Consider the following 72,089-nt stretch of genomic DNA (forward strand, 5'->3'; position numbering starts at 1 on the left):
GTCCACTGTGTGCAGCTCACCCTGCACGAACATAAAGAACATGAGCACATCTAATGCTGGTAAGCTTCCCAGTAAAGCAATAAAAACAAGTAAGCATCCCAGAAGAAAAGTGCTCAAAATAGCCCACGTTAACATATGTAGCTTAAGAAACAAGGTTCATGAAATCAATAATTTGCTAGTAACAGATGACATTCATATTCTGACTATCTCTGAAACTCACTTAGATAATACAGTGGTAGCAATACAAGGTTATAACATTTACAGAAAATATAGAAATGCCAATGGTGGAGGTGTTGCTGTTTATATTCAGAACCACATTCCTGTGAAGATTAGAGAGGATCTCATGTTAAATACTGTTAAAGTAATATGGATACAGGGTCATCTGCCTCACCTAAAGCCAATTCTGGTGGGAAGTTGCTATAGACCACCAAGTGCTAACAGTCAGTATCTGGATAACATGTGTGAAATGCTTGATAATGTATGTGATATCAATAGAGAATTATACTTTCTGGGTGATTTAAATATTGACTGGCGTTCATCAAGCTGCCTACTCAAGAAAAAGCTTCAAACTGCAACGAGTGCCTGCAACCTGGTTCAGGTTATCAGTCAACCTACGTATGTGTTGTGGCTTTACACCCCCTGCTATAATGTGGATAAAGAGTTACTTGTCTAATAGAACACAGAGGGTATTCTTTAATGGAAGCCTCTAAAACATAATCCAGGTAGAATCAGGAATTCCCCAGGGCAGCTGTCTAGGTCCCTTGCTTTTTTCCATCTTTACTAATGACATGCCACTGGCTTTGAGTAAAGCCAGTGTGTCTATGTATGCGGATGACTCAACACTATACACGTCAGCTACTACAGCAACTGAAATAACTGCAACACTTAACAAAGAGTTGCAGTTAGTTTTGGAATGGGTGGCAAGGAATAAGTTAGTCCTGAATATTTCCAAAACTAAAAGCATTGTATTTGGGTCAAATCATTCACTAAACCCTAAACCTCGACTACATCTTGTAATGAATAATGTGGAGATTGAGCAAGTTGAGGTGACTAAACTGCTTGGAGTAACCCTGGATTGTAGACTGGTGGTCAAAGCATATTGATACAACAGTAGCTAAGATGAGGAGAAGTATGTCCATAATTAAGCGCTGCTCTGCCTTCTTAACAACACTATCAACAAGGCAGGTCCTACTGGCCCATGTTTTGTCGCACCTAGACTACTGTTCAGTAGTCTGGTCAGGTGACACAAAGAGGGACTTGGGAAAATTGCAGATGGCTAAGAACAGGGCAGCACATCTGGCCCTTAAAAGTACACGGAGAGCTAACATTAATGACATGCATGTCAGTCTCTCCTGGCTCAGAGTGGAAGAGAGATTGACTTCATCACTGCTTGTTTTTGTAAGAGGTGTTGACAAGTTGAATCGGACACCCATGCATACCCCACAAGACATGCCACCAGAGGTCTCTTCACAAGTCCAGAACAGACTATGGGAAGCGCACAGTACTGCATAGAGCCATGACTACAAAGAACTCTATTCCACATCAAGCAGTAGATTCAGATTTTTTTTTTAAAACAGGTAAAAATACACCTTATGGAACAACAGGGACTGTGAAGAGACACTGATGTGTATTTTTAATAGACTATTAGGTGAAACTGAGTTAATCATCAACATATAGTTAACATTCTTTGTGGCTAACTGAATTGGGTCATTTCACTGTGTGTGGGGGTAAAGAGGGAAGCTGACCCAGGGTCAAATTGCTTTCTCTTACTTAGATCCATGTTGTCTTTACATATCAAAGACTGAAACTGGCTTGGACCTTTTGTTTCTATCTTCAAACACAGTGAAAAGCCAGGGTTGAACAGAGTTTAAACTAAACATGAGTGTTTTTGCAAGATAAGGATTGATTGATTGTAGTACTATGTGATTCTGAACTTAATGAAAGTCGAATTTAGCCGCCCTCAGAGACAAAGGAAGTGGGCGGAGTGATAAAGAGCGGGAAACTGAAGAGGGAGGGATTTGAACCTAAGGTGGGAGGAAGGAGACTATATAGGTAGGAGGGAGGGAGAGAGGGGGCGCGAATCTGCAGATTGGCCTGGCTTTGTTGACATTATAATAAAGTCATTCTTAATCCCACAAACACTCTGGAAGGACTGATTTGTAATAAAGTATATTGGTTATTTTTCACAACAACACACACAAGGGTATAGACACATGGATACGCACACATTGTGATATTGTTGTAAGGTGGTATTAAACATTTTGTATTGTAGACAGGTAGTGGTGTAATAATGTCATATGATGTACTGTTTTATATTTTGTTTTATATGTAAATGTCAATGGTTTTATATGTTTGGACCCCAGGAAGAGTAGCTGCTGCCTTGGCAGCAGTAAATGGGGATCCCTAATAAATACAAATACAAATACCTTCCAACTTGATCACCTAACAGAATATTATGTAGAATTAAAGATAAATATTAAATGAAATTAGATCAACAACAAAAAAAAGACAATATCTAAAAATGCTTATAGGAAAAGAGTTGGCAGAAAGACTGAAATCATTTCGGAAGAAAAATGCCTGTTCTCTGGATATTAAATCTATATCTCAAATCTAACTCCAACTCTCTAATCCAAATACTTTACTTTTTTTTTTTTAAACAAGTTTAAAAATATCATGATTTACTATTGTGACCCTACAGTATATATTCCCACCATTGATTTCAGCCATCTTAAATAATCTTTGACTTTTAAGGCCTTCAGGTTCCCCCTCAACTCCTGAACTCCTGCCTGTAGCTTGTCTGCTTCCTCACTGTAATGGGCTTTTGTTGCAGGTGGTAATGCCTGCCTTTTGCCCTGTGTACCTGCCATAACAGAAAACATGACACTGTCAGTGACGTTTTATCTATTACATCAAGGCATTACTACAACAAAACATTTATTTGTTGAAACAAAGTAGAAATATATGTCAGATGGAGTCAGTAGACTTTAGACTTTGTTGTTAGACCCATAAAGTTCTGAAGAGAAACCCCTCTGATCATTAATCTAAAAAGAATACTAATTGACCTACATCAAAGACACACCGATTGAGAAATGTATGCAGTCCACAATACTTGAATGCCCGCCTTGCTCTTGTAATTGCAAACAGGTAATTAAAGCCAAACCTGCACAAACCTGTTGCTTTAAGGTGGTCCCTCATAAACAGGTTGTAAGCTGACACATTCCATTTGTAGAGCTTCATTTTTTATTTAGGGACAGCTTGACTCTGGGACAGTTTTCTTCTTTCATTCCATAACCAATTCTAGAGGAAACAACAGGAAGACAACACAATAGTAAAGACTACTGCATCACATTTTCAAATCAGAGTAATTGCACATAATAGTTTATAAAAGAGTAGACACAAAAATATTGCTCCACCATCTCAGCGTTTTATCTTGCAGATGATTGAAAAAGGAGCCCTTATATACCATGAATTATCTGTATTGTGTCACAACCAGAGGGGCAGTGGGGGGTGTTTTGAATCTGGGTTTTACCAGGCAATATGAAACTAGAGGCAAAACACAAATACAGTGGGGAAAAAAAGTATTTAGTCAGCCACCAATTGTGCAAGTTCTCCCACTTAAAAAGATGAGAGAGGCCTGTAATTTTCATCATAGGTACACGTCAACTATGACAGACAAATTGAGAAAAAAAATCCAGAAAATCACATTGTAGGATTTTTAATGAATTTATTTGCTAATTATGGTGGAAAATAAGTATTTGGTCACCTACAAACAAGCAAGATTTATGGCTCTCACAGACCTGTAACTTCTTCTTTAAGAGGCTCCTCTGTCCTCCACTCGTTACCTGTATTAATGGCACCTGTTTGAACTTGTTATCAGTATAAAAGACAACTGTCCACAACCTCAAACAGTCACACTCCAAACTCCACTATGGCCAAGACCAAAGAGCTGTCAAAGGACACCAGAAACAAAATTGTAGACCTGCACCAGGCTGGGAAGACTGAATCTGCAATAGGTAAGAGGCTTGGTTTGAAGAAATCAACTGTGGGAGCAATTATTAGGAAATGGAAGACATACAAGACCACTGATAATCTCCCTCGATCTGGGGCTCCACGCAAGATCTCACCCTGTAGGGTCAAAATTATCACAAAAAAGGTGAGCAAAAATCCCAGAACCACACGGGGGGACCTAGTGAATGACCTGCAGAGAGCTGGGACCAAAGTAACAAAGCCTACCATCAGTAACACACTACGCCGCCAGGGACTCAAATCCTGCAGTGCCAGACGTGTCCCCCTGCTTAAGCCAGTACATGTCCAGGCCCGTCTGAAGTTTGCTAGAGTGCATTTGGATGATCCAGAAGAGGATTGGGAGAATGTCATATGGTCAGATGAAACCAAAATAGAACTTTTTGGTAAAAACTCAACTCGTCGTGTTTGGAGGACAAAGAATGCTGAGTTGCATCCAAAGAACACCATACCTACTGTGAAGCATGGGGGTGGAAACATCATGCTTTGGGGCTGTTTTTCTGCAAAGGGACAAGGACGACGGATCCGTGTAAAGGAAAGAAAGAATGGGGCCATGTATCGTGAGATTTTGAGTGAAAACCTCAGCAAGGGCATTGAAGATGAAACGTGGCTGGGTCTTTCAGCATGACAATGATCCCAAACACACCGCCCGGGCAACGAAGGAGTGGCTTCGTAAGAAGCATTTCAAGGTCCTGGAGTGGCCTAGCCAGTCTCCAGATCTCAACCCCATAGAAAATCTTTGGAGGGAGTTGAAAGTCCGTGTTGCCCAGCGACAGCCCCAAAACATCACTGCTCTAGAGGAGATCTGAATGGAGGAATGGGCCAAAATACCAGCAACAGTGTGTGAAAACCTTGTGAAGACTTACAGAAAACGTTTGACCTGTGTCATTGCCAACAAAGGGTATATAACAAAGTATTGAGAAACTTTTGATATTGACCAAATACTTATTTTCCATCATAATTTGCAAATAAATTCATAAAAAATCCTACAATGTGATTTTCTGGATTTTTTTTCTCATTTTGTCTGTCATAGTTGACGTGTACCTATGACGGAAATTACAGGCCTCTCTCATCTTTTTAAGTGGGAGAACTTGCACAATTGGTGGCTGACTAAATACTTATTTTCCCCACTGTATGTATTCACCCCCTTTGCTATGAAGCCCCTAAATAAGATCTGGTGCAACCAATTACCTTCACAAGTCACATAATTAATTAAATAAAGTCCACCTGTGTGCAATCTAAGTGTCACATGATCTGTCACATGATCTGAATATATATACACCTGTTCTGAAAGGCCCCAGAGTGCAACACCACTAAGCAAGGGGCACCACCAAGCAAGCGGCACCATGAAGACCAAGGAGCTCTCCAAACAGGTCAGGGACAAAGTTGTGGAGAAGTACAGATCAGGGTTGGGTTATAAACAAATATCCGAAACTTTGAAAATCCCACGGAGCACCATTAAATCCATTATTAAAAAATTGAAAGAATATGGCACCACAACAAACCTGCCAAGAGAGGGCCGCCCACCAAAACTCACGGACCAGGCAAGGAGGGCATTAATCAGAGAGGCAACAAAGAGAGATAACCCTGGAGGAGCTGCACAGCTCCACAGTGGAGATTGGAGTATCTGTCCATAGGACCACTTTAAGCTGTACACTCCACAGAGCTGGGTTTTCCGGAAGAGTGGCCAGAGAAAAGACATTGCTTAAAGAAAAAAATAAGCAAACACGTTTGGTGTTTGGCCATCAAGGAAAACGCTATGTCTGGTGCAAACCCAACACCATCCCCACAGTGAAGCATGGTGGTGGCAGCATCATGCTGTGGGGATGTTTTCCATCGGCAGGGACTGGGAAACTGGTCAGAATTGAAGGAATGATGGATGGTGCTAAATACAGGGAAATTCTTCAGGGAAACCTGTTTCAGTCTTCCAGAGATTTGAGACTGGGACGGAGGTTCACCTTTCAGCAGGACAATGGCCCTAAGCATACTGCTAAAGCAACACTCGAGTGGTTTAAGTGGAACCATTTAAATGTCTTGGAATGGCTTAGTCAAAGGCCAGACCTCAATCCAATTGAGAATCTGTGGTATGAGTTAAAGATTGCTGTACACCAGCGGAACCCATCCAACTTGAAGGAGCTGGAGCAGTTTTGCCTTGGATGGGTAAAAATCCCAGTGGCTAGATGTGCCAAGCTTATAGAGACATACCCCAAGAGACTTTCAGCTGTAATTGCTGCAAAAGGTGGCTCTACGAAGTATTGACTACTTTGAATAGTTATGCACGCTCAAGTTTTCAGTTTTGTTGTCTTATTTTATGTTTGTTTCACAATAAAAAATATTTTGCACCTTCAAAGTGGTAGGCATGGTATGTAAATCAAATGATACAAACCCCCCAAAAAATCAATTTTAATTCCAGGTTGTAAGGCAACAAAATAGGACAATGCCAAGGGGTGTGAATACTTTCGCAAGCCACTGTAGATCTGTAAACTTACAAACCCTATGTTACGACTATGAATGAACATTTACACGTTCAATTCTTGCTTTAAGTCTCCCTTTACTCGGTTATATATTTTATACGTACAAACTTTTGTCAGTAATGTGGCATCTGTAAAGGACACGAACCGAACGTAGCTAGTCGAAGTTAGCTAGTCAATCAAGCAACTGTAGCCTGACGTTAGAGTTGCTTTGCAGCTTCCGGTTTCATTTCCAAAATAAAAGTCTAGAGCTTGTTTTAGAACTGCATTCAATAACGACGTTACACCAGTAGATGGCGTAGTATAGGCTTGGGCCTTCAGCAAATGACTTGTGTGAGAATGATAAAGACACAGAAGAGCCTTGTCTAGAATAACCACCTGAGCTGCAAAATAGAAAGTAAATATGATTTAGGCTCGGCCTATGCTGTTGTGTGTTATTTAATGGCCATATAATTGCATTATTTATTTTTATAGCTGCGTGGGGCTACTGTGGTGATCATGTAACCTAATGAATCACACTTTTTCCAGTATTTGGGAGCACAGCCTGTAGGCCTTATATTACGCATTTTGATTGTTGCATTAGTGAATTCCACTCTGTATGTAGGCTTGTTATAGCTATTTGCATTGCAAAACCCCATCACGCAGAGGCTATATTCATATCAATGAGACTTAACAAAAAAATTTATGAAGTCTTTTTTTTTTTTTAAGTAAAACATTTTAAAGTAAAACAACAGCTTTAATATTGCAGATAGATTGTAACTTCCATCAACGTAATTGTCTGCATCACTTCCAATCCCCCATCATTGATTAAGTCTTGGCTATAACCTGTCCTGAGCGAAATAGCCAAGGGGTCCCAAATGATCAAGCCTATCTATAGCCCATTCTTAGTGCCAGATCTGTTTTCCCCATCAGCCACTGCACGTGCTTCTTCAACTATTTTGTTTAACATTTATTTAGAGGCTACATTTAGAGGCCTGTGAGCTAGGGTCTCTTTTTAAGGGGAGCCCTATAATAACAACAATTATAAAACACAAATAGAGTTCTACAATTATTCTTCAAGACACCAGTACCCAAAATGATAGCCTAAATTGCAGTGTCTACAAGTTGAAGGCCTATTTTTTATTTGGATAGGCCTAAATTAAACATTTAATTATTAATGTGATAGGCTAAAGCACTTTGGAGAATTTAGATAATTTTGAATAAACACATGGATTTCAATTAACAAATGGGATAAGACTGTTCTATTCTCTTTGATTTGGTTTCTATTGCAACTAAGACAAATGTTCAAATATTTTGGAATGACGAGTTGCACGCATCATGCATGCTGTGCACTTTATTTGGCTAGTAGGCAAATAGGCCTACATTAGGGTATAATGACTCTATGGCTGCATGCCTCCAGAAGGGCATCTTCTGAGGCTGAGGGGTGCTTTTCCGAAGGCTGTGGTGCTGCATGCCGATCACAAGCTCTTCAACTGGGCAGCAGTGTCGCGATGGAGGGAATAGCCTATACGGAGACTACCTAAGACCACTGCAACAGAGTTATTGTAAAGTGTGGGAATAGGCTTATGCTAGACTTATCCTACGTTTAACCTCTCCATTATTAATTTCAAAGTCCATATGTTCATGACCGATTCATAGAAATAATGTAAAATTATTTTCAATTCATATTAACCCCTCCTACAGAATGTGCTTTGGCAAGATTTTGAGTGATGAAATAAATATCAAAATAGACTCCAGTGGTCATACATAATTCATAAATTCACCAAAAATCTATTATTTTTCTATGTTTCATTATTCCTGGTAGATACTGCTGGCTATGATAGCAGACTGAGCCCAGAGAATGGGATGGTGCAATAATGAATCTGTCATATTTTGATAAGGTGCATGTATTGGGATGTCCACGTCACCCAGAGATATGCCCATGCTGTAGAGATACACCTAGCGGACTGAAACTTCACTGTTGTAGGCATAATACAGCTTGTGCTATCTAGACTTGCGCTGGCAAACAAATCCATTACATTCGCTACCTAAATGTGAAGTAAACTCAACAGAGTAATAGAGCATGGAGTCTTTAACTTGGAAACGTGCAGGATACCTCTTTCCGGTTTCCCTGACTTCCGTTTTTTATTTATTTTTTATATTGTGTTATGCTTGTTTGCGTAGCACTCCTCACAGGCCTTTTTGGTGTCAAAAACATGGTTGGTTAGATGAAACTGCCAGAACTCTGAAAGGTATTATTGTACGTCAGAATTGCAACACAAGTTTTGTTCAAGATTAAAATGTTAGTCCGTAATTGTAACATGGTGTTTGTATGTTCACAGGTGAAATTTCATGTTTACGTTTCATGCATGGATTTTCTTACAATCCTAACAATTTACGTATGGATTTTCTTACTATCCTAAAGATACCTACAATGAGGGAAAAAAGTATTTGATCCCCTGCTGATTTTGTACGTTTGCCCACTGACAAAGAAATGATCAGTCTATAATTTTAATGGCAGGTTTATTTGAACAGTGAGAGACTGTTAACAACAAAGAAATCCAGAAAAACGCATGTCAAAAATGTTATGAATTGATTTGCATTTTAATGAGGGAAATAAGTATTTGACCCCTCTGCAAAACATGACTTGGTGGCAAAACCCTTGCTGGCAATCACAGAGGTCAGACGTTTCTTGTAGTTGGCCACCAGGTTTGCACACATCTCAGGAGGGATTTTGTCCCACTCCTCTTTGCAGATCTTCTCCAAGTCATTAAGGTTTCGAGGCTGACGTTTGGCAACTCAAACCTACAGCTCCCTCCACAGATTTTCTATGGGATTAAGGTCTGGAGACTGGCTGGGCCACTCCAGGACCTTAATGTGCTTGTTCTTGAGCCACTCTTTTGTTGCCTTGGATGTGTATTTTGGGTCATTGTCATGCTGGAATACCCATCCACGACCCATTTTCAATGCCCTGGCTGAGGGAAGGAGGTTCTCACCCAAGATTTGACGGTACATGGCCCCGTCCATCGTCCCTTTGATGCAGTGAAGTTGTCCTGTCCCCTTAGCAGAAAAACACCCCCAAAGCATAATGTTTCCACCTCCATGTTTGATGGTGGGGATGGTGTTCTTGGGGTCATAGGCAGCATTCCTCCTCCTCCAAACACACGAGTTGAGTTGATGCCAAAGAGCTCAATTTTGGTCTCATCTGACCACAACACTTTCACCCAGTTCTCACATTTACATTTACATTTTAGTCATTTAGCAGACGCTCTTATCCAGAGCGACTTACATGAGCAATTAGGGTTAAGTGCCTTGCTTAAGGGCACATCGACAGATTTTTCACCTAGTCGGCTCGGGGATTAGAACCAGCGACCTTTCGGTTACTGGCACAACGCTCTTACCCACTAAGCTACCTGCCACCTTCTCCTCTGAATCATTCAGATGTTCATTGGCAAACTTCAGACGGGCGTCTATATATGCTTTCTTGAGCAGGGGGACCTTGCGGGCGCTGCAGGATTTCAGTCCTTCACGGCGTAGTGTGTTACCAATTGTTTTCTTGGTGACTATGGTCCCAGCTGCCTTGAGATCATTGACAAGATCCTCCCGTGTAGTTCTGGGCTGATTCCTCACTGTTCTCATGATCATTGCAACTCCACGAGGTGAGCTCTTGCATGGAGCCCCAGGCCGAGGGAGATTGACAGTTCTTTCGTGTTTCTTCCATTTGCGAATAATCGCACCAACTGTTGTCACATTCTCACCAAGCTGCTTGGCGATGGTTTTATAACCCATTCCAGCCTTGTGTAGGTCTACAATCTTGTCCCTGTCATCCTTGGAGAGCTCTTTTGTCTTGGCCATGGTGGAGAGTTTGGAAACTGATTGATTGATTGCGTCTGTGGACAGGTGTCTTTTATACAGGTAAAATACTGAGATTAGGAGCACTCCCTTTAAGAGTGTGCTCCTAATCTCAGCTCGTTACCTGTATAAAAGACACCTGGGAGCCAGAAATCTTTCTGATTGAGAGGGGGTCAAATACTTATTTCCCTCATTAAAATGCAAATCAATTTATAACATTTTTGACATGCGTTTTTCTGGATTTTGTTGTTGTTATTCTGTCTCTCACTGTTCAAATAAACCTAGCATTAAAATTATAGACTGATAATTTAATTGTCAGTGGGCAAACGTACAAAATCAGCAGGGGATCAAATACTTTTTTCCCTCACTGTACGTTAAACCTTTTGGCAGCTATCTCGCTCCATAGAGAGGCGGCTGGTATTGGCGTTTCTCTACAAATAGGGTGAGTCAACATGTTCTTCTACTTGCACGAATGCGCACGCACTCACACACACCACACAGAAATCAGAACCATGGACAGCCACATTATATTTACTGTAGCTTACGTTGATTGGACTCAATCGTTTTTGGTATCTTTTAGTTGTCACTGAAATATAAGCAGAAGTGATTTGATGATGTTGAAATGTTGAAGTTGAAATGGTGCTGGAATAGTGGAGGCAGCTTTTGTTTTCTTTGCGACTTGCGGTAACTCTCTGTGGTTCTAAATCAATAGTTGTTTAGAGGTCCGAAAATGTCGGAAACATTAACTTGCTTGACCATGCTGTAGGTCATGTAACTGTCTGTTACTGTACAGTCGTGGTCAAACGTTTTGAGAATGACACAAATACTAATTTTCACAAAGTCTGCTGCCTCAGTTTTGATGATGGCAATTTGCATATACTCCAGAATGTCATGAAGAGTGATCAGATGAATTGCAATTAATTGCAAAGTCCCTCTTTGCCATGAAAATGAACTTAATCCCAAAAAAACATTTCCACTGCATTTTAGCCCTGCCACAAAAGGACCAGCTGCCATCATGTCAGTGATTCTCTTGTTAACACAGGTGAGAGTGTTGACGAGGACAAGGCTGGAGATCACTATGTCATGCTGATTGAGTAGGAATAACAGACTGGAAGCTTTAAAAGGAGGGTGGTGCTTGAAATCATTGTTCTTCCTCTGTTAACCATGGTTACCTGCAAAGAAAAACGTGCCGTCATCATTGCTTTGCAAAAAAAGGGCTTCACAGGCAAGGATATTGCTGCTAGTAAGATTGCACCTAAAACAAAAATGTATCGGATCATCAAGAACTTCAAGGAGAGAGGTTCAATTGTTGTGAAGAAGGTGTCAGGGCGCCCAAGAAAGTCCAGCAAGCGCCAGGACCGTCTCCTAAAGTTGATTCAGCTGCGGGATCGGGGCACCACCAGTGCAGAGCTTGCTCAGGAATGGCAGCAGGCAGGTGTAAGTGCATCTGCACGCACAGTGAGGCGAATACTTTTGGAGGATGGCCTGGTGTCAAGAAGGGCAGCAAAGAAGCCACTTCTCTCCTTGAAAAACATCAGGGACAGACTGATATTCTGCAAAAAGTACAGGGATTGGACTGCTGAGGACTGGTGTAAAGTCATTTTCTCTGATGAATCCCCTTTCCGATTTTTTGGGGCATCCGGAAAACACCTTGTCTGGAGAAGAAAAGGTGAGCGCTACCATCAGTCCTGTGTCATGCCAACAGTAAAGCATCCTGAGACCATTCATGTGTGGGGTTGCTTCTCAGCCAAGGGAGTGGGCTCACTCACAATTTTGCCTAAGAACATGAATAAAGAATGGTACCAACACATCCTCCGAGAGCAACTTCTCCCAACCATCCAAGAACAGTTTGGTGACGACCAATGCCTTTTCCAGCATGATGGAGCACCTTGCCATAAGGCAAAAGTGATAACTAAGTGGCTCGGGGAACAAAACATCAAAATTTTGGGTTAATGGTCAGGAAACTCCCCAGACCTTAATCCCATTGAGAACTTGTGATCGATCCTCAAGAGGCGGGTGGACAAACAAAAACCCACAAATTCTGACAAACTCCAAGCATTGATTATGCAAGAATGGGCTGCCATCAGTCAGGATGTGGCCCAGAAGTTAATTGTCAGCATGCCAGGGCGGATTGCAGAGGTCTTGAAAAAGATGGGTCAACACTGCAAATATTGACTCTTTGCATAAACTTAATGTAATTGTCAATAAAAGCCTTTGACACTTATGGAATGCTTGTAATTATACGTCAGTATACCACGGTAACATCTGACAAAGGCTTCCCTTGGCTTCCCCAGTGAATTTACCCAAGCACCACTACTGTTATATTTCAAGATTAAAGTAGGGGATTTGGTTAACTGCATGTCTCCTTGGGTCCCTGTTGCTGTGCGCACCACCGTTCAGATACAGTTGAAGTCGGAAGTTTACATACACTTTAGCCAAATACATTTAAACAAAGTTTTTCACAATTCCTGACATTTAATCCTAGTAACAATTCCCTGTCTTAAATCAGTTAGGATCACCACTTTATTTTAAGAATGTGAAATGTCAGAATAATAGTAGAGAGAATGATTTATTTCAGCTTTTATTTCTTTCATCACATTCCCAGTGGGTCAGAAGTTTACATACACTCAATTAGTATTTGGTAGCATTGCCTTTAAATTGTTTAACTTGGGTCAAACGTTTCGAATAGCCTTCCACAAGCTTCCCACAATAAGTTGGGTGAAATTTGGCCAATTCCTCCTGACAGAGCTGGTGTAACTGAGTCAGGTTTGTAGGCCTCCTTGCTCGCACACGCTTTTTCAGTTCTGCCCACAAATGTTCTATAGGATTGAGGTCAGGGCTTTGTGATGGCCACTCCAATACCTTGCCTTTGTTGTCCTTAAGCCATTTTGCCACAACTTTGGAAGTATGCTTAGGGTCATTATCCATTTGGAAGACCCATTTGTGACCAAGCTTGAACTTCCTGACTGATGTCTTGAGATGTTGCTTCAATATATCCATATAATTTTTCTTCCTCATGATGCCATCTATTTTGTGAAGTGCACCAGTCCCTCCTGCAGCAAAGCACCCCCACAGCATGATGCTGCCACCCCCTGTGCTTCACGGTTGGGATGGTGTTCTTCGGCTTGCAAGCAGCCCTCTTTTTCCTCCAAACATAACGATGGTCGTTATGGTAAAACAGTTCTATTTTTGTTTAATCAGACCAGAGGTCATTTCTCAAAAAAGTACGATCTTTGTCCCCATGTGCAGTTGCAAACCGTAGTCTGGCTTTTTTATGGCGGTTTTGGAGCAGTGGCTTCTTCCTTGCTGAGCGGCCTTTCAGGTTATGTCGATATAGGACTCGTTTTACTGTGGATATAGATACTTTTTTTTACCCGTTTCCTCCAATATCTTCAGAAGGTCCTTTGCTGTTGTTCTGGGATTGATTTGCACTTTTCGCACCAAAGTACGTTCATCTCTAAAAGACAGATTGCGTCTCCTTCCTGAGCGGTATGACGGCTGCGTGGTCCCATGGTGTTTATACTTGCGTACTATTGTTTGTACAGATGAACGTGGTACCTTCAGGCGTTTGGAAATTGCTCCCAAGGATGAACCAGACTTGTGGAGGTCTACAATTTTTTCTGAGGTCTTGGCTGATTTATTTTTTTATTTTCCCATGATGTCAAGCAAAGAGGCACTGAGTTTGAAGGTAGGCCTTGAAATGCATCCACAGGTACACCTCCAATTGACTCAACTTATGTCAATGATCCTATCAGAAGCTTCTAAAGCCATGACATCAACATTAACTTAGTGTATGTAAACTTCCGACCCACTGGAATTGTGATACAGTGAATTATAAGTGAAATATTCTGTCTGTAAACAATTGTTGGAAAAATTACTTGTGTCATGCACAAAGTAGATGTCCTAACCAACTTGCCAAAACTATAGTTTGTTAAAAAGAAATGTGTGGAGTGGTTGAAAAACAAGTTTTAATGACTCCAACCTAAGTGTATGTAAACTTCCGACTTCAACTTCATGTGTTTTGTGGTGTGTTACCGCTCCATTTAAACTGTGCCCCTTTGAGGGGCTGGTAGTTTGTCACATCACACCTCCTACCTAGATCAATTTCACTGAGTTTTAAATATGGCCTATAAAACACACTTCTCTACTAGTCATATGTACTGTTTTCTGACCATTATCAATTCAACATGAGAACATTTTCCTTGCTCTGTGGGACAGTAGAAAAGAATGCCATGGAAATATCTCCTCTTTAACTATCTCAAGTGGCTAGTCTGCCCTCTAGAGTTATTCATGAAGACTGACGCAAAACAAATTCCAAGGCAAATTATAGTGACCAATTCAAAACCACTCATAATGAGCAGTGGAGTATAGTGACATCTATTGACCACCACAGTGGTGTAAAGTACTTAAGTAAAAATACTTTAAAGTACTACTTAAGTATTTTGGGGGGGTATCTGTACTTTACAATTTATTATTTTTGACAACTTTTACTTCACTACATTCCTTAAGAAAATATGTACTTTTTACGCCAATACATTTTCCCTGAGACCCAAAAGTACTTGTTACATTTCGAATGCTCAGGCAGGACAGCAATATGGTCCAATTCACGCACCTATCAATATACGTGTTGTCATCCCTACTGCCGCTGATCTGGCGGACTCACTAAAAATAAATACTGCATTTGTAAATGGTGTTAGTGTGCCCCTGCCTGTCCGTAAAAAAAATTAAATATTGTGCTCTTTGGTTTGCTTAATAAGGAATTTTATGTATAGCATTTACTTTTACTCAAGTATGACGATTGAGTACTTTTTCAACCACTATACTTAAGTACATTTAAAACCAGATACTTTTATACTTTTAGTCTAGTAGTATTTTACTTGGTGACTTTCACTTTTACTTGAGTCATTTTCTATTAAAGTATATTAACTTTTACTCAAGTATGACAATTTAGTACATTTTTCACCACTGGACCCCCCCAATTAGAATGAAACGCAACCGAGAGTGAGAACTGATTTTTAATACCTCACATTCCAAACACAGCCTATGATCATACATAAAAAAAACACTAAGATCCAGGACAAAAATAAGAATGAATCCACATGTTTTCCGACCTTCACAAAACAAATTGCACAAGGACCAGAAATGTCAAACCTCAGTAATTGAAGAGTAGTACCTGCCACTCTCCTCCTTTGACAACAGTGTGGTCAGTCAGTCTGTCTCTTATTTGTGTGTTGAAGTACTGTTGTAGTATTTAGTGTCTGTAGTACTGGGGTTAGGGAGAGATAGTACACTACATTCTCTCGTTTTCTCCTCGTCCCATTTTGGTTTCTGCTCATCCTTCCGCTCTCGGCCAAACTCGATCACCAAAGGTTTCCCTAGCAGCCGGTACCCGTTCACCAACTCCAGGGCTCTCTGGGACGTTTCTGTGTCTAGAAAATATGTTATAACACTATAATGTTAGTGATGGGGAAAATAATAAATAAATCAATACAGTTACATATTGCAATATTATTTTTGGACGATATAATATATATATACTGTATATAGTGCATTCTTAATACTTTCTGACCCCTTCCCTTTTTCCACATTTTGTTACGTTACAGCCTTATTCTAAACTTGATTAAATTGTTTTTTCCCCCTCATCAATCTACACACAATACCCCATAATGACAAAGCAAAAACAGGTTTTTAGGAATGTTTACATTTACATAAGTATTCAGACCCTTTACTCAGTACTTTGTTGAAGCACCTTTGGCAGGGATTACAGCATCGAGTCTTCTTGGGTATGACGCTACAAGCTTGGCACAGCTGTATTTGGGGAGTTTCTCCCATTCTTCTCTGCAGATCCTCTCAAGCTCTGTCAGGTTAGATGGGGACCGTTTCTGCACAGCTATTTACAGGTCTCTCCAGAGAGGTTTGATCAGGTTCAAGTCCGGGCTCTGGCTGGGCCACTCAAGGACATTCAGAGACTTGTCCCGAAGCCACTCCTGCGTGGTCTTAGCTGGATCTCTCTGTACTTTGCTCCATTCATCTTTGCCTTGATACTGACTAGTCTCCCAGTCCCTGCCGCTGAAAAACATACCTACAGCATGATTCTGCCATCACCATGCTTCACCGTAGGGATGTCCAGGTTTCCTCCAGACGTGACGCTTGGCATTCAGGACAAAGACTTCAATCTTGGTTTCATCAGACCAGATAATCTTGTTTCTCATGGTCTGAGAGTCTTTAGGTGCCTTTTGGCAAACTCCAAGCGGGCTGTCATGTGCCTTTTACTGAGGAGTGGCTTCCGTCTGGCAACTCTACCATAAAGGCCTGATTGGTGGAGTGCTGCAGAGATGGTTGTCCTTCTGGAAGGTTCACCTGTCTTCACAGAGGAACTCTGGAGCTCTGTCAGAGTGAACATTGGGTTCTTGGTCACCTCCCTGACCGAGGCCCTTCTCCCCCGATTGCTCAGTTTGGCCGGGCGGCCAGCTCTAGGAGGCTCCAAACTTCTTCCATTTAAGAATGATGGAGGCCACTGTGTTCTTGGGGAACTTCAATGCTGCAGACATTTTTTGGTAACCTTCCCCAGATCTGTGCCTCGACACAATCCTAACTTGGAGCTTGGTTTTTGCTCTGACATGCACTGTCAACTGTGGGACCTTATATAGACAGGTGTATGCCTTGCCAAATCATGTCTAATCAATTGTATTTACCACAGCTGAACAATGGAAACAGGATGCACCGGAGCTCAATTTTGAGTCTCATAGCAAAGGGTCTGAATACTTATGTAAATAAGGTATTTCTGTTTTTCATTTTTAATAAATGTGCCCAATAAATTATTACCTGTTTTCACTTTGTCATTATGGGTAGATTAATGAGGGAAAAAAATATTTTATCCATTTTAGAGTAAGGCTGTAACGTAACAAAATGTGGAAAAATTCAAGGGGTCTGAATACTTTCTGAATGCATTGTACTATATGTTATTACATGTTACACAATTATTACAGCACGTCTTATGTGTACTCCTGAGTGGCACAGTGGTCTAAGGCACTGCATCGCAGTACTAACTGTGCCACTAGAGATCCTGGTTCGAATCCAGGCTCTGTCGCAGCCGGGAGACTCATGGGCGGCGCACAATTGGCCCAGCGTCGTAGGGGGGAGGTAGGGTAGGGGAGGGAATGGCCGGCAGGGTTGTAGCTCAGTTGATAGAGCATGGCGTTTGCAACGCCAGGGTTGTGGGTTCGATTCCCACGGGGGGCCAGTATAAAAAAAATACTGGATAAGAGCGTCTGCTAAATGACTAAAATGTATGTGCTATGTATACACATGGAAAGCACATTTGAATTGGTGTGTTGCTTAGAGATATAGAGGGAGGGAGTGTGTGTATGAGCTCAGTTAGTCAGTCACCTTAGATACAGAGAAGGAGTGTATGCATGCGTGTAATGTGAGCCTACCAGGGAGAACTTGTTATGTGTGAGAGTAAACTCAGTCTGTCATCTGATAAAGTGTGTGTGTGCACACGTGTTAGAGTTACCTGATAGTGTGATGAAGGCGTGTCCCTTCAGTCTGCCAGTGAGTAGGCGGTAGAGTACAGGCTGGGTGATGTCACAATCGAACCTGGAGAATAGCGCAACCAGCTGGGCCACAGAGGCATGAGCACTCAGGTTCTTCACACACAGTACCTACGGACAACCACAGGGACCAGACAACAGCATGGGGGTGTGGCAGATCTCAAAGCCCTGAGACTGAACTCAGACAGTTTATTCATTCTTAGTCTGTAATATGAGTAGCTTATATATCAGACACGTAACCGAGTCTGGTTAATGTCATTAGAACAAGTGAGTGATATTCTTATCTCTCAGGGAAACATGGTTACTAAAACATCATTAGTTTGATGTTATGTTGAGGGAGGTTCTACCTTTGATGGTTCCCCTGGCTGGTAGTTGTGGAACCGTGGTATGCTCCGGATCCCTTCCTCTGTTTCGCGGTTCTGCTGAATCTCTTCCTCTGGAACCTCCTCTACCTCGCCCCGGACCATCACCGGACCCCCAGGCCCCGCCTTGGCCGCACCACACAGGCTACCAATTGGCTGGCTCATGTTTATCCTCTTTGGAGCTGACAATCGCTTCTGTCCAGGTCTGTCCTGATCTTGTGATTGACCAGAAGTGTCCATTGTAGCCGATTGGTCAGAGTCCTTGATCCCACCTCTCAATGGATCAGATTTACAGTCAGGCTGGACTTGTGATTGGTCAGAGATTTTCCATGAGCTCTGTGATAGGTCAAAGTCAGTTTGTGGTTGAGGCTGAGGTAGAGATGAGTGTCCTGTGGTTTTCAGCTCAGTGTCCTCTGATACAGACATGTGTTTTCGCCCATCACTTAAGACATCTCTGTACAGGGAATCCAGGGGGTCTGAGGAGGATGCCCCCTGCTGGTCAGCTTGGGTATCTTCCTCTAAGGGAAAGACCAAAATCATGAGCACATAAGTGTTATTACTCCATGACAGCTTGTAGCCTACTTTTTTTAGTCTTTTTTTTTTTTGTACATATTGCCCATTTAGCAGACACTCTTATCCAAAGAAGGGCTCAAGGGCACATCAATAGATTTTTCACCTAGTCGGCTCAGGGATTTCGGTTACTGGCCAAGCACTCTTAAGCGCTAGGCTACCTGCCGCCCTACTTACTTACTTACTTACTGACTAGGTAGTTACAGGATAATTGCTTGCTGTCAGATTTCAATATTGCCAATGACAAACAGGAAGATGGACAGCTGAATTCCTTTCTTTCATTTTATATTTTCAATACATGACAGTCACCAACAACCAGAGATGGGACCAAGTCACTATTATTCGAGTCACAAGCAAGTCTCAAGGTCCAAGTCTCAAGTCGAGTCCAAAGTAGAACGGGACAAGTCGAGTCCAAGTTGCGCATTCTAAGAGCAAGTCAAGTTGAGTCACACGTTTTTTCAAGGCAAGTCTCAAGTCAAGGGGTTAAAAAAATCTATACATGCAATGACTTGTTCAACTACAAATCTTTGTCTATTTATTGAGTCTACCAGACAGCCCTTTTTTCATAATTTTGTCTACAGAAACATTTTAATGTAAAATAGGGACCTTATAGCAGTCGTAAGGGCATGAAATCAGCAGAAGGCAGGTTGACGAGGTCAGAGTTTAGATTTATTTACAGGTCTTGATGATCAAATGGTGAAAGCACCATATCACAAAAAATATACAAGTACATTGACTAAATATACACGGGCAAAAGCTCAAAAGAAATTGCCTCTGTAACAGGCATAACCTGTCCTATCGGAACGGACACAGGTAGAAGGCAAGACTACACAGCCTCCCCTTGAGAAACCAAATCAAATCTGTCCAACTGTACGAAAGGCTGTGGAGAAATAGCAGTTGTCCTGGTAGAATAGATTGAAGTTAATTCATATCAGAGCTGTAGCTCCGCCCACCGGTGAAGAGGAGCAGAGCATGCTGGGCGATCTCCAGCTAAGGGAAGAAGAAGCTAAAGAGAAGTCACGTCACAGAGTTCCAGCCATTCTGTGTTTTCCCACCAGTTAGTAGTTTTGTGTTAGCCACCAAGGGCAGTGTGCGTCCTTGTTGATATGTACACAGAACAAAAATATAAACGCAACAATTTCAAAGATATTACTGAGTTACAGTTCATATAAGGAAATCAGTCAATTAGGCCCTAATCTATGGATTTCACGACTAGAAATACAGATATGCATCCGTTGGTCACAGATAACACTTTACATGTTGCGTTTATATTTTTGTTCAGTATAAGTACATACAGTGGGGTCTAAAATTGACACCCTTGATAAAGATGAGCAATAATGACTGTATAAAATAAATCATTTAAATATTGAGCTATATTGTATGCTCAAAAAAAGGGGGAAATTATATTGTTCTATACTAATACAATTGCTCAGAGAAAGAGATTTTGTTTAACGAGTAATCTTTTTTTTATTTTTAAAGTAGGGGTCAAAGTTATTGGTAAAGTAGTCAAAAGTTTAGTATTTGATCCCATATTCCTAGCATGCAATGACTACATCAAGCTTGTAACTCTACAAACTTGGATGCATTTGCAGTTCATTTTGCTTGTGTTTCAGATTATTTTGTGCCCAATAGAAATCAATGGTAAACAAAGTATTGTGTCATTTTAGAGTCACTTTTATTGTAAATAAGAATAGAATGTCTCTAAACACTTCTACAGTAATGTGGAGGCTACCATGATTACAGATAATCCTGAATAAATCGTGAATAATGATGAGTGAGAAAGTTACAGAGGGTCAAACATCATACCCCCAAGACATACTAACTTTAAACATCAGTTGTCAGAGCACCTTACCGATCACTGCACCTGTACACAGCCCATCTGAAATTAGCCCACCCAACTACCTCATCCCTATATTGTTATTTATTTTGCTAATTTGCACCCCAGTATCTCTATTTGCACATAATCTCTTGCACATCTATCATTCCAGTGTTAATACTAATTGTAATTATTTTGCACTATAGCCTATTTATTGCATTACCTCCATAACTTGCTACATTTGCACACACTGTATATATATTTTCTGTTGTATTTTTTGACTTTATGTTTTGTTTTACCCCATATGTAACTCTGTGTTGTTGTTTTTAAATCGCACTGCTTTGCTTTATCTTGGCCAGGTCGCAGTTGTAAATGAGAACTTGTTATCAACTGGCTTACCTGGTTAAATAAAGGTTAAATAAAATAAAAAATTAAATAAAAACTCTCACCATTACCAACAACAGGAGAGGTTAGCATGTCTTGGGGGTATGATCTTTACATTTACACATTTAGCAGACGCTCTTATCCAGAGCGACTTACAGTTAGTGAGTGCATACATTTTCATACTGGCCCCCCGTGGGAAACGAACCCACAACCCTGGCGTTGCAAGCGCCATGCTCTACCAACTGAGCTACACGGGACTATATCTTTGACCCTCAGTAACTTTCTAACTCATCATTATTCATGATTCATTGAGGATTATCAGTCAATTGTTAAACAAAATCTCTTTGAGCAATTGTATTATTATAAAATATAATTTGCCCAAAAATGTTTTGCATACAATATAGCTCAGTATTTGAATTCTTTATTTATAAAGTCATTATTGCGACGATAATATAATATTTTATGGTTATGCTAATTAGTAGTTTATACTGTGAGCTAGCAACTGTGAGCTTGCTAGCTCCGTTTTCAGTGTGATATCATTTCGGACATTTAGCCTTGTATTTGTATAGGATCATGTCCCCCTAGTGCTTCGTTTACAAGCCCTGTAATTAAACTGAACAAAAATTATAAACGTAACATGCAACAAATTCTAAGATTTTACTGAGTTGCAGTTCATATAAGGAAATCAGTAAATTGAAAGAAATTCATCAGGCCCTAATCTATGGATTTCACATGGCTGGGGATACAGTTATGCATCTGTTGGTCACAGATACCTTCAAAAAGAAAAGTAGGGGCATGGATCAGAAAACCAGTCAGTATCTGGTGTGACCACCAGCGCGACTTCTCCTTCGCATAGAGTTGATCAGGCTGTTGATTGTGGCCTGTGGAATGTTGTCCCACTCCTCTTCAATGGCTGTGTGAAGTTGCTGGATATTGGCGGGAACTGGAACACGCTGTTGTACACGTCAATCCCAAAGTATCCCAAACATGCTCAATGGGTGACATGTCTGGTGAGTATGCAGGCCATGGAAGAAGTGGGACATTTTCAGCTTCCAGGATCCTTGCGACAATGGGCCTCTGTGCATTCAAATTGCCATCAATAAAATGTAGCTGTGTTCGTTGTCCGTAGCTTATGCCTTCCCATTCCATAACCCCACCGCCACCATGGGGCACTCTCTTCACAACGTTGACATCAGCAAACCGCTCGCCCACACGACGCCATACACGCTACGCTGTCTGCCATCTGCTCGGTACAGTTGAAACAGGGATTAATCCGTGGAGAGCACACTTCTTCAGCGTGCTAGTGGCCATCGAAGATAAGAATTTGCCCACTGAAGTAGGTTACGATGCCAAACTGCAGTCAGATCAAGACCCTGGTGAGGATGAGGAGCACGCAGATAAGCTTCCCTGAGAAGGTTTCTGACAGTTTTTGCAGAAATTATTTGGTTGTGTAAACTCAGTTTCATCAGCTGTCCGGGTGGCTGGTCTCAGACGAACCCGCAGGTGAAGAAGCCGGATGTGGAGGTCCTGGGCTGGCGTGGTTACACGTGGTCTGCGGTTGTGAGGCCGGTTGGATGTACTGTCAAATTCTCTAAAACGAAGTTGGAGGAAGCTTATGGTAGAGAAATTAACATTCAATTCTCTGGAAACAGCTCTGGTGGACATTCCTGCAGTCATCATGCCAATTGCACACTCCCTCAAAACTTCAACCATCTGTGGCACTGTGTTATGTGACAAAACTGCACATTTTAGAGTGGCCTTTTATTGTCCCCGGCACAAGGTGCACCTGTGTAATGATCATGTTGTTTAATCAGCTTCTTGATATGGCACACCTGTAAGGTGGATGGATTATCTTGGCAAAGGAGAAATGCTCACTAACAGGGATGTAAACAAATGTGTGCACAAAATTTGAGAGAAATAAGCTTTTTGTGCGTATGGAACATTTCTGTGATATTTTATTTCAGCTCATGAAACATGGGATTAACACTTTACATGTTGTGTTTATATTTTTGTTCAGTATATATAGATGTATGCTATATCGTTTATGTGGGTATTACATTGTATTTCACTGTTTAGAGGTTTTCAAGTTCATTGTGCCATTGTAGCCCTGTACTGAAGATGGCGGCACTATGCTTTGTAGTACACATGCGGCGGCACTCCCTTGATCTCTAATTAGTGGAGTCACATTGTATGGCGCTCTATTGTCTTGTATAGCATTAAGCTATGATAGCCATGTTATTATTACATGCATATTGTTTATGGTATAGTGAATTAGAGATTGTATTATGTATATATCTGTCATTCACCATTGTCTATTTATTTCTCTCTTTACTTGCAGACCACACACACACACACACTCTTGGTTATCACAATCTGTCAATAAAAGCCTTAAAAGTGCCCTAGCCCATGTACTACATACACTGTGCTGTTCTGTGCCTGTACTATGAATCTTCAGCGTCATTAAACCACCTCGACCGTAATCTCCTGTCTTGTCATCTGTGACCTTATCAGCACACAGGAGCGAACACAAAGTTAAACAAAACCTAAAGAATATACAGTTCACCAAGTCCTCATTTAAACTAACAGGAGCTCAAACAGGTACGTATAAGCAGTTGGCCCCTCCCAGGACCATATAATTACCCAATTGGCAATTACAACCAATAAACTGGTTCTACAATGTAAAAGGCAATTCCCACATCCATTGTTACATTGGTACATTCATCTTAAATCAGACTTAATGATTATTAGCCTAATGATATTTCATCACCATTCATATATGGAACAATCATTTTCTATTATTCAACGTAGTGACTCCAAAGCGTGGTACGCAGCCCACGTAGCCTATTTCTATGCGCACGGAGGCGTGCACACTCCTATTACGCAAAACCAGAATGACACAGACACACGGGACTCTGACATAACCCAGGAAATATGAACATGAAGGAAACCATACATTGAATTAAATAAACAGAACTTCTACATCATGAGTCTTGCGAACGTTCATGTGCATAATAAACATTGCGCCCACTCAAGAGGGTACCAAATGGTCAATGAAAATGTATCGTAGCAAACATGAAACAGCAAACGGTACGGGGATGGAATGATGAAACGGTAGCAATTATTGTGGGATTACATGGAATATCGATTTTCCACATACGCATTTAAACTTGTAAAAGCAAAAGCAAACATTTCAACAAGAGAACAAAGCACTCTCCAATGGCGGGAGTTTGGAGAGCGCAAGTGGAGATGGTGCGTCTTCACCACAGTAGGCTAATAATTCATTTTAACAACTAATTACAAATGCAAGCTTCATACGTAATTTATCAATTTCAAGAAATGTTGACATACCAAAAGACCAGTAGGCCTAAGACTATACTAGTAATTGTTGCTTGATGCCAAATTGCTAGCTTGCAATGTAAACAGTTAATATTCTTGATCACCCCAATTTTTCTGGGAGCTGCATATTTATTTATTATGGCAATCCTCTATCCCTACAATTTGACATTTGCGCTGCATCCAATCCTATAGCTGTACAGCAAATCAGCAATCTGTTCGCTAGCTCACCCGACCTGTGCTGATTGACAGTTTGCTGTTCCAATCAAAGGGGCAGGTGCGCGTTTCACTAGCCAATCTGTGGCACGTTTTTTTGCAAGGGAGTTGTTGCGGCTACTGTCTCTGGCTGTGTGGAGAGTAATCCACGGAGACTTTGTGCCAGAAAATTAGTGATAAAACCCGGCCAGATAATTTCAAGTCATCAGTCTCAATTCAAAGTCGAGTCCCGAGTCTTGAGGCTCCAAGTCCAAGTCAAGTTTCAAGTTATTTTATTTTCTATCAAGTCATCAAATTTGTGACTCAAGTCAAACTCGTCCAAGTCATGTGACTCGAGTCCACAACAACAACAGAAAACATACAACATATACACAAAACAACACTGATGCAGAGGTCTTCCAAAATAAAACATCTTAGATAAGGCAATATTGTAATTATATTATACTCAACTCCTTTTTTTTTTTTTATGTTTAAACTTTCCTTCCCTCAAATCCCCAGGAGCCAGTCTGTTACCCCCAGGGACCGGTTCCCCAGGCACAGACCAAGACCAGCCCCAAATTCCTATTGTGTTCTATTTCTGAACATGTCTACGCAAGGAATGTGAAACACTTCCAACACACATTGACTTGTTCAAACTCCTTCAAAACTCATTATTATTGTTCGAAATCCTTTAGGCTTTCTAACTTCTTGGTCTATGGATGTTGCAGTGCGAACGACCTGACACTTATCATAACTTAACATAGGGCTGGGCGGTATACCGCATTTTACGATATACCTGTAATGATGCACGGACCGGTTTGGGTTTTTACTTTACTTTCTATAATGGTATTTGAATGTTTGTTTTGTTAAATGTAATACGCTGTATGTAACGTCCATTTTTATAGTTTACTTCACTATGAGTCATCTCTCTCGCTCTCTATGCAGCTTTCCACATACATTTACATTTACATTTTAGTCATTTAGCAGACGCTCTTATCCAGAGCGACTTACAGGAGCATTTAGGGTTAAGTGCCTTGCTTAAGGGCACATCGACAGATTTTTCACCTAGTCGGCCCGGGGATTAGAACCAGCGACCTTTCGGTTACTGGCACAACGCTCTTACCCACTAAGCTACCTGCCGCCCTAGTGACATAGCCCCGCCCTGTCACTCAAGCAGCACATGTAACAATGTTGATGACAACAATGCTGTTTTCACTTAGTTTCTTAATATAAATCCACTAGCGTTCTATAATTACACTATTCGTTTGTGTTTCTTACGTCTGCAAATAGCTAGTTTGTCTGTTCTTAGCAAGTTGGGCCTAAATCTGGTTAGCCGCTAATTGTTATCCTCTAATGCTAATCGATAGCTAATAAATGTACTGAGTCGGAGCGAACATAATTAGCTATATAGCCTGATAATACCAGTGATGGTGTACACCTAAATCAGCATGTTGTTTGTGCAACAGTATCTTCTAAATCAAAGAGGAATATGCGAAGCAAGAATATGTTAGCTACATAAAGAAGCTAAAACAAAACATTAAATGTAGCCAAAGATTATGGGGTCCTCTAGGAAACACTTATCAACTCTTTGGTTCCTACCCAGTCACAATAACATCTCCCTGGCATTTTCATTAGTTGTCATGTCAAACAACACTGTATTCAAAGTGCCCACTTTTATATTCTAACTACAGAATTAGAATAACCATTCTATTCCCATGATTCCAACAGTTCACCCCAGTGGTTTGCTCTAAATAGCAAGTCAAATCGCAATTGTAACATTTGGTTAAAAATAAGACCTAGAATGTTTGCCCATATCGTGCAGCCTTATGTGGCAGTGTGGAAATGATCTCAAATCAGTGCAGGAAATGCAGAAATTAATGAACTTAGAATGTATGTGTTACCACCCTAGGGTCACGCACTACTCATAAAGCAAATTTTGAACTTTTATTATTCAAAAACATAAAATACCGTCATATCTTTTGAAAATACCATGATATGATTTTTAGGCCATTACGCCCAGCCCTAACGTAACATCATCCCACCTTGGTGATAGAGTGCGTTGAGGAAGCCCAGACGGTCGTTGCCCTGGAACAGGGCCTTCTCTATCTCCATCTCTCTGCGGGACAGGGGTAGGCTGGCTGAGAAGCGCTGTGGGCGGGAAATGAGCTCTGACCTGGCATCAATCTTGTCCTGGATCACCAGAAGACGCTGCTGCCGCGCCCCGGGGGCCACACACACTCCATGACCCTGTAGGGCAGAACACACAACCTAGGCCCTGAACCAGACACACACGGGCGCACGCACCCACCATAACTGCCTGCTTGATCATGTTTCTTGGAGTAATGAGATTTTATCTCAATGAGACTAACCACTATAAATAAAGGTTGAATAATAATAATTGAATCCTTTTCTCAGTGAGTATTGAAGTAAATAGAGTTGAGGTAAGTTCTTCCCTCATCTCTTACAGTTTGGATGGATGCCTGGATGGAGACCATTGGTAGGTCAAACAATCAGTATCTATATCAGGCTACACCACCAGGAGTTTTTTGTGTCTGAAAAAACACTCACAGTGGGTCAATCAGTCAATATCACTTTTCAAACATTGTTTCTTCTTCTTTTGTTTACATACAAACTCTGTATTCCTTCTCAGGAGGTGTAATTGAAAACCACAACCACACCATACATATAACATATTGTCATTATATCCAGCATTACCAGTCGGCAAAACTGTTTAGAATGAAATTATTACGATCTGGTTGTACTGACGTCATTTCAACCAGTTTTGCACACTGTCTGGAAATCAACAATCACCTTCTCTTCGATATTATTACCTACTTTCCCTAACAGGATGTAGGATGTGGGTGTCTAATAACTGTATCGTCCCTTGTTGTAAAGTGCATAAATTATATAAATAAATAACATTCACCTTCACAGTGTTCTCTGGCTGGTCTCTGTTGAGCCACAGTTCTACCTCCAGGTCTGTGAGCCCCAGCTCCCTGAGACTGGCCAGCTCAGTCTCCCCATCCTGTAGAGCCTTGAACTGGGGTAGACTCCTCACCCCGGCAGCCTGCTCCCCAAACGGCTTGTACAGCGCAGCAGGGGCAAAACACTTCCTCTTTGCAACACATCTGAGACAACACATGAGAGATCTCTACGTCTATGTCGTCACTCTGAATGTGGTCTGAATGAGAGGTCTGAGTCTGTCTCTAAGTAGATAATAATATTTAATATCGGGAGCAGCAATTCTTAATAATTTAGTTCTCATGCCTTGATCATTTCAGGGTTAGCATGCAATAATGTAACATAAATAAAGTGTAGGCCTATTATTTTGCTTGATTGCATACAACTCCCATAAGCCCGCTGAGGTTGTGAAATATGAACACAAGACTCACATGCTTTTGAAAATATAGATTTCTATTATTTTCTATTGGTAGGCTATCATGATGAAGATACTCCCAATTTAACACCCGTTGCCTGCTCCCTAACAAAGCGAAGTGAGGGTATAGGAAGAAATATTAAACGTGGATCACAAAAGTGACTTTTTCAAATCTTTGCAGAGGTTCATCCAGATCAGATGTTTTATTTGTTTACTTGATCGGAAAGATACAACGGTTTTTAAAGCACATACAGTCACCTTGGGCTCTGTTTCAAAATATCACTTTTTGTTAAACAACAGCGGTTCCACACGTTCCCGTGAGACACTGAAGTTGTGTGGCAAAAATATGATTTCTATTTTATTCTGTTAAATTCCATTTTATATTCTTTCTATAAAACATATGTTTGTTGACTGTGATTAGGGCAGGGGAATGTAAGATTGTCTTGTCTGTTTAATGAACAAAATAACAAACTTGATTTCATTTCATAGGCTGCGCAGACAAGTAACATAAACTCAAAATATGCTATTCTTTTGAAAATACATTTTATTGGTCTTATGTTTTCTAAGGGCCTGCCTCAACAAATTAATAATAGATTTGTGATGGTTTATATTCAATGAATTTATTAAAATAAATGCCTACCCACATCTTCACAACTCTACTCCTGTGCACTCGTCACCGGTGCCGGCATGTGCACGGGAGGTATAAAAGGCTTATACCGGCAAAAAGGTGGTCAAAATGGGATGGTTTGAAAGGGGGTCATATAAACATTGCCCCATTTGCTTTTACATGCAACATACTGTAAATCCTATGTGAAAAGTGTACTGTCAGTCCTGACCTAGGGTGTACTAAGAATATGGAAATAGCGTGGCTGTTGCAACTTGCTATTGTAACGCTGTAGAACAAAATAAACAGTGTGATGAGGTGAGTTTCCCCCTTACTATGTAAAGCGCTTTCAGCTTTCAGTTGGTAGAAAAGCTCTATAAATCCAATCTATCATTATTATAATTTAGTAGAAGTGTAGGCTATTGTATTTGAACTGTGTGGTTAATGCTATTGTAATTCTGTGTGTGTGTGTGTAGGGAGGCTCACCTGTCTATGTTGACGTCCGTGTCTAGCTGCTGTAGGAGGAGACTGTGGAGCTGTCTCTGTCCCTCTGTCTCCTGTTCCTCCAAAACTGGGCCGTCCTCACACACATGACGGGTCATTCTGTAACACACACACACACACAGGGTCAAAAAGTATGCACGTTGGTCTCATACACATCTTACTCTAAACATTTTAATTAAAGCATATATACAACTGTTGTTAGCAACCAATTATTAGGCAAACCCGTTTTTGGTTCATTCAGCAGTTCTTACCTGATTAAGTACAATAACATTGGAAATTAATGTTGAAAGTTCAATTTATATTCCTAAAAATGATGCTGTCACTGCTTCCTGTTGACAAGATATTTTGATAAATAGCCCAATGTCAAAACTGTTTTAATGTGCCCAAATCAATAACAAATATGCAGAAACATGTTTGTGATATATTGAAAACCTTAAGATAAAATGTACCATCTACACATACAGTTCCTTCAGAAAGTATTCACACCCCTTGACTTTTTCCACATTTTGTTGTGTTACAGCCTGAATTTAAAATTGATTAAATTGAGATTGCGTCACTGGCCTACACACAATACCCCATAATGTCAAAGTGGAATTATGTGTTTAGAAATGTTTGCAAATTAATTAAAAATGTAAAGCTGAAATGTCTTAAGAGTCAATAAGTTTTCAACCCCTTTGTTATGGCAAGCCTAAATACGTTCAGGAGTAGAAATGTGCAGAACAAGTCACATAATAAGTTGCATGGACTCACTCTGTGTGAAATAATAGTATTTTACATTATTTTTGAATGACTAACTAATCTCTGTACCCCATACACACAATTATCTGTAAGGTCCCTCAGTTGAGCAGTGAATTTCAAACACAGATTCAACCACAAACACCAGGGAGGTTTTCCAATGCCTCGCAAAGAAGGGCATCTACTGGTAGATGGGTAAAAAAAAAGTTGACATTCAATATCCCTTTGAGCATGGTGAAGTTATTAATTACACTTTGGATGGTGAAACAATAGTCAGTACAAAGATACAGGTGTCCTTCCTAATTCAGTTGCCGAAGAGGAAGAAAACCGCTCAGAGATTTCACCATGAGGCCAATGGTGACTTCAATGACAGAGTGAAAAGATGGATGCCTGTACAGAATAACAAATATTTCTAAACATGCATCCTGTTTGCAATAAGGCACTAAAGTAACACTGCAAAAAATGTGGCAAAGAAATTAACTTTATGTTTGGGGCAAATCCAACACATCACTGAGTACCACTCTTCATATTTTCAAGCATGGTGGTGGCTGCATCATGTTATGGGTATGCTTGTCATCGGCATAAAAAAAAAATGGAATAGAGCTAAGCACAGGCAAAATCATAGAGGAAAACCTGGTTCAGTCTGCTTTCCAACAGACACTGGGAGACAAATTCACCATTCAGCAGGACAATAACCTAAAACATAAGGCCAAATATACACTGGAGTTGCTTACCAAGAAGACATTGAATGTTCCGGAGTGGCCTATTTACAGTTTTTACTTAAATCGGCTTGAAGTTCTATGGCAAGATTTGAAAATGGCTGTTTAGCAATGATCAACAACCAACTTGACAAAGCTTGAAGTATTTTGAAAATAATAATGTGCAAATATTGTGCAAAGCTCTTAGAGACTTACCCAGAAAGACACACAGCTGTAATCGCTGCCAAAGGTGATTCTAACATGTATTGTGAATACTTAAGTAAATTAGATTTCTCCATTTCATTTTCAATAAATGTGCTAAAATAAAAATAAAAAAACATGTTTTCACTGTCATTACGGGGTAATTCTGTGTAGATGGGTGATAAAAATATATATCTTTAATCCATTTTGAATTCAAGCACAAGAACATTTGGAATAATAGTTTCTGAAGGCACCTTACATGTTCAACAAATAGGCCTAATCATATTAGGGGAGAGCGGGTTAAGTTGAGCCATTTTTTTACATTCAGCATCACTACGTCAAGGGAAATATAGTATTATTTCTAACAATGATATCTACATGTGTTTCAGGATGTCGTGCATCAGAATTCATGTAAACAAAACAGTAAAAAAAAAAAAAAAGTGGTCGCTTGGCACAACTTAACCCGGGTATGGGGTAAATTGAGCATAGGGACAGGGTAAGCTGAGTCACCTTGGGGTAAGTGGGTGATTGTGCCCTGTGACAGTGGGTGATCGTGCTGGTAGGTCGAAGTTTAATGAATGGGTTGGGGTTGTGTATGCCTACATTCAGATATAGATCTCTCTGTTCAATACCACTTACCCTTCCATTTAACTCTACCCACATGTACATATTACCTCAACTAGCCGGTGCCCCCGCACATTGACTCTGCACCGGTACCCCCCTGTATATAGCCTACCTACTGTTCTTTTATTTTAATTCTGCTCTTTTTTTCTCAACACTTTTTTGTTGTTGTTGTTTTATTTTACTTTTTTATTAAAAAATAAATGCATTGTTGGTTAAGGGCTGTAAGTAAGCATTTCACGGTAATGTCTACACCTGTTGTATTCGGCGCATGTGGCAAATAAAATTTGATTTGATTTCTTGACCAGTTGTCTGGGACAGGGAAGTTGTTTCGATGTGGCAGTTTGCCATTGGCTCAACTTACATTTACATTTTAGTCATTTAGCAGACGCTCTTATCCAGAGCGACATACAGTTAGTGAGTGCATACATTTTCATACTGGCCCCCCGTGGGAAACGAACCCACAACCCTGGCGTTGCAAGCGCCATGCTCTACCAACTGAGCTACAGGGGACTATACTTACCCCAAGGCAAACATTTTGACTATATTAGCCCACACAGCTACAAGGAAGCACTTTCATGCTAGGTTTAGGACCTCATATTGTAGCATATTACACCCTAGCTGATGTAAAAAAAAAAATCTTAAAACAATGTACTTTGGTTTAGATACAAGCATCATGAAACCTATAACACAAATTAATCTGACTTTGTTCAAATACATTTTTGGGACCTAACTTGCTTACCACTTTTCCCATGTGGTTTCTTCTTTCACACAGACTCCATAAAATGACGACCTCTTCCTAAATATTTGGTAAAATTATTAATTGGGTGTATGGTTTCCTAGAAACAATCCTTTGGTTGCACTAACCCTTTGGCTGAATTTACCACACTCTCCCCTACACACACATATACATATACACACACACACAGTACCATTCAAAAGTGGACACACCTACTAAAGAGTGTGCAAAGCTGTCATCAAGGCAAAGGATGGCTACTTTGAAGAATCTCAAATATAAAATACATTTTTATTTGTTTAACACTTTTTTTTGTTACTACATGATTCCATTTGTGTTATTTCATTGTTTTGATGTCTTCACTATTATTCTACAATGTAGAAAATAGTAAAAAATAAAGAAAAACCCTTGGTGTGTCCAAACTTTTGACTGGTACTCTATATATGGGGGTGCCACAGGGTTCAATTCTTGGGCCGACTCTTTTCTCCGTGTATATCAATGATGTCGCTCTTGCTGCTGGTGACTCTCAGATCCACCTCTACGCAGACGACACCATTTTGTATACATCTGGCCCTTCATTGGACACTGTGTTAACAAACCTCCAAACGAGCTTCAATGCCATACAACACTCCTTCAGTAGCCTCCAACTGCTCTTAAACACTAGTAAAACTAAATGCATGCTCTTCAATCGAACGCTGCTGGCACCCGCCCACCCGACTAGAATCACTACTCTCGACGGGTCTGACCTAGAGTATGTGGACAACTACAAATACCTAGGTGTCTGGTTAGACTGTAAACTCTCCTTTCAGACTCACATTAAGAATCTCCAATCCAAAGTTAAATCCAGAAACGGCTTCCTATTTCGCAACAAAGCCTCCTTCACTCATGCTGCCAAACATGCCCTCGTAAAACTGACTATCCTACCGATCCTTGACTTTGGCGATGTCATTTACAAAATAGCCTCCAACACTCTACTCAGCAAATTGGATGTAGTCTATCACAGTGCCATCCGTTTAGTCTCCAAAGCCCCATACACTACCCACCACTGTGACCTGTACGCTCTTGTTGGCTGGTCCTCATTACATGTTCGTCGTCAAACCCACTGGCTCCAGGCCATCTATAAATCACTGCTAGGCCAATCCCTGCCTTATCTTAGCTCATTGGTCACCATAGCAACACCCACCCGTAGTATGCGCTCCAGCAGGTATATCTCACTGGTCATCCCCAAAGCCAACACCTCCTTTGGCCGCCATTCCTTCCAGTTCTCTGCTGCCAATGACTGGAACAAATTGCAAAAATCTCGACTCTTATCTCCCTCACTAACTTTAAGCATCAATTGTCAGAGCACCTTACCGATCACTGCACCTGTACACAGCCCATCTGAAATTAGCCCACCCAACTACCTCATCCCTATATTGTTATTTATTTTGCTCATTTGCACCCCAGTATCTCTATTTGCACATAATCTCTTGCACATCTATCATTCCAGTGTTAATACTAATTGTAATTATTTTGCACTATAGCCTATTTATTGCCTTACCTCCATAACTTGCTACATTTGCACACACTGTATATATATTTTCTGTTGTGTTTTTTGACTTTATGTTTTGTTTTACCCCATATGTAACTCTGTGTTGTTGTTTTTAATCGCACTGCTTTGCTTTATCTTGGCCAGGTCGCAGTTGTAAATGAGAACTTGTTCTCAACTGGCTTACCTGGTTAAATAAAGGTGAAATACAAATTAAAAAAATTAATATATATATATATACACATGCACCAAAAACCCTGTTGTTTTGACAAGTGGCAACAAATCACTCATATCGATTTGGGGGTAAATTATTTTGTAAGCTCTGTTGAAACTACCACAACTCAAAACCGCATGGAAACTGGATGTTTTTTTACATCACTGGTTAGAGGACAACCTGCAGAAGAGAGTCAGCTACATTTTTGGAATGTTGCATTTTTAAACGGGGGTCACCAACAGAACGAGAAACGCAACACTGTTTTGTCAATTACACATATCGATTATCACGCTGAAATCAATAGCGCGAGAGGGGGGTTAGATGAGGTTGCACGTCCAGTTAAAACTAACAGCACAAAAAACACACGGAATGTGGGAATAATGTGTACGTCAGTGGTTAGAGGGCAACATGTAAAAGACGCCTAGCTAGCTACATTTTGAAAAGTTGCATTTTGATTAAAGTGTGTCGCCAACGCGGTAAGTGTAAAGCAAATGTTTTTGGTTATTCACTTCCATCGATATCACGTTGAAATCAATAGAACGGGGGTAAACGTTTCGTGTGTATGCGCTATTTAAAGTAAGACTTTTCAGAGACCACACCGAATATGAGAATGAAAAATGTAACCTTGCAGCCTGACCCTCTGACGTCCCTACAATGATAACGGTGCAGCTATCACTGAACTAACTAACTTTAGTGCGTTACATAATTCATTCAGGTGACAGACACGTAGAGCTATTGGCTACAAGATTATATGAACACTAAATACATGCATGCATATCATACAGTACACTGTTCAAATGAATATAACTGTAGCAAATCAATGCAATAATGTTGTTTACCGTCGCATATTTCCGTGTTCTTCTTCAATGAGGTTTAATGGAGTCATAATACCCATAAAACCTAGCGGTAAAACCCGGAAATATTTCTTCACCATTCATGTTAGAACTACTTCATATAAGGTCTGTGTTTCGTCTAGGCTTACCCTGGCGTGAAGTTTTAATAACCGCGCAAATATCTCTGGGACAGGGTAACTTTTATCGATATATTCGCCTGTACCCAGACAGCACACATACATCTCGCCGACGTCGGCCTGACAGCGGTATATCGTTAGTAGATCGTGTTCCATTTAGAACGTCCGCGGGAGGGCGGCTGTGAGTGTGGTAGGTCGAAATGAATGCGCGCTGCACGGTCACAGCATCACAGTAGGTGCACCCCATACAGAACCAAACAGTCAATATAATTGAGAACAATCATCAGAAATCACGCGATATGAATCAGACAGTGGGACGCCGCCTGATCCACTAGTTGGTCAGAAGGTTCAAATCAACGTTTCATATCGTGGTGTACATGTACTGTACTGACAATGACACAAGAACTCGATCACTTTTCCAGCGTGGCCGACACCAGACCTCCCTTGCCTGCCATAGGAAGCAAAATGGTAATTAATAAATAATAAGTGAACAATGCATTTGCAGCACCTTAATTAATAAAACAAATTAAACTCTGTTAGAAATTGCGTAATTCAAATCTGGTATTGGAATAAGAGAAAACATAATCAAGAGATATTCAATCCAAGCTAAATTTATTATATGCAAAATGTATGTATGATAAGTATGTTGGTTCGTATACAGGCTCGCTGAAATACCACGCAGGGCAGACAGAGAACTAATCCATTGTTACAGGTTCTTCTTCAAATACTCTGACAGAGATAGTTCCCACTCTCTGCTGGCCAATCAGAGTAGAGACTGAGCGTGGTTTAGACTTACTCAGCCAATCCGTTGGCGCACGGGCTGGTCCCAACCCCTTGGCGCTCCACCGTTCCCAGGCATAAGTTGCTATCATAATAACCTGTGGAGTTAGCACCCAAAAGACACCATTCCACTGTACTACGTTCAAGGACGGTTCACAGACAACAAAGAGGCAGTGTTCGTATCTGTGAGAAATTCAAGTCTTATCTATAAGAAATACAAGTTTTATCTCATCCTAGCCCCTAACGTTCCTCACATGAATCACAGCCTGTTATGTGAAACAATTGATATCAGTATAGTACAAACCTATGCTTATCATTAATGCATTCCTTCTAAGCTATTCATCACATACAGATCAAATTATGAGAAAATAGAACCCCACAACTTTGAACGAGCTCCGGCAACTCGTGGCCCTGCTGGCTCACCCGGTTAGACAACAATCACCACATTGCTAGACTGCGGGCGCCGTGCAGGTCGACACGGGTGCGTTCATTGCTAGGCTGCGGTTGCAGGTCGACACGGGTGCGTTCCAGGTGGACTTCATTGCTTCTTAATTTATGGGCGTATTACAACGTTTGGATAGTTAACATAACAAGTTAGCATAATTAGTTCAGATTATTTGATGATTTATTGGACACTACTTTTTTTTTTTTTTACAAATCACTATTGGAGGGCTTACCACCTCTGTTCCTGTAGAGCTACCATCCTGTAGGTTTTCGCTCCAAACCCAGTAGTAACTAACGTTTATCAACCAGTTAGTTAGGTGCGCTAGATAAGGGTTTGAAGAAAAACCTACAATCCCATTCCAACCCAGAATCCTATACTGGATTTCTCAAGATTTGGAAGGATGGCCACACGAGGCAAGTGTTGATCATAACAGCTAACCGCATATTGGTGGTGTTCCTGCCTGATTACGTTGAAGACGTTGCATTGCATAAACCAATGGTTGTGTGCCACGTCATCGACTGTCGGGCATTACATTGCTGTATCGTATGATGTGGTTAGCTGATACAGTGGGGAAAAAAAGTATTTAGTCAGCCACCAATTGTGCAAGTTCTCCCACTTAAAAAGATGAGAGAGGCCTGTAATTTTCATCATAGGTACACATCAACTATGACAGACAAATTGAGATTTTTTTCTCTCCAGAAAATCACATTGTAGGATTTTTAATGAATTTATTTGCAAATTATGGTGGAAAATAAGTATTTGGTCACCTACAAACAAGCAAGATTTCTGGCTCTCACAGACCTGTAACTTCTTCTTTAAGAGGCTCCTCTGTCCTCCACTCGTTACCTGTATTAATGGCACCTGTTTGAACTTGTTATCAGTATAAAAGACACCTGTCCACAACCTCAAACAGTCACACTCCAAACTCCACTATGGCCAAGACCAAAGAGCTGTCAAAGGACACCAGAAACAAAATTGTAGACCTGCACCAGGCTGGGAAGACTGAATATGCAATAGGTAACAGCTTGGTTTGAAGAAATCAACTGTGGGAGCAATTATTAGGAAATGGAAGACATACAAGACCACTGATAATCTCCCTCGATCTGGGGCTCCACGCAAGATCTGACCCCGTGGGGTCAAAATGATCACAAGAACGGTGAGCAAAAATCCCAGAACCACACGGGGGGACCTAGTGAATGACCTGCAGAGAGCAGGGACCAAAGTAACAAAGCCTACCATCAGTAACACACTACGCCGCCAGGGACTCAAATCCTGCAGTGCAAGACGTGTTCCCCTGCTTAAGCCAGTACATGTCCAAGCCCGTCTGAAGTTTGCTAGAGTGCATTTGGATGATCCAGAAGAGGATTGGGAGAATGTCATATGGTCAGATGAAACCAAAATAGAACTTTTTGGTCAAAACTCAACTCGTCGTGTTTGGAGGACAAAGAATGCTGAGTTGCATCCAAAGAACACCATACCTACTGTGAAGCATGGGGGTGGAAACATCATGCTTTGGGGCTGTTTTTCTGCAAAGGGACCAGGACGACTGATCCGTGTAAAGGAAAGAATGAATGGGGCCATGTATCGTGAGATTTTGAGTGAAAACCTCCTTCCATCAGCAAGGGCATTGAAGATGAAACGTGGCTGGGTCTTTCAGCATGACAGTGATCCCAAACACACCGCCCGGGCAACGAAGGAGTGGCTTCGTAAGAAGCATTTCAAGGTCCTGGAGTGGCCTAGCCAGTCTCCAGATCTCAACCCCATAGAAAATCTTTGGAGGGAGTTGAAAGTCCGTGTTGCCCAGCGACAGCCCCAAAACATCACTGCTCTAGAGGAGATCTGCATGGAGGAATGGGCCAAAATACCAGCAACAGTGTGTGAAAACCTTGTGAAGACTTACAGAAAACGTTTGACCTGTGTCATTGCCAACAAAGGGTATATAACAAAGTATTGAGAAACTTTTGTTATTGACCAAATACTTATTTTCCACCATAATTTGCAAATAAATTCATTAAAAATCCTACAATGTGATTTTCTGGATTTTTTTCCCTCATTTTGTCTGTCATAGTTGACGTGTACCTATGATGAAAATTACAGGCCTCTCTCATCTTTTTATGTGGGAGAACTTGCACAATTGGTGGCTGACTAAATACTTTTTTTCCCCACTGTATGTTAAACACCTATCCAAGCTTTGCGAGATCTGGCTGCCGTCTGCAATGTAGTCAAGCAGGAATGCGACCCATATGATATAGAGGTATAGCAATCTAATGCCCGACTGCGCAGTCGATGACGTGGCATGCAGATGACGTGCTATGCAACTATTGGTTGATGCAATGCATTATCTGCAATTTGGTCAGGGCCTGGAACATGGCCCTCTGAATAAGGTATGTTAGGTTCGGGTTGGACTGAATACCCACAGGAGGGTAGCTCTCCAGGAAGAGGGTTAGGTAGCTCTGTTGTAATCTATGTAAGTACTAGGTCGTATTTATTGGTACGGACCATAGCAAAACCCCCTTGCAATGAAAAACAAAAAATAAGCGTTTCTTATAGGACAAGTTCAGGTAGTCCCTTGCAGTTTCAGTCTGTTTTCACTCTGTTTGGGGCCTAGTGAATATGACCCTGTACTGCCTCCAACCAAGTCCCAGGCCTTTGTGGGCACACTGCCCCACGATGGTGTCAGAACGCTGCGTGTGGATGTGGTGCAGGGAATCAAGCGCAGGAACAAGGGTGTTCGTCAACAGACTTTAGTAATCCAAAAACAGGTGCATTGCCAACCCAACCGGGAGGCAAGAACAAATTACGCACACAAACAACAGTGCGCAAAAACAAGAAAAAGGCGCACGCAGTGCGGACTCTCGATACTAACAACACGAGAGAGGAAACTCCTCAATAGCAACAGCTGACAATAATAATCACACATAACACCTGACCCAACACACGATAACTAAATAGGAAACAAAATCAAACACTAACAAGGGACAGGTGTACAAACAGACAAAACCAAACAAACATGAAACATCGAACGGTGGTAGCTAGTACTCCGGGGACGACGACCGCCGAAGCCTGCCCGAACAAGGAGAAGGAGCAGCCTCGGCCGAAACCGTGACAGTACCCCCCCCTTGACGCGCGGCTCCAGCCGTGCGCCGATCCCGGCCTCGGGGACGACCAGGACGACGCGGAGCAGGGCGCGTAGGATGACCCCGATGGAACTCGGTCAGCAGGGACAGGTCTAATATGTCCCTCCTCGGCACCCAGCACCGCTCCTCCGGGCCGTACCCCTCCCACTCCACGAGATATTGGAGACCCCCCATCCGGCGTCTCGAATCAAGGATGGACCTCACAGTGTACGCCGGAGCCCCCTCGATGTCCAACGGGGGCGGAGGAATCTCCTCTATCTCATAATCCTGGAGTGGACCAGCTACCACCGGCCTGAGGAGAGACACATGGAACGAGGGGTTAATATTCCTGTAATCAATAGGCAGTTCTAACCTGTAACACACCTCGTTCAACCTCCTCAGGACTTTGAATGGCCCCACAAACCGCCGACCCAGCTTCCGGCAGGGCAGGCGGAGGGGCAGGTTTCTGGTCGAGAGCCAGACTCGATCTCCAGGTGCGTATACAGGCCCCTCACTGCGGTGGAGATCGGCGCTCGTCTTATGCCGACGGATGGCCCGCTGCAGATGGACGTGGGCAGCGTTCCATGTCTCCTCCGAGCGCCGCACCCACTCATCCACCGCAGGGGCCTCGATCTGGCTCTCGTGCCAAGGTGCCAGAACCGGCTGGTACCCTAACACACACTGGAAAGGGGTTAGTTGGGTGGAGGAGTGGCGGAGAGAGTTCTGCACCATCTCGGCCCACGGAACGTATCTCGCCCACTCCTCCGGCCGGCCCTGGCAATAAGACCTCAGAAACCTACCCACATCCTGGTTGACACGTTCAACCTGCCCATTACTCTCCGGGTGGTAACCCGAGGTAAGGCTCACCGAAACCCCCCAACCGTTCCATAAAGGCTCTCCACACTCTGGAGGTGAACTGGGGGCCTCGATCAGACACTATATCCTCGGGTACCCCGTAATGCCGGAAGACATGGGTAAACAGAGCCTCAGCGGTCTGTAGGGCAGTAGGGAGACCCGGCATGGGAAGGAGACGACAGGCCTTCGAGAACCGATCCACAACGACCAGGATGGTAGTATTCCCCTGTGAGGGGGGAAGGTCTGTAACAAAGTCCACCGAGAGGTGGGACCAGGGTCGTTGTGGAACGGGCAGGGGTTGTAGCTTACCCCTGGGCAAATGTCTGGGCGCCTTACACTGTGCACACACCGAACAGGAGGAGACATAAACCCTCACATCCCTGGCTAACGTTGGCCACCAGTACTTAGTGCTAAGGCAGTGAACTGTCCGGCCGATACCTGGATGTCCAGAGGAGGGGACGTATGAGCCCAATAAATGAGGCGATCGCGTACCTCGAGCCGAACGTACGTCCGACCCACTGGACACTGTGGAGGACTTGGGTCGGTGCGTAACGCCCGCTCGATCTCTGCATCGACCTCCCATACCACCGGTGCCACCAGACAAGACTTTGGTAGTATGGGAGTGGGCTCAACGGACCTCTCCTCCGTGTCATACCGCCGAGACAGGGCATCTGCCTTCCCGTTCTGGGACCCAGGGATGTAAGTGATTTTAAACACAAACCGGGCTAGAAACATAGTCCAGCAGGCCTGGCGAGGATTCAGTCTCCTAGCTGCCCGGATGTACTCCAGGTTACGGTGGTCCGTCAAAATGAGGAAAGGGTGTTGAGCCCCCTCAAGCCAATGCCTCCACACCTTTAGGGCCTGTACCAGGGCTAACAGCTCCCTGTCCCCTACATCATAATTCCGCTCCGCCGGACTGAGCTTCTTAGAATAAAAAGCACAGGGGCGGAGCTTAGGTGGTGTGCCAGACCGTTGTGAGAGGACGGCCCCAATACCGGCCTCGGACGCGTCTACCTCTACCTGGAATGGTAAAGCGGGATCCGGATGCGCCAACACCGGCGCCGAGGTAAACAGGTCCTTAAGTCTCCCAAAAGCCCTGTCCGCTGCCACCTGTCCAAAACCCCGGATAAACCTCCGGTAATAATTCGCAAAACCCAAGAACTGTTGCACCTCTTTCACAGTGGTTGGGGTTTGCCAATTACGCACAGCTGACACCCGGTCAACCTCCATCTTCACCCCTGACGCAGACAACTGATAACCCAAAAAGGAGACCGACTTCTGAAAGAACAGGCATTTCTCTGCCTTGACATATAGGTCATGCTCCAACAGTCTCCTCAACACTCGGCGCACCAGGGCTACATGCTCAGCTCGGGTAGAACTGTACACCAGAATATCGTCTATGTACACGACTACTCCCTGCCCCTGCATGTCCCGGAAAATCTCATCTACAAAGGATTGGAAGACTGAGGGAGCATTCATTAACCCATATGGCATGACGAGATACTCGTAATGACCGGAGGTCGTGCTAAATGCTGTCTTCCATTCATTGCCCTCTCTAATGCGCACCCAAGTTATATGCGCTCCTGAGATCCAATTTTGTGAAGAACTGAGCACCGTGTAATGACTCCGTCATAGTCGCAATCAGAGGAAGTGGATAACTGTACTTCACCGTAATCTGATTGAGACCGCGGTAATCAATACACGGGCGCAAACCTCCATCTTTTTCTTCACAAAAAGAAGCTCGAGGAAGCGGGTGAAGTGGAGGCCCGTATGTATCCCTGTCTCAGAGACTCGGCGATGTAAGTTTCCATCGCTTTCCTCTCCTCTTGAGACAAGGGATACACATGGCTCGCGGGAGTGCTGCTCCTAACTGGAGATCTATCGCACAATCCCCCTGTCTATGAGGCGGCAGCTGCGCCGCCCTTGTCTTACTAAACACCAGTGTCAAATCCTCATACTCGGGGGGAATATGCAGTGCGGGCATTTGATTTGGACTCTCCACCGAGGTCGCCCCTATGGAAACACCCAGACATAGCCCCTCACACTGAACAGACCACCCTTTAAGAGCTTTCTCTCGCCACGAAATAGTAGGATCATGATAACCAACCAGGGAAGCCCCAGCACCACCGGATACGCAGGAGAGTCAATCAGATAGAGCTGAATCGTCTCCTCATGACCCCCCTGCGTCTTCACCCTAAGGGGCGCTGTGACCTCCCTAATCAACCCAGATCCTAACGGACGGCTATCTAGGGCATGTACAGGGAAAGGCTTATCAACGGGAAGGAGAGGAATCCCTAACTCTACACAGAACTGGCGATCTACAAAATTCCCAGCTGCGCCTGAATCTACTAGCGCCTTATGCTGGGAACGAGGTGCAACCTGTGGGAAACAAACAGGCAAGGTTATGTGAACGACAGAAAGCTCTGGGTAAGTAGGGCGCCTACTCACCTGGGAGGACTCCCCAATGCGTGGCCTGCCTTCACCTCCTCCGGGGGACCCTCCCCAACACCTAGCCGCGGTGTGCCCTCCACGGCCACAGTTGGTGCAGGGAACGGCCCCCTCGGGTTCCTACTCCTCCGTTCTCTAGCGCCAGCACCTCCGAGCTCCATAGGGCTCGGCTCGGAGGTGCCGGAAGGTGGAATGGGCAACCCCCACCCGGGACGTCCACGGGTGGCGAGCAGGGTGTCCAGCCGAATGGCCATGTCGACCAGTTGGTCAAACGACAACGTGGTATCCCTGCACGCCAACTCTCTCTGGACGTCCTCCCGGAGACTGCAGCGGAAGTGGTCTATGAGGGCCCGCTCATTCCACCCTGCATCTGCCGCTAGAGTCCGGAACTCCAAAGCAAAATCCTGTGCGCTCCTCATCCCCTGTCGGAGGTAGAACAGACGCTCCCCCGCCGCCTTCCCTTCTGGTGGATGGTCAAACACGGCACGGAAGCGGCGGGAGAACTCCGCATAGGTAATAGTAGCGGCGTCTATTCTCCTCCATTCGGCGTTGGCCCACTCCAACGCCTTGCCGGTGAGACAGGAGATGAGGGCGGAGACGCTCTCGTGTCCCGAGGGCGCCGGGTGTACGGTGGCGAGGTAGAGCTCCACTTGCAGCAAGAACCCTTGACACCCGGCAGCGGAGCCGTCGTACGCCCTCGGGAGTGAGAGCCGAATCCCGGAAGGGAGACAGGAGGACTGACCGATGGGGATGGTCCGGTAGGTGGGGGCGTGGGTACCCCGCTGGTCTCCCATCGGTGGAGAGTGTTCATCACCCGATCCAGGGCGTGACCGATCTGGTTGATCCTGTCCTCCTGCCCACGAAGACGGTCCTCCATAATGTCCGTTGGCGCGGCTGCTCCTGCTGATTCCATAGTGTGATGTGTGATTCTGTCAGAACGCTGCGTGTGGATGTGGTGCAGGGAATCAAGCGCAGGAACAAGGGTGTTCGTCAACAGACTTTAGTAATCCAAAAACAGGTGCATTGCCAACCCAACCGGGAGGCAAGAACAAATTACGCACACAAACAACAGTGCGCAAAAACAAGAAAAAGGCGCACGCAGTGCGGACTCTCGATACTAACAACACGAGAGAGGAAACTCCTCAATAGCAACAGCTGACAATAATAATCACACATAACACCTGACCCAACACACGATAACTAAATAGGAAACAAAATCAAACACTAACAAGGGACAGGTGTACAAACAGACAAAACCAAACAAACATGAAACATCGAACGGTGGTAGCTAGTACTCCGGGGACGACGACCGCCGAAGCCTGCCCGAACAAGGAGAAGGAGCAGCCTCGGCCGAAACCGTGACAGATGGCTCATTTGCAGTTCTATAGTTTGTTTTGTTTTTGTGTAGAGAGCAGTCTCGCGCATTGGTCGTTGACCAATGGCCGACCCAGATTATACTTTACCAATTCAGAAAGACTGCCACTGCTCACAGGAAAGATCAAAAGGAATGATGTGACGGACTGGTCGTTGTCTCCCATCTCGTGTAGTGTCTTTAGATTGTTCTGTTACACTGGTCGCAGCAACACTCTTTATTGCCACACAGTCAGAGTTGGTGGTCATTGCTTTTGGTACAGCATGATAGGCAAAAACTCTCACACGGTTTTAGTTTGAATTTATTAGTAGACAAGTAGAACATGTTAAGGCACAGTGTGAATTGCATTGACTCTTGAATTGCAAGAGACAAAACAATATAGAACAGCCAGGAAAATAACCTCTCCCTCAACGTCAACATAACGAAAGGGCTGATTGTGGACTTCAGGAGACAGCAGAGGGAGCAAACCCCCATCCACATCGACGGGACAGCAGTGGAGAAGGTGAGAAACTTCAATTTCCTCGGCGTACACATCACTGACAATCTGAAATGGTCCACCCACACAGACAATGTGGTGAAGGCACAACAGCGCCTCTTCAACCTCAGGAGGTTGAAGAAATTCGGCTTGGCCCCTAAGACCCTCACAAACTTTTACAGATGCACCATTGAGAGCATCCTGTAAGGCTGTATTACCGCCTGGTACGGCAACTGCACCGCCCGCAACAGACTGTTAAATAGCCATCACTAGCCGGCCTCCACCCTGTACCCTGCCTTGAACTTAGTCACTGTCACTAGCCGGCTACCACCCCGTTACTCAACCCTGCACCTTAGAGGCTGCTGTCTTATGTACATAGACATGGACTCACTGGTCACTTTAATAATGGAACACTTGTCACTTTAATAATGTTTAAATACTGTTTTACTCATTTCATATGTATATACTGTATTCTACTGTATTCTAGTCAATGCCACTCCGACATTGCTCGTCCTAATATCAATATATTTCTTAGTTCTATTATTTAAATATTAGATTTGTGTGTATTGTTGTGAATTGTTAGATACTACTGCACTGTTGGAGCTAAGAACACAATCATTTTGCTACACCCGCAATAACATCTGCTAAATATGTGTATGCGATCAATACAATTGTATTTGATTTGAATATATCATAGAATCATGTAGACGTTAAATGTATCTCTAACAGTATAGAGTCCGATAGCAGAATGTAGGAAATAGTTGGAATGGCTTTGTCCTAGCAGGTGGAACTGAGAAGCCGTGAACAGTCAGTGCTCTCTGAGTAGAGGGAGGTCGTGAAGAGGGTGCGAGGGATCTCTCATGTCTTTGAGGGGTGAAATTGTGGCTTCCTATCTACATTCTGTTAAAGTCACCAACCATGGGCAAAAATGTGAGGGTATAGCTGGGGAGCAGGGGAGCAAAATATAGCCATCTGCATTATACTCACTCAAGCTCCTTCTCTAGCTCTTTGGTGCAACTGACAAGCTGAACATCTGCATACTCCAGCACAACATACTTGAATACATGAGCCCTTGTAATATTGTTATAATATTCTTATAATCCATATACTGTCTATCAGCACCATGTCACCAGGTCAAATTCCTGGTACATGTAAATATTCTAGGTGAATAAAGTTTGCTCTGATTTTACAGCCCGTTGTTACAAACAGAAGCAAAATCACAATGTCAATAGCAACACATCACAGTAACAACAACAGTGTACCGCATCAGCCAACATATCATGGAAACAATCTCACTAGTAAATCCTAGCAATAATCAGTGGAGTAGGTTTTTAGTGTGTTAATGGCTAAGAGCACAAAGCTTATACTGAAACCTGCCTTATTCCATCATACGGTAACTATGGTTGGATGTGAATAATGTGAAGTCAGTATCATCTGCCATGGGGCTTGCCTTGCGTGTAATCTTGTATTATGCCTTAGTGATTTCTTAGCTCATTATGGCCCACTTCTCATATGAAGTCTGTGATATGTATACTGATCCATATATAACACTGGATTAGGATGTGTCTTAACAAGTGTCATTCAGTTCTTAGGACAAATAAGATCGTCAATTCTTCCAGACCAAAGAGAGGTTTCGAAAGCCTTATTTGACCAGGGAATGACCAGGAGAGGGTCGCTGGGGCAGCCACCAGAACTGGACTGTCGGAGAGTGTGGTGGAGGTGAGGGTCATTAATGTTCTGTTTTGTATTCTGTGAACATCAGAAAGGGTTTTGTCTTTTTGTAATATCTCCCTGGGTTCTGGGCAAAACATTTGGCTTGGACTACTTCGGAAACTATCTATGGCCTTGCTGATGATTCACCTTTTATGTAAGATATTAATTGAAAGCATCTTAACCTTTGCTTCCTTGGGTGGTACGGTTCGGCACCGTCAAGTCTCAAAGCATCCCATCACTCTACAAATCAAGAACCATCCATAAATCCTGAACATTTGACTAAGATACACCCACTATACGACCAGTACCAAAAGCTGCTGTCAGGTCGAAGGTTCAAAACCCCACTCTGTAGAACAAACAGGGCACACAAGTCATTCATATCAACCAGCATCAGGTTCCTAAATCCAGGAAGACTAAACTGTAACTCACCACCTACAGTATACCTCTATCTATTTGTCTGTCTGACCTTGTCTTGTGATGTATCATTATTCCCAAACCAATGCCGCTATGGAACAATTAAGTATTCATTCATCCATTGTTGTCGGCTATTGGATTCCCTCACCTGGTCCCAATGCACTCCCTACCCCTTCCCCTTGACTAGCTATCAGAGGGTTATGACTTCAAATTCTGAAAAAATATCATGCAAATCCTGGATCCTATCCTCTGCTGTTGTGATAATAATGTTGATTCTTATGTTATTTTAACTTTTTCCAGTAGCTATTTGTGTTTTGCCTCTAGTTTCATATTGCCTGGTAAAACCCAGATTCAAAACACCCCCCACTGCCCCTCTGGTTGTGACACAATACAGATAATTAATGGTATATAAGGGCTCCTTTTTCAAACATCTGCAAGATAAAACGCTGAGTTGGTGGAGCAATATTTTTGTGACTACTCTTTAAAAAAAAACTATTATGGGCAATTACTCTGATTTGAAAATGTGATGCAGTAGTCTTTACTATTGTGTTGTCTTCCTGTTGTTTCCTCTAGAATTGGTTATGGAATGAAAGAAGAAAACTGTCCCAGAGTCAAGCTGTCCCTCAAAAAAGAACTAAGCTCTACAAATGGAATGTGTCAGCTTACAACCTGTTTATGAGGGACCACCTTAAAGCAACAGGTTTGTGCAGATTTGGCTTTAATTACCTGTTTGCAATTACAAGAGCAAGGCGGGCATTCAAGTATTGTGGACTGTATGCATTTCTCAATCGGTGGGTCTTTGATGTAGGTTAATTATTATTTTTAGATTCATGATCAGAGTGGTTTCTCTTCAGAACTTTATTGGTCTAACAGTAAATTCTAAAGTCTACTGACTCCATCTGACATATATTTCTACTTTGTTTCAACAAATGTTTTGTTGTAGTAATGCCTTGATATAATAGATAGATAAAACAATGTCACTGACATTGTCATGTTTTCTGTTGTATAGCAGGAGTTATGGCAGGTACACAGAGCAAATGGCAGGCATTACCACCTGCAACAATGGCCCATTACAGTGAGGAGGCAGACAAGCTACAGGCAGGAGTTGAAGGGGAACCTGAAGGCCTTAAAAGTCAAAGATTATTTAAGACGGCTGAAATCAATGGTGGGAATGTATACTGTAGGATAAATCATGACATTTTGAAACTTTTACTTTAAAAAAGTAATGTATTTGGATTTGATAGTTGGAGTTAGAGTTGAGATACAGATTTAAGATCCAGAGGACAGGCATTTTTCTTACAAAAGGATTTCAGCCTTTTTGACAACTCTTTTCCTATAAGCATTTTTAGATATTGTCATTTTTTTATATACATCTAATTTCATTTAATATTTATCTTGTCTATTTCTACATACTTTTTTGTTAGGTTATCGAGTTGGAAGGTATTTGTATTATATAGGTGTATTTTTACCTGTTTTTTTAAAATCTGATTCTACTGCTTGCATCAGTTACCTGATGTGGAATAGAGTTTAATGTAGTCATGGCTCTATGCAGTACTGTGCGCCTCCCATAGTCTGTTCTGGACTTGGGGACTGGGAAGAGACCTCTTGTGGCATGTCTTGTGGGGTATGCATGGGTGTCCGAGCTGTGTGCCAATATTCCAAACAGAAGCTTGGTACATTCAGCTTGTCAACACCTCTTACAAAAACAAGCAGTGATGAAGTCAATCTCTCTTCCACTCTGAGCCAGGAGAGACTGACATGCATGTCATTAATGTTAGCTCTCCGTTTACTTTTAAGGGCCAGCTGTGCTGCCCTGTTCTGAGCCAACTGCAATTTTCCCAAGTCCCTCTTTTGTGGCACCTGACCACACTACTGAACAGTAGTCTAGGTGCGACAAAACTAGGGCCTGTAGGACCTGCCTTGTTGATAGTGTTGTTAAGAAGGCAAAGCAGCGCTTAATTATGGACATACATCTCACCATCTTAGCTGCTGTTGTATCAATATGCTTTGACCATGACAGTCTACAATCCAGGGTTACTCCAAGCAGTTTAGTCACCTCACCTTATTCATTACGAGGTGTAGTTGAGGTTTAGGGTTTAGTGAATGATTCGACCCAAATACAATGCTTTTAGTTTTGGAAATATTCGGGACTAACTTATTCCTTGCCACCCATTCCAAAACTAACTGCAATTCTTTGTTAAGTGTTGCAGTTATTTCAGTTGCTGCAGTAGCTGACGTGTATAGTGTTGAGTCATCCGCATACATAGACACACTGGCTTTACTCAAAGCCAGTGGCATGTCATTAGTAAAGATGGAAAAAAGCAAGGGACCTAGACAGCTGCCCTGGGGAATTCCTGATTCTACCTGGATTATGTTTGAGAGGCTTCCATTAAAGAATACCCTCTGTGTTCTGTTAGACAAGTAACTCTTTATCCACATTATAGCAGGGGGTGTAAAGCCATAACACATACGTTTTTCCAGCAGCAGACTATGATCGATAATGTCAAAAGCCGCACTGAAGTGTAACAAAACAGCCCCAACAATCTTTTTATCATAAATTTCTCTCAGCCAATCATCAGTCATTTGTGTAAGTGATGTGCTTGTTGAATGTCCTTCTATATAAGCATGCTAAAAGTTTGTTGTCAATTTGTTTACAGTAATATAGCATTGTATCTGGTCAAACACAATTTTTTCCAATAGTTTACTAAGGGTTGGTAACAGGCTAATTGGTCAGCTATTTGAGCCAGTAAAGGGGGCTTTACTATTCTTAGATAGCGGAATGACTTTTGCTTCCCTCCAAGCCTGGGGGCACACACATTCTAGTAGGCTTAAATTGAAAATATGGCAAATAGGAGTGGAAATATAGTCCGCTATTATCCTCAGAAATGTTCCATCAAAGTTGTCAGACTCCGGTGGCTTGTCATTGTTAATAGACAACAATAATTTTTTCACCTCTTCCACACTAACTTTACGGAATTCAAAATTACAATGCTTGTCTTTTAAATTTGGTCAGATATACTTGGATATGTAGTGTCAGCAATTGTTGCTGGCATGTCATGCCTAAGTTTGCCAATCTTGCCAATGAACAATTATTAAAGTAGTTGGCAATATCAGTTGGTTTTGTGATGAATGAGCAATCTGATTCAATGAATGATGGAGTTGAGTTTGCCTTTTTTCCCAACATTTCATCTCCAAAGCTTTTTACTATCATTTATGTCATTTATCCTTGTTTCATATTGTTGTTTCTTCTTATTTTTATTCAGTTTAGTCACATGATATCTCAATTTGCAATACGTTTATCAATCAGTTGTGCAGACAGACTTATTTGCCTCATCCCTCTCAACCGTACCATTTTTCAATTCCTCATCAATCCACAGGGATTTAACAGGTTTTACAATCATTTTCTTAATGGGTGCATGCTTGTTAGTAACTGGAATAAGCAATTTCATAAATGTGTAAAGTGCAAATGTGTCAAATGTGTCAAGTGTTTATGTTAGTGCAGGGTTAGCTGCACACAGTGGACTGCCTCCTCAGGCACACCGGCTCAGTGCTAACAGTATAAATCTGGTTCTTAGGCACATGATTACTGCACACAATATCTGTAGGATCAGCAGTGGCATTCAGGGCAGTTAGAGGGACATGAAGTAGATTACTTATATTGTGACTACCGACGCCCCTGATATAATGTACATTTGCTGAAGCATTTTGACAATTCTGTGTCACAATGGTAGGGATTAGCTGAGCTGTGCTTGGATCATTGCTAAGTCATTGTCTCAACGCAGCCTTATAATGGTGTGAAAGGATCCAGGAACACAAATTATTTGGGTGGATCCCATCCTTATAAAACGTGTTTTGTTTCCAAAAGGTATCGAAATTCTCAACGAAAGTTACACCCATTGAGCTGCAATAATCACGTAGCTAGTTGTGAAGAGCAAGAATCCTGCTAAAGCGTTCAATGCCACGATTCAGAGGGCACAGGGCCAGATATGATGTTAATTTTTTTTTGTGTCTAGCAGAGAGTCAATCAGCTCTTTCAAATCCAGTTTCAACTGTTCAGAGTTGTCCTTCATAATGTCCTTAAAACCCACATGGACTATGATAGAATCGATTTCCATGTCCTGACGTAGTACATTCGGTAGCAGCTTATATAGGGTATATAACAAAGTATTGAGAAACTTTTGTTATTGACCAAATACTTATTTTCCACCATAATTTGCAAATAAATTCATTAAAAATCCTACAATGTGATTTCCAGGAATTTTCTTTCTCATTTTGTCTGTCATAGTTGACGTGTACCTATGATGAAAATTACAGGCCTCTCTCATCTTTTTAAGTGGGAGAACTTGCACAATTGGTGGCTGACTAAATACTTTTTTTCCCCACTGTATGCTCTACAGATAATCATACTATTAATACATTATGTGTTGATAGGCAACAGGTTTAGAATAAGGGTTATGGTTAGATAATTAGTTGAAATGTTAATAATAGTCCATCTGTAGATGCTCTACAGACTATCAAAATAAAGTGTTACACTGTAAACGTATTCATTTGGCAAACAGAGAGACAAGTTATACTGTAGTAGGATGTCAGTGGGATTGAGTAACATACAAAAACATGCTCCTGGTCTCCCAGAGTGTTTTATTACAGTTTTTTTCAATCACTGGTGCAATTTTTTAAATCATAAATCAACAGTTCATCAAAATGGGACATGTTTCAAAACAAGTACATTTTCAATTGACTGAGTACAACAAACATATTCACTTGTTCACTGCACCAAATCAATCCTACAATTGGCATACATATTACATCTAAGTATCTACTTTTCACAATGCATTATTCACATAACTTTTGATATGATTTTCTTGTCATTTGTTAAAATACACGCTAAATATGACTTAATTAGCTAAAAACAGATAACTAGTAAAACAAATTGTATAGTGTTTGTATAGTGTATACCAAAAGTAAAGTGTCTACTTTACATATACACAGTGTACAAAACATTATGAACACCTGGGCCCAGATTCACAAAACACTTCTTACGGACAAACTTAAGACGCTTAATAAGATATCTTAAGATGTAATGATTTTAATGGTTTAAAATAATCAATACTGAAACTTTGAGATTAATTTTGTTAGTGAATTAAACATGTTCAATTGCTTTCAATTTAGAGTTTAAGACAAGGCTTTAGCTATCTTGGAATTAAGAACAAATCCAATAACTTTATTTTCAAGAATTCAATTTCTTCTTAACTTTTTGCTTAAGGAGAAACATAAGAAATAGCGCATTAACCTTTTTGAGGAATAGCAACTTTGCTTAACTTTCTGTATAGTTAAGGAGAAATTGGAAGTTAAGAAAAAATGGCAGTTAAGAAGAAATTCACAAAACCTTAAGAAGAAGCAAGGGCCTCTTCAAAAAGCCACAGCTCTCTCTGGCAATACAAAAAGGCAATTTTGTAGGTCTGCTTGTATAAGGTCCCTCTCCTCTGCTGCCCTAAGGCACATGTTATGCAGCATCACTGCACACTGCTTTGCCCGGACCAGACTGTCCCCCAAGCTGTTGGACACCTGGGACCAGACTGGATGGTCTTGCTGGAGAACATCCACATACTCCAGTCTTGGCAGGAATTGAGGTGACTTGTTCCTTCCATTGTAGGCGTTGATCTGCTGTTTTATTCTCTCCGATGTCTGCTTGATTTTTTTGGTTAGCTGCACAGCAATGGTTTGTCCATCTGAAAAACAATTGTAAGATGTGTGCAAACCTGGTGGCCAATTACAAGAAACGTCTGACCAACAAGGGTTTTGCTACCAAGTACTAAGTAATGTTTTGCAGAGGGGTCAAATACTTATTTCCCTCATTAAAATGCAAATCAATTTATAAAATTTTTGACATGCGTTTTTCAGGATTTTTTTGTTGTTATTCTGTCTCTTACTGTTCAAATAAACCTACCATTAAAATTTTAGACTGATAATGTCTTTGTCAGTGGGCAAACGTACAAAATCAGCAGGGGATCAAATACTTTTTCCCCTCACTGTAGACAACAACAGCAGTGATATGCCAGGGTGTGATGCAGGGTTTAACAACACTGAATTGGCTGCAGTACCTGCATACTTTCTGACCAGGCCACAATAGAAAGAGTGCTCCAGGACAAGCCTATGGATTGTGGTCAGCAGACAGTGAGTCTTCTTAGTCTGCAGACTTTCCAAAATTGCTGCAGTTTTGAAGAGACCAGCGTACAATCCGGTTTCTCTTCTCCATGGCCTTCAATCTTTTCTCCAGGCTGAAACGTGAACATTTATGTTAAAATATTTAAAACCTTTATTGACTAGCCCCAATACAGTGGGACAAATATGATGCAGACAACATCCTATAGAAGCTATTTACTTTTCAAGCTGAGTAGTCAACTGAGCGTTCTTATCATCTGTGATTGACGGGGACATCATGACAGACCTAGAAAATATTATACGAACATATAAGCGAAAATATAACAGTATGAAAGCATCTCAACATAAAACTAACCAGTTAGGAAGGCAAAACCCATTTGAGTGTAGATTTGAGTGTAGAGTGGATTATGCAGCGTGAAGTGTTGGCACACAGGTCAGAATACTTCATGTAAAAGACTTCATGTAGAATAGATGAAGCAGGGGAGGGGGGAACTCATGTTTCTGGGATATGTAGTGAAAAGGGACAGGTGACAGCAGGAGGTGGTGATAAGAGTATAAAGTAACAGGGAGTAGCTATGCAGATCCAAGAGATTGTGGGACCAGGACACAGCACACAGTAGGGCATAGGAACGTGGCAGTCATGATTGGTAGGGCTAAGGAAGTCAAGGTTTATGGGTGGGGTGGGTTGTGGGGTCTAGTACCTTTCTGTTCACCTTCCCACCCATGGGCAGACTACACTCAATCATAGGACTGACAGAAGAGAGAAGTCTTCAGTCTAACTAGACTTGAAGTTGAGACTGAGTCTGATTCTCTCACATCGGCAAACCATTCCATAAAGAGGAGCTCTGTAGGAGAAAGCCTTGACTCCAGCTGCTGAAGCCCTGCTTCCAATTCATCTGATCGAATGAGCAGAAATGGATCATTACATATTAACACAAATTATGAGCAAAACACATGGAATCTAACCTGGAATACTGTTTAGCAGCACCATCTACTCCTCCTATGCCTTGGTTTCCTCCTTCAGGACCTTCTGCCGACGGAGTTGTATTGCTGGTGCTATAACATATGAAGGTAAACATACATTTCATAGATTGTTTAAAATATATTAGCATTTTTTTGTGCAAAATGATATCAACACAATCCTGAACAATGGGTCGTCTCAATACTTAACTGATTTCCAGTTCTACATTTATACCTTGCTTCTCCCTGACCCTGGCTGCGTAGTAGAGGAGGACATCGGTGAGGGTGTCAACACGATGAGATGGTGTCATCTCTTTTTTATCTTCCCAAATTTTCTAACGTAGGACCAGAACCTCTCCATCTGTTCTCCATCAGCAAGCCCACTAAAAGTTACATACCTGGTACCTTCAGTGACCTGAAATGTAAAGTACAATCAGAAACCATAATGAGCATTACAATGGGTGATGATGAATAATTAAGGGACTAGGACAAATTACAACTAGCTGTTTCTTAATACTGTTAGGGCAACTGTGCAACTACAAAGAATTGGTGTTTAACAGAATAAATGAAAACAATTATTCATTACCTACAGTCAGCATCAAGAGCATAGGCATGAAAGGCTTGCACTGCAAATGCCTCCCGAGTGGCGCAGCGGTCTAAGGCACTGCATCTCAGTGCTTGAGGCGTCACTACAGGCCCCCTGGTTCGATTCCAGGCTGTATCACAACTGGCCGTGATTGGGAGTCCCATAGGGCGGCCCACAATTGGCCCATTGTCGTCCGGGTTTGGCCGGTGTAGGCCGTCATTGTAAATAAGAATTTGTTCTTAACTGACTTGCCTAGTTAAATAAAGGTAAAATAAATAAATACAAATGTGGTGTCCACCATCAGATCGGGATGGTTTTTCTAAATGTCAAAATAATTTATTGTAGGAGCAAATATTTTGTGCATTTTTGTGTAAAATATTGCTTATGATTACAAAGCAGGTATGGAGCAAATTGTTTCAAGCCATTCATAAAACCGTATCAAGTGATTCATGAATCTCTTACTACAAGGTGGTGGTTAAATATTAAATATGTTATCTAATGTATTATAATAGCTAACATAGATTGATCAATCAATTTTACCTGTAAATGAGGCTTCAGCTGGCATAATATGTCATAGTGAAGAAACATTGCATTGCTTTCAGGTCCCACAGCAGGAACACAGCATTTGCAAGACTGAAATGACAGTTCAACATCAGTCATCGTAGCCAATGTCATATATAACTCAAATACATCAGCTATACATTAGCTACACACAGGGGCGGTGTGTTCAATAGGGCGATATGGGCGACGCACTGCCAAACGGGAAAAGGAAGGGATTTTTTTTCTAATCAATTATATCACGGCAACAGTAGTTATCAGTGTTCTAATCTGATCTGACTGCCACTAAATGTCAAATCAGGCTAAAGTCGTGCTTCAAATGGCCCCGCCCGTTTTTGGGGCGATTTCAGTCATGTTGAAAATCGCCCAGAAGTCTGTCATAGACTCCCATGTAAAATCTATTTTTTTCAAATTTCAAAGCTTTCAATACAATCTCTATGGGTGTCTGTGGGCTTGCACTTACGCGCTTTCGTCATACGTGACGTAACCATGAACGTAACTAAGAAAATAGCGGCTAGCAGCGTCTCTGTTGCGACCTGCAGTGTGGCGTTATCTTATGTTTTTAATTTGTACACTTAGTTTACAAACATTCTGCCAACCATGGATTTCCAGTGGTGGGTTTTGGACTGATCTTGTTGATCGTGTACATACCCGCTACGAACGGACTAAATAATGAAAACGCTGCTGGCAGCGGAATCCCAATACAGCTGGGAGACTTGGCTGGATGACAGAGTCCCGGACAGAGAAGTGGAGCCGGCCGGCTTCACCCTGGTCAGAGCGGACCGCGATCTGACACAGTCACAGGGAAAATCGATCCTGGTAAGAGAGCGACTCTGTACCCCGACATTGAACTGCTTTCTCTGTCACTGCGACCTTACTATCTGCCCCGTGAGTTCCCCCAATTGTTTGTTACCGTTGTGTACTGTTGATAATCACAAGTTTACTGGAGAACTGAGACCAAGTAGAGACTTTGGACAGGGTGGATATGGTATAATAAAGGCAGTTTATTCAGAGGTAAAGATATCTGGAATCGCGTGCACGGACTCGTTCGTCAAACTCTTAGGGAGCTATCTGAAGAGAGCCCCGAAAACATTGTGTGCAGACATTTTATACAATAAATGATGTAGGTTGAATCTAGTAGTTCTGATCTTCTGATTGGTCCTGATGAGTTGGGCGAGGTCCCCTCCACTGTTGCATTGGCTCTGAGTCGGGTTCTCTGTCTTCAAATGTTCAGCCTAAAGAGAGGGGATTTTTGTGTGTGTGTGTGTGTGTGTTTAACAGTGATGATGTGTGTGTGTGTGTGTGTTATCAGTGATGATGTGTGTGTGTGTGTGTGTGTGTGTGTGTGTGTGTGTGTGTGTGTGTGTGTCCTCAGAGCAAGAACTCGTGAGTTGGAAGAACTGAGAGACCTATGGCGTGGGTGTTGTCCTTGGCCACCTGCTGACAAGGCTGACAAGATAGGACTCTTTTGTCCATTGTTATAGGATAGGAACAGCATTGATTGAAAACAAACGCCCAACACAAAATGGGTCATGCACAAGATTTTAGTCAGACCAAGCTATAACATTATATATTTACTACGACAGTACATTCAACCAAAAGCTAATATAACAAAGGCATCAGAGATTATTTATAATCTGTCACAGAAACTGGAATCCATCTCCCCAGATCAGTCAATAAATGCTTCTGGTATTGACTTATATGCTGCCCCTGTCTTCATGTTGTTGCTGGACATATCTTTTTTAAAATGTGTGTAGGTCACCTAAATCATCAGAAAAATTGCCCCTCCTGAGAATTTTTTCAGGAGCCGCCACTGGCTACACATATGAAGCATCCATCCATCCATCCATCCATCCATCCACATGCATCCATCGACATACTTCTCTCCTCTCTTCAGGTTCAGGAACTTCAGCGGATGCTCGTGCCTGCACGCCATCCCAAACATACCAGTTATGTCCAGTTTCTGGGTTTTGGGTTTGGATCACAGCGCATCCCCGGCTTGAAATCCCGGGCACCCCTGTAAAATGAAGTGAAAAAAGTCAAATTCACTAAGCAGTTCATGTTTCATCCAATCTGTTCAACCTTTTAAAATAAATTATGGACAGAATAGTCCAATGGTAGAGTCGCATCACCAAGGATAAATGGCTTCTCCTGATTTCAATAAAACCTTTAAACTTCTCCAACATTAGCCCAGATGTTGGTAATATAAGTCACACAGAAGAGGGCTAGTGAAACTAACTTACTGTGAGATATATCCCATTCTTCAAAATCCAGTATACCTCAGTTGGTGTGTCTGATGCTCCTCCTACAAAGCAGTCAACTTTGTCTTGGTCACAAAAGAACCGCCCAGCATGTTTGGGACCATCAATGCTGGTCCCAGACAATCTTTTTCTGGGAAGCCCAAATAGGGCATCAGCTGCAATAATTTGTTGACCGTTTCCTTTAAAATAATAATGCAAAATAATGAATTATACAAAATTATTAGGGATACAGGGAATGGACATTTGCAAGAGTATTACTTAAACCCTTGTGCTCTTTGGGAAACATAGGTCATATACGCTGTAGTTTCTTCGTGAATGTATCTGTAATCGATAGTATCCACTAAGCAGATGATTGGTCAACCTAGCTTTACCAGAGCTCCGTTATCCAACGTGTTGTGGATCCAGACAGGCCTTCATGGCAACTGTAGTGGCCTGGGTGGGAAAGCCACCCACAAAACTTTGCCCTGTCTGGCAATCCCATACTTTACCTGTTTCCGGCTCCCACGACTTGGACAAAGGATTGGGTTTTTGAGAGGCTTGCAATGGTATTGCCGCGTAACATTACTACTGTTTGCCAAGGCAATGATTGAATATACAGTGGCTTGTGAAAGTATTCATCCTCCTTCGTTATTTTTCCTATTTTGTTGCCTTACAACCTGGAATTAAAATTAATTTTTGGGGGGTTTGTATCATTTGATTTACACAACATGCCTACCACTTTGACGATGCAAAATATTTTTTCTTGTGAAAAAACAAGAAATAATACAAAAAAACAGAATACTTGAGCATGCATAAATATTCACCCCCCCCTAAAGTCAATACTTTGTAGAGCCACCTTTTGCAGCAATTACAGTTGCAAGTCTCTTGGGGTATGTCTGTATAAGCTTGGCACATCTAGCCACTGGGACATTTTCCCATTCTTCAAGGCAAAACTGCTCCAGCTCCTTTAAGTTGGATGGGTTCCGCTGGTGTACAGCAATCTTTATTCTCAATTGGATTGAGGTCTGGGCTTTGACTAGGCCATTCCAAGACATTTAAATGTTTCCCCTTAAACCAGTCAAGTGTTACTTTAGCAGTATGCTTAGGGTCATTGTCCTGCTTGAAGAATTTCCCTGTATTTAGAGCCATCCATCATTCCTTCAATTCTGACCAGTTTCCCAGTACCTGCCGATGAAACACATGGTGTTCTCGGGGTGATGAAAGGTGTTGGGTTTGCGCCAGACATATTGTTTTCCTTGATGGCCAAAAAGCCATCATCTGACCAGAGTACCTTCTTCCATATGTTTGGGGAGTCTCCCACATGCCTTTTGGCGAACACCAAACGTGTTTGCTTATTTTTTTCTTTAAGCAATGGCTGTTTTCTGGCCACTCTTCCGTAATGCCCAGCTCTGTGGAGTGTACGGCTTAAAGTGGTCCTATGGACAGATACTCCAATCGCCGCTGTGGAGCTTTGCAGTTCCTTCAGGGTTATCTTTGATGTCTTTGTTGCCTCTCTGATTAATGCCCTCCTTGCCTGGTCCGTGAGTTTTGGTGGGCGGCCCTCTCTTGGCAGGTTTGTTGTGGTGCCATATTCTTTCAATGTTTTAATAATGGATTTAATGGTGCTCCGTTGGATGTTCAAAGTTTCTGATATTTTTTTATAACCCAACCCTGATCTGTACTTCTCCACAACTTTGTCCCTGACCTGTTTGGAGAGCTCCTTGGTCTTCATGGTGCCGCTTGCTTGCTGGTGCCCCTTGCTTAGTGGTGTTGCAGACTCTGGGGCCTTTCAGAACAGGTGTATATATACTGAGATCATGTGACAGATCATGTGACACTTAGATTGCACACAGGTGGACTTTATTTAACTGATTATGTGACTTCTGAAGGTAATTGGTTGCACCAGATCTCATTTAGGGGCTTCATATCAAAGGGGTGAATACATATGCACGCACCACATTTCCGTTTTCCGAGAACCTCCTTCCCTCAGCCAGGGCACTCCTTTGTTGCCTTGGCCGTGTGTTTTGGGTCATTGTCATGCTGGAATACCCATATACGACCCATTTTCAATGCCCTGGCTGAGGGAAGGAGGTTCTCACCCAAGATTTGACCGTACATGGCCGCGTCCATCGTCCCTTTGATGCGGTGAAGTTGTCCTGTCCCCTTAGCAGAAAAACACCCCCAAAGCAGAATGTTTCCACCTCCATGTTTGACGGTGGGGATGGTGTTCTTGGGGTCATAGGCAGCATTCCTCCTCCTCCAAACACGGCGAGTTGAGTTGATGCCAAAGAGCTCCATTTTGGTCTCATCTGACCACAACACTTTCACCCAGTTCTCCTCTGAATCATTCAGATGTTCATTGGCAAACTTCAGACGGGCATGTATATGTGCTTTCTTGAGCAGAGGGACCTTGCGGGCGCTGCAGGATTTCAGTCCTTCACGGCGTAGTGTGTTACCAATTGTTTTCTTGGTGACTATGGTCCCAGCTGCCTTGAGATCATTTACAAGATCCTCCTGTGTAGTTCTGGGCTGATACCTCACCGTTCTCATGATCATTGCAACTCCACGAGGTGAGATCTTGCATGGAGCCCCAGGCCGAGGGAGATTGACAGTTCTTTTGTGTTTCTTCCATTTGCGAATAATCGCACCAACTGTTGTCACCTTCTCACCAAGCTGCTTGGCGATGGTCTTGTAGCCCATTCCAGCCTTGTGTAGGTCTACAATCTTGTCCCTGACATCCTTGGAGAGCTCTTTGGTCTTGGCCATGGTGGAGAGTTTGGAATCTGATTGATTGATTGCTTCTGTGGGCAGGTGTCTTTTGTACAGGTAACAAGCTGAGATTAGGAGCACTCCAATTAAGAGTGTGCTCCTAATCTCATCTCGTTACCTGTATAATAGACACCTGGGAGCCAGAAATCTTTCTGATTGAGAGGGGGTCAAATACTTATTTCCCTCATTAAAATGCAAATCAATTTATAACATTTTTTACATGCATTCTTCTGGATTTTTTTGTTGTTATTCTGTCTCTCACTGTTCAAATAAACCTACCATTAAAATTATAGACTGATCATTTCTTTGTCAGTGGGCAAACGTACAAAATCAGCAGGGGATCAAATACTTTTTTCCCTCACTGTAAAATAATCTATTTACATTTTATTTACACATCTAATTCATGGTGTACAATTGTATACAAATACATATAGTATATTCATATATTTCCAGTTTTTCTACTTTTTTCTATTATTGGTGGAAACTGTCTAAACTACAGCTGTTTTAAATAAAAACCTATTTTGGGAAAACCAGATTATTTAATCTTGTTCTTTTCCTGTTGATAACATGATCCATTGTCCATAACGGCTCTAATCAAAAGTAGTCCACAATGGTATAGTGTGCCATTTGGGGCAAACTTATTGTCACTGCAGGGCTGCTGTTGTTGTTGTGAGGGGATTCAGATTCCACTCTCTGTTTTCACCCTGCTATCTCTCCTCTCCTCCTTTGATCTATCTACAGTATCTGCTAGTTCTCTGCAGCTGGGGAGAGTGGAGGTCTGCTCTGCGTCTCAGGCTATGTCTCAAATGGCACCATATTCCCTTTATAGTGCACTACTTTTGACCAGGGCCCATAGGGCTCTGAGCAGACCTCCACTCTCCCCAGCCATAGGGCTCTGTTCAAAAGTAGTGCACTATATAGGGAATTGGGTGCCATTTTGGACATACTCCTCAGTGTCTAAGGCAGAGGTTGAACGGATAGAAAGCAGAGAGAGGGCATCCAGGGCTGGGGTAAGAGGGCAGAGGCATTAGGCTCTCTTGGGTCACAGTTCACCGTACGCCTCTTGTCAGTTTTACCACTTGAGGCCTGACCTGTCACATGGCACCACCTAGCACCCCCTGCCCAGTTCACACTGGTTCATACTCACACACACAGATGAGACACAGATGAGCACACACAAATGCATTAAAGTAACACACACACACACACACACACTATGCACTTCTGTATGTGTGCTCATCTGTGTCTGGGCTCATCTGTTTGATTGTGAACAGGGTATAGGGGATGTAACTATGTAATGAAGGTAGTATTCTCTTTCTATGAACAACATTTATTTTCATTTTCAGCATTATGGAAGACATTATTTTGTTTACCATTATAATCTATTATGCAATAAACAATTAAACAATTATCATCCTCTCTCCATCTCTGTTGAAGCCTGCAGATGGGCTATATAGGCCAATAACTCCAGCTCCCATCACTATAGTAGATGCTGATCTTTATACAACATTTTACATAATGTCTCCGCCATAATTTCCTATGACCGAAAAGAGCTTCTGGACATCAGAACAGCGATGACTAACCTCGATTTGGATGACAACTTCTACTTCAATGAGTCAGTCAGCTGCTCCCTAATCCTGGGACTCAGAAAAATAAGCGAAACCGCAACAGGGGCAGACGGGCGGGCATACTGATGAAACTACGGTGGCATGAAAATAAACCGCCCCTACCATCCGTTCTTTTGGCGAATCACTGGAGAACAAACTGGATGAGCTCCGTTCGAGACTATCCTATCAATGGGACATGAAGAACTGTAATATCCTATGTTTCTCTGAGTCGTGGCTGAACAAGGACATAACATACTGTACATCTAGCAGGTTTTTCTATGCATCCTCAAGACCATACGTCAGGTAAGGCGGAGGGGTGTGTCTCTTTGTTAACAACAGCTGATGCGCAATCTCTAATGTTAAGGAAGTCTCAAGGTTTTGCTCGCCTGAGTTAGAATACCTAATGATAAGCTGCAGACCACTCTATTTACCAAGAGAGTTTTCATCTATATTTTTTTGTAGCTGTCTATTTACCACCATAAACCGATGCTGGCACTAAGACCGCACTCAACAAGCTGTATAGAGCCAGAAGCAAACAAGAATATGCACATCCAGAGGCGGTGCTCCTAGTGGCCGTTAATTTTTATGCAGGGAAACTTTTTTGCCAGCATGTCACCTGTGGCGAAAAAACTCTAGGTCACCTTTACTCCACACACAGAAACACATTCAAATCTCTCCCAGCCCTCCCTTTCGGCAAATCTGACCATAACTCTATCCTCCTGATTTCTGCTTACAAGGAAAAACTCAAACAGGAAGTAACAGTGACTCGCTCAATACAGAAGTGTTCCGATGAAGCGGATGCTAAGCTACAGGACTGTTTCGCTAGAACAGACTGCAATACGTTCCGGAATTAATCCGATAACATTGACAGTCACCGGATTTATTAATAAGTGCATCGACGACGTCGTCCCAACAGTGACCGTACGTACATATCCCAACCAGAAGCCATGGATTACAGGCAATATCTGCACTGAGCTAAAGTGAGTTTAGGAGCGGGACACTAATCTGGATGCTTATAAGAAATCCCACTATGACCTCTGACGAGCCATCAAACAGGCAAAGTGTCTATACAGGACTAAGATTGAATCCTACTACCCTGGTTCTGACGCTCGACGGATGTGGCAGGTCTTGCAACCTATCATGGGTTACAAAGGGAAACCAAGCCGCTAGCTGCTCAGATGAGCTAAATACCTTCTATGCTCGCTTCGAGGCAAGCAACACTGAACCAGACATGAGAGCACCAGCTGTTGCGGGCAACTGTGTGATCTCGCTCTCCGTAGCCGATGTGAGTAAGACCTTTAAACAGGTTAACATTCACAAGGCTGCGGGGCCAGATGGATTACCAGGATGCATACTCAGAGCATGCGCAGACCAGCTGGCAAGTGCCTTCAATTAAATGTTTAACCTCTCCCTGACCCAGTCTGTAATATTTATATGTTTCAAGCAGACCACCATAGTCCCTGTGCCCAATAACTCACATCTGTAGCCATGAAATGCTTTGAAAGAATGGTCATGGCTCACATCAACACCATCATCCCAGACACCCTGTACCCACTCCAATTCGTATAACGCCCCAACAGATCCACAGATGACACTATCTCTATTGCACTCCACACTGCCCTCTCCCACTTGGATAAGAGGAACACCTATGTGAGAATGCTGTTCTTTGACTACAGCTCAGCGTTCAACACCAAGCTCATCACTAAACTCAGGCAGGGCCCTCCGACTGAACACCTCCCTGTGCAACTGGATCCTGGACTTCCTGATGGGCCACCCCAAGCGGTGAAGGTAGGCAACAACAAATCCAACACCATCATTAAGTTTGCCACGACGGTGGTACACCTGATCACCGATGATGATGAGAGCCTATAGGGAGGTCAGAGAGCTGGCAGTGTGGTGCCAGGACAACAACCTCTCCCTCAGCATCAGCAAGACAAAGGAGCTGATCGTGGACTATAGGAAACGGAGGGCCGAGCACGCCCCAATTCACGCCCCGGCTGTAGTGGCCGGGCGGTCAGCTCTAGGAAGAGTCTTGGTGGTTCCAAACTTCTTCTATTTAAGAATGATGGAGGCCACTGTGTTCTTGGGGACCTTCAATGCTGCAGACATTTTTTGGTACCCTTCCCCACAATCCTATCTCGGAGCTCTACGGACAATTCCTTCGACCTCATGGCTTGGTTTTTGCTCTGACATGCACTGTCAACTGTGGGACCTTATATAGACAATTGAATTTACCACAGGTGGACTACAATCAAGTTGAAGAAACATCTCAAGGATGATCAATGAAAACAAGATGCACCTGAGCTCAATTTCGAGTCTCAACGCAAAGGGTCTGAATACTTATGTATCTATCTCTATCTCAAAACCCTTAATGGTGCCTCTCAAATTAATGAGATAAATTGGATAAATAATTATTCCAGTAATTAATCAGCAAATTATCTTGAATATCCATAGCCAAAGTCACAACAGGTGTAATCATTACTCCAAACAGTTGCAAAATGTTCTGTTTTGCAACAACAACAAACATTTATATTGGACAGATTCAGGTATTTCAATCCATTTTTCGGAACATTTCCAATAAAAATGCTTGTATCATAACACCAGCATCCGCCAATTGTATCAATAAATCACTATCTGAAAATGGTTTGTTTTGTAATAAATTCTTTATATACTGTTTATTCACATGTTTTCAATTACTGGTGACAAATCATGCATTCCAATTATTGCATAGATTGTAATGGACACATATTATGTGTGTAAAATACTTAGTTGAAGGTTGTGATTATGATGAGCTGATGCTAAGCTATTTGCCGGCTATGTGTGGAGCCATTCAATGCATTCTGGGTGTCACATACATGTCTGTCAGACCAAAGATGTTATAACAAAACGAGGTGAAGGGATGGTTCACTCGTCTTTCGTGTAAACGTCCGGAAGTGAATGATGGTAGGCGACACACCCACTTCGCCTTCAACATGCATACAGACCCAACTCATCTTGTCAGCTCTTATATTTGGTTGAGGCAGAAAAACAAACATGGCGGCGCACCCAAACTCTACCCACCGTCGGATCACACATAGCCTGGCAAAATGCTTAGCATAAGCTCATCATAATCAGCACAACCTTCAAAAAATTATTTTTTACATATATATGTCCATTACAATCTATGCAAGAATCGGAATGCTTTGTCACTAGTATTTGAAATTATGTGAATAAAACAGTAAATAAAGAAATGATTACCACAAAAACCATTTTCTGATAGTGATTTATTGATACAAGTGGCCCGTGCCGGTGCCATGATAATGTTACTGATCATTTGTCGCCACAGATGATTTGTTTATATTTCTACCATTGTGGCTAGATAGAGTAGCTAGGCCTAGAACAGCTCTTTCTAGTGGTTGCGTCGGGGACAACAGTTGTTGACAACTGTAGCATTGTAGCTAAGCCTAACCCTTTACCTAACCTCCTACATTAAATATCCTAACCTGCTATGTAAGCAAACCATCTGTGGAGACAAAATCATCAGTATCGCCACACTGGCAGCCAATCACACCACCCCTGACACTCACTTGGAGCCATTCAGTGTTGTTCTTCTGCAGTATTAGCAATGTTTTTCAAAATAAGATGACTCACAAATGTGGAAATTCTGACAATAATTCTGAGTATGACAGTGAGGAATCAGATTCTGACAGTGACAGTGAGGAGCTGCCCCCCAACCTTGTGGCCATTGAGAACCCTGAATCTGAGGACCCCTTGTCCACCGACGAAGACCCAGGTCCCTCTGAAGATGCTGGTGGTGATGGAGGCACACCAACAGTTGGTAAAGTACAGAAGGTCTGCGGTAACCGGAAGGCCTCCAGCCATTTCACTCCTCCTGGCCATGCTGTCCCAGTCTGGAGTGCAAAGCCCCTTGCCATCTCCCTCTGAGGCAGAGTGCTTCAAGCTGTTTCTGACAGATGAGCTGGTCGGAAACATAGTGGAGGAGACCAATCGACATGCCTTGGAGCTACAGGAGAAGATAGAGCCACAGAGAAAGATCAACCCAGACTGTGTGCTTGACTATAATTGCAAAATAGGGGTAGTGGATAAGGCAGACATAAATAAACAGCTTTGTAGCATGCGCTCAGAAAACCATCTGATTGACACTGCTGTCCTCAATGGCCACATAGTTCACCGCCAGTTAACAAGTGAGATGATTGCTTAACAAGGTTTTTATGCAATTGGACATACAGTTCATACAAATCAAAAACAGTTCCATTATGCAATCATGTAAAATTGACAAGTTGAAACATAGCCTATAGATAATTAGCAGTCAGCATGCCTTGGTTTAATGGCAGTGCGGGTTAACTGTCCTGTTGCGTAACAATCTAATTTTGGAACAGTGAGTGAATTCTGACATCATGAACATAAGAAAACTCAAGCTGAGGGACAGTTAGAGATACAGTATTTTTAAGTCACACATGAAAAGGTTAAGAGGATCTACTTTAATACAGATACTGAAGGGGGGCTGGGAGGTGAAGATAGATTTGTCACCGCTTTCAAAAGGGAGGTGAAGACATGGAGAAAGAAAGTTGACCTCTCTCGAGTAAAAAATATTATTCTATTCCCAAGACGCATTCACTTTGCACCGACCAGTGAGAATACATTTTGTTTGCTCCAAGGTATGTGTCGGTGGCATTTCAGAGCTTTACCAGGCGGACCTGACATGACACATCTTGCAGAGAGCAATGACAATTATACATTTCTATTAACCATGATAGATGTTTATAGTAAAATAAAAAGCCTGGGCGGTCCCCTTGAAAGACAAGAGTGGCAAATCAGTCAGGAATGCTCTACAAGGCATAGGCAACGTACCTGAATATTTTTCCAGACTGATAAAGGAACAGAATTTTACAATAAATTAGTGCAAGCTCATTACTCCACCCACAGCTCTTTAAAATCGAGTGTTGTAGAACACCTGAATCTGATACTGAAACATTTAATTTATATATCAAACTGCCTATCATACAGATAATTAAGTGGATGTTTTACCAAGCATCATGCATGGCTACAATAATAGTTACCAACGCTCTATTAAAATGAGGCCTGCTCAAGTTTCTCCCCAAAATGCCTTTCTAGTTTTAAAAAATATATATGGGGATCCCGTTCACCGTTCTACCCCTAGATACAGTCCTGGAGATTTGGTGAGAATTTCTTATCACAGATATGTCTTTACCAAAGGCTATAAACAGAGATACTGGAGGCAAAAGAAACGCACACCTGTTTAGGCGAGGTGCTAGCTAGCGTAGTAGAACACTTGAAAAAGAAAAGGAGAGCCTCACACTCTAGGAGCTCAGATGCAATAATTTAATAACCTAATAACCAACGTTTCGACAGACAAGCTGTCTTCATCAGGGTATAATGACAAACACTGCGGGTCACTAGTTTATATCGTTTCAAAGGACACACACAGCTTTCTGTAATCATGACTTGATATCATTGGTTAATTTACAGATGTAAATAGAACATTTAAAAAACATGAATGGTTAGCATATGATCATAGATACAATTTGGCTACATGGGCCTACAAACATTTACAATGAATAGCAAAATCACAAGAATGGCTTCAGATCAAAGTCTACGTTGAGGCTGAAGAGAGCAAGGGTCTTTAAATTAACGATCCAGGCAACCTCTCGTTTTAACAATAAATTGTCAAGGTCACCCCCTCTCCTAGGGAGTGTGATGTTTCGATGCCGAGATAATGTAGGGACGAAATAGTGGTTCGCTTCCAAAAAGTGTGCCGCAACTGGGTAGGTCAAGTTTTTGCACCTAATGGTGTTAAGATGCTCCGAGATTCGTACTTTTAATTCGCGCTTCGTTTTACCCACATCATTTTTACCACAAGGACAAGTTATAAGATAAATAACTGCCTTAGTGGAGCACGTGATAACACCTGTGATTGGGATCTGTTTCCCTGTTTGGGGGTGTTTGAAGGATCTACATATGTAAGTGCCATTGCATTGAGCACAGTTATTACACTTGAAGTTTCCATCCGGTAGAGGCGCAAATAGACGTTGTGCAGGGGTATTTTGGGGTGGTAAATCATTTGGATGATCCAGAAGAGGATTGGGAGAATGTCATATGGTCAGATGAAACCAAAATAAAACTTTTTGGTAAAAACTCAACTCGTCATGTTTGGAGGACAAAGAATGCTGAGTTGCATCCAAAGAACACCATACCTACTGTGAAGCATGGGGTTGGAAACATCATGCTTTGGGGCTGTTTTTCTGCAAAGGGACCAGGACGACTGATCCGTAAAGGAAAGAATGAATGGGGCCATGTATCGTGAGATTTTGAGTGAAAACCTCCTTCCATCAGCAAGGGCATTGAAGATGAAACGTGGCTGGGTCTTTCAGCATGACAATGATCCCAAACACACCGCCCGGGCAACGAAGGAGTGGCTTCGTAAGAAGCATTTCAAGGTCCTGGAGTGGCCTAGCCAGTCTCCAGATCTCAACCCCATAGAAAATCTTTGGAGGGAGTTGAAAGTCCGTGTAGCCCAGCGACAGCCCCAAAACATCACTGCTCTAGAGGAGATCTGCATGGAGGAATGGGCCAAAATACCAGCAGCAGTGTGTGAAAACCTTGTGAAGACTTACAGAAAACGTTTGACCTGTGTCATTGCCAACAAAGGGTATATAACAAAGTATTGAGAAACTTTTGTTATTGACCAAATACTTATTTTCCACCATCATATGCCAATAAATTCATTAAAATCCTACAATGTGATTTTCTGGAATTTTTTTCCTCATTTTGTCTGTCATAGTTGACGTGTACCTATGATGAAAATTACAGGCCTCTCTCATCTTTTTAAGTGGGAGAACTTGCACAATTGGTGGCTGACTAAATACTTTTTTTCCCCACTGTATATACACCTGTTCTGAAAGGCCCCAGAGTCTGCAACACCACTAAGCAAGGGGCACCACCAAGCAAGCAGCACCATGAAGACCAAGGAGCTCGCCAAACAGGTCAGGGACAAAGTTTTGCAGAAGTACAGATCAGGGTTGGGTACAAAAAACATATCAGAAACTTTGAACATCCCACGGAGCACCATTACATCCATTATAAAAAAATGGAAAGAATATGGCACCACAACAAACCTGCCAAGAGAGAGCCGCCCACCAAAACTCACGGACCAGGCAAGGAGGGCATTAATCAGAGAGGCAATAAAGAGACCAAAGATAACCCTGAAGGAGTTGCAAAGCTCCACAGCGGAGATTGGAGTATCTGTCCATAGGACCACTTTAAGTTGTACACTCCACAGAGCTGGGCTTTACGGAAGAACACCAGCCATTGCTGGTGTTCGCCAAAAGGCATGTGGGAGACTCCCCAAACATATGGAAGAAGGTACTCTGGTCAGATGAAACTAAAATTGAGCTTTTTGGCCATCAAGGAAAACGCTATGTCTGGCGCAAACCAAAACCTCTCATCACCCCGAGAACACCATCCCCACAGTGAAGCATGGTGGTGGCTGCATCATGCTGTGGGGATGTTTTTCATTGGCAGGGACTGGGAAACTGGTCAGAATTTAAGGAATGATGGATGGCGCTAAATACAGCGAAATCCTTGAGGGAAACCTGTTTCAGTCTTCCAGAGATTTGAGACTGGGACGAAGGTTCACCTTCCAGCAGGACAATGTCCCTAAGCATACTGCTAAAGCAACACCCGAGTGGTTTAAGGGGAAATATTTAAATATCTTGGAATGGCCTAGTCAAAGGCCAGACCTCAATCCAATTGAGAATCTGTGGTATGACTTAAAGATTGCTGTACACCAGCGGAACCCATCCAACTTGAAGGAGCTGGAGCAGTTTTGCCTTGAGGAATGAGCAAAATCCCAGTGGTTAGATGTGCCAAGCTTATAGAGACATTTTCTGTTTTTCTTTTGTCTTATTTCTTGTTTGTTTCACAATAAAAATTCGGCATATTCTGCATCTTCAAAGTGGTAGGCATGTTGTGTAAATCAAATGATACAAACCCCCCAAAAAATCCATTTTCATTCCAGGTTGTAAGGCAACAAAATAGGAAAAATGCCAAGGGGAGTGAATACATTCACAAGCCACTGTAATCCACATACAATTTAGCATAGTTAGGAGCCATGGGGGATCCCATAGCAGTACCCTTCGTCTGAATAAATAAATGATTTAGAAACATGAAATAGTTGTGTGTGAGTACTATTTCAGCCAATATTATAATGCATGCACTGGAAGGTAGTTCATTAGGGTCACATTGCAGAAGAAAATGTTCCATGGCTTTAATATCGCCCTCCTGTGGACTATTCGTGTGTAACAACTCAACATCAAAAGTAACTAACAAAGTTTTCTCAGGGAGAGGATCAAGAGATTCAATAATAGAGATCATACTGCTGGTTTCCTTTACAAAGGAGGGGAGCTGTTCTGCGAGTGGTCTAATATAAGAGTCAACAAAAGTCGATAAAGGGGCCGTTACTGCATCAAAGTTCAAAGTGCTCTGGACAAATTAAGGGAATCGTTTACAATCACTGGCACATTCTAAGATCCGATGACAGTATCGATAATCTGTTTTCCGACCCTCCCTTGGTCATATTCTCGCTGGGCAGAAATCTCAGAGAACAATTGGTAAACTCTGATTTACCACCCCAAAATACCTCTGATTTTCCACCCCAAAACAATGTGTAATGGCTGTGCTCAATGCAATGGCACTTACAAATGTAGATCCTTCAAACACCCCCAAACAGGGAAACAGATCCCAATCAAAGGTGTTATCACGTGCTCCACTAAGGCAGTTATTTATCTTATAACTTGTTCTTGTGGTAAAAAGTATGTGGGTAAAACAAAGCGCGAATTAAAAGTACGAGTCTCGGAGCATCTTAACACCATTAGGTGCAAAAACCTGACCTACCCAGATACGGGCCACTTTTTGGAAGCGAACCACTCTATTTCGTCCCTACGTTATATCAGCATCGAACACGTCACCCTCCCTAGGAGAGGGGGTGACCTTGACAATTTATTGTTAAAACGAGAGGCTGCCTGGATCATTAATTGAAAGACCCTTGCTCCCTTCAGCCTCAACGTAGACTTTGATCTGAAGCCATTCTTGTGATTACTGTGATTTTGCTATTCATTGTAAATGTTTGTAGGCCCATGTAGTCAAATTGTATCTATGATCATATGCTATCCATTCATGTTTTTTTGTATATGTTCTACTTATATCTGTAAATTAACCAATGATATCAAGCCATACCCGGCCATGATTACAGAAAGCTGTGTGTGTCCTTTGAAACTATTTAAACTAGTGATCCGCAGTGTTTGTCATTATACCCTGATGAAGACAGCTTGTCTGTCGAAACGTTGGTTATTAGGTTATTAAATTATTGCATCTGAGCTCCTAGAGTGTGCAGCTCTCCTTTTCTTTTATAAACAGAGATACACCGGGAATATTTCAAAATTGCTAAAATAATCAGTACTACCTATAAATTGATAGACCTCACTGGGGAAGAAATCAAAGGCACTTTTTACGACCCCACCCGTTCCACAGGGATGCTTGACTCCAATGCTTCCCACAGTTGTGTCAAGATGGCTGGATGTTCTTTGGGTGGTGGACCATTCTTGATACACACGGGAAATTGTTGAGCATGAAAAACCCAGAAGCATTGCAGTTCTTGACACACTCAAACCGGTGCACTGGCACCTACTACCGTACCCTGTTCAAAGGCACTTAAATATTTTGTCTTAGTCGTTCACTGTTCTACCCCTAGATACAGTCCTGGATATTTTGTGAGAATTTCTCATCACAGAGATGTCTTTACCAAAGGCTATGAGCAGAGATACACCAGGGAATATTTCAAAATTGTTAAAATTGTCATGAGCCCTCTCCACCCACTGGGTTACCACCTTATGTGTTTCCACTATCTTCCACTCTGCTCATCTCTCTCTCTCTACTCAGCCTAACGAGCTCCACCTGTCCCTGCTCTGCTCGGCTCTAATTACTCTGCCAGCTGCGCTGCATTACCCACTAACCTCTCCCAGTATTTAAAGTCCCGTCTTTCAGCTCTCCTTTGTCAGATCGTCTGCAAAGCTCACACCCGGAACCTGTTTGCTCGCGCTTCTGGCTCACCCTGGTTTTGTGATCCCGGACCTGCCTGTTTTTGGATACTCTTCTGCCTCAGGAGATCCAGACCTGCTTCTGCCATTACGACTCCTGACTACTCTTCAATCCCGGTAACTCTGACCAGCCTTCTGCCTTGCTACTACGTATTTTGGATTTCCCTTGAACTGTACTGCTGCCTGGTTTCATTCCGCCCCGTGGTGTCTGTGTTTCCTCCCCCCCCCCAGGACTTCTGGACTACCAACCACCGGCGTCATCGGACGCATCGCTGCCACTGGGGGGAGGCACAGACCCAGCACATCGGACGGGATAACCCCTGGAGCCTTCACTCACTCCCTACATCCCTTTCCCCTTAAGTTTGAATAAACTTTCTGGTGTGACGCAATTGTGGTCCTCTTGTCGTCTGTCTGAACCGTGACAGTACGATCTGACCATCATGGACTCAGCGCACACTTCCCGACAGGAAACCGAAGAGCCTGAGCAACCCACCGCCATGCTACGCCTGGAACACACTGAGAGAGAGCTAGGCCGCATGAGCGGCGTCATCTCCTCTCTGCTTCAGGTCGGCCACCAACAGCATCAGCAGTTCCAGCAGCACCAGCAGCAGTCCCAGCAGCAGCAACAACAACTCGCCATGATCATTCAACTCCTCACCAACCTGACCCCCAGCCAGTCTGCCCACCAGCCCTGCCCCGAGTTACCTGCCCGGTCATTGCAGCCGCTGCTCCGGAACCCAAGATTGGAA

General features: G+C 42.5%; 1 protein-coding gene and 1 long non-coding RNA gene across 3 annotated transcripts; one reads left to right on the plus strand and one right to left on the minus strand.

The window, feature by feature from the left end:
- Window positions 1–15,322: 15,322 nt before the first annotated feature.
- Window positions 15,323–34,903, minus strand: LOC121574118 (RNA-binding protein 41). 2 transcript variants are annotated; one of them, XM_041886728.2, is made up of 7 exons: window positions 34,738–34,903; window positions 29,005–29,121; window positions 27,465–27,666; window positions 26,581–26,785; window positions 18,226–18,758; window positions 17,842–17,989; window positions 15,323–15,754 (listed from the first exon to the last, which is right to left on the minus strand). In XM_041886728.2, the coding sequence occupies exons 2-7, from the start codon at window positions 29,118–29,120 to the stop codon at window positions 15,546–15,548; spliced, it is 1,413 nt and encodes a 470-aa protein (XP_041742662.1). In that variant the 5' UTR covers window position 29,121; window positions 34,738–34,903; the 3' UTR covers window positions 15,323–15,545. The 2 variants fall into 2 exon arrangements, with proteins under 2 accessions (XP_041742662.1, XP_041742661.1); XM_041886727.2 differs by lacking the exon at window positions 34,738–34,903 and adding an exon at window positions 34,595–34,712.
- Window positions 34,904–44,215: 9,312 nt separating this feature from the next.
- LOC121574473 lies at window positions 44,216–47,754 on the plus strand. Its single transcript, XR_006002215.2, has 4 exons — window positions 44,216–44,243; window positions 45,802–45,935; window positions 46,917–47,043; window positions 47,353–47,754. It is a non-coding gene; the product is annotated as an uncharacterized LOC121574473 (long non-coding RNA).
- The last annotated feature ends 24,335 nt before the right edge of the window (window positions 47,755–72,089 follow it).

Source organism: Coregonus clupeaformis, chromosome 9 (genome assembly GCF_020615455.1).
Source record: "Coregonus clupeaformis isolate EN_2021a chromosome 9, ASM2061545v1, whole genome shotgun sequence".
Taxonomy (NCBI): Eukaryota; Metazoa; Chordata; class Actinopteri; order Salmoniformes; family Salmonidae; genus Coregonus; species Coregonus clupeaformis.

Coding starts and splice junctions, on each gene's coding strand:
- LOC121574118 (XM_041886727.2), bottom strand. CDS start 34,689: ATGGTGAAGAAATATTTCCGGGTTTTACCGCTAGGTTTTATGGGTATT. Junction 29,122..34,594: donor GAACACGGAAATATGCGACG/GTAAACAACATT, acceptor TGTGTGTTACAG/AATGACCCGTCATGTGTGTG. Junction 15,755..17,841: donor CGCCTTCATCACACTATCAG/GTAACTCTAACA, acceptor CATATTTTCTAG/ACACAGAAACGTCCCAGAGA.